Here is a 72089-nt window from a genome sequence, read left to right on the forward strand (position 1 = left end):
TATAGATAGAAACGACCAACCTCTCCGATTGTCCAACCTCAAAGACCTCAACCCATTCATCCTTACCCAAAAGAAGAGGCAAAGCCTATACCTATTGAACCTAACCCTCCTCAACCTTCAACCAAGACTAGATGAAACCATTGTATGAGAGAACACTGACAAAGATGTCATGCTAGATCTTGTGAGGTTGCTTTCCAAAACATTTCTTCTCCCAAAACACCAACAATTGACATGATTCCATTTTCTCCTAAACATGATTTTCAACCTAATTCTCCAAGACGCAAAATGCTTAAGACAAATGATGGTTCAAGTTCTATTCCTATTAGAGCTCCTATTCTTATTAATCTTGATGAAGAAATATGTGAAAATATTCTCAATGATGAAAATGTTAATCATAATATTTTTGATGACAAATCTGAATATGTTGATGTTGACAATGACTTATCTGCACAATTTTCAAAAGCATTAATTCTAGTTCCTAGTAATGAACAAAGTGACTTATCATTAGAGCATGGTCCTTGTTTGGAACTTGCAATAGCTCCATCTACCGTGCTTGATGTGGCCTGTGTTGTCCACTATCCTTAAATAATGATCAACAAGATCGGGTGGAGGACGACATGCTTGATTAGCTTCATTAGCAATGTAGACTCTCTCTCTCTCCTCTCTTGCTTGTTGGTGGCATTCTTCTATTTGTTCTCCCTATTCTTCTATTTGTTGTCCCTAGTGTTGTCTACTTGAGGACGATGCAAAACATTGAGATCTCTTTTGGTCTCTCCCATCTTGACTCAAAAGACAAATGTGTTCCCTTCTTCCATGGTGGTTTCCTCTCTTTGGGGGATGAGGATGATTCTATGCATATATTTACATGATATACATGACCTATCATAAAAAGCATATTGACTCCAAAGTTAGGTAAAACAACCTCATGCTTTGTGTTTTGTGTTCATTATCCTTTGATTTATCCTCTCTTGGGGGCTAAATTATTGTGATAACATGCTTATCTTTTTTGGGTGTATCCTACCTTAAAGCAATTGCTCCCAATAAGGCGTACGCAATCTCTTTAATGTGGGGGCATACACTCTACTCATGATTCTCTCTTTTGATACTTAAAATTACTTACCAAACTTTGTCTTTTCTTTGTAATTTTTTGTGCTTCTTTTCATGACTCATAGTAATCTATAGCCTTACTAGTTGTAGTCATGGTTCTCTCTTTCTCTCATGATCTTCCATTTTTAACTTATCATTGAATTCGTGAGATACTAAAGTCCACTAGGGGCTTGGTGAATCTTGTCTCCTTGATGTGGTGAAAGTCTTTCAATTTGAATTCCTTGTACTTAACCGACAATATTTGTGTAAGCTCATACTCCCATTAAAGTGGGGGCTAAATGTAACATCCTAAAATTGCACCCCTTGCAATTTTTGACTGCATTGGGGTCTTCGTCGTAGTGTTTGCACCCCTTGGCCTAATCAGAGACCTAAATATGCTCATACAAGTCAAAACCTGCATTTTGCTCAACCCTGCACCTCAAAGCCACCTTGATCCTGCCCTAAAATAGGGCAAAACCAGGGCATGGGATCCCCTATTTGGGACCTATTTTGAGGCCCCTCTATTTTGCCCATCCCAAATTAGAGCGTGAAAATCCCCCCTATGTTGGCCTAAATTGAAAAATCAGTCCATTAAATCCCACTGGCAAGTATATAAGAAGGATTTACCCTCCCATTTGACATCTATCAATCCTATGGAATCTAAACAAAATTCAATCAAGCATTCAAGAATTCAACAACAATTGAGCATTTTTAGTCTTTCTTCAAGCTTTGGAGCAACAATAGAGACAAGATTTCAAGCATTGAAGAGGATATCATCATTCTACTTCATGAAACCATAATTCCATGTGGAGGCAAGCAAAAATTCACAAGGAAGTATAAGCATTTCGATTTCAGTCAATTCAAAATCCCCTCAAAGAGGAGGATTTCTACTTTCAGTCATTTCATTTAAATTATTTCAACCACTTGGTTAATTCCAAAATCGGGGTTTGATTTGAAGACAAACCCCTATTCCCAACACAGTTCCCTTTCTTTCTGTGTGTAGGAAGCAGGTGTGTAGATGTACTTATGGAATTAAGCTTTAATGACAGAGATGGAAAAACCCTTTTTGGCGTGCAAAAAGTTTGGAGGATCGATAGGAGGGCACCCTTGTCCGGACACATGGTCCCTGCAACTTTTTCCAAATTTCACAGAGCAGCTTTGAATCATCTCAAACCTCTCAGGTACAAGTCCACGACTAAATCCTGAATATGTAGCTCACTATTTTCACATACTTTGTCTTCATTTTTAGCATTCACTCATAATTCAATCAATCAACTTGCAAAAGAGGGTTAATTACATTACAATATACTTAGTATTCAATACATACCTCCTTCGGGATTGAATCAAGTAGATTCATCCCCCTCTTTTGAATGTAAAGTCTTCTTAAGTAAAAATTGAACCTTGGTTAAATTCCCCTCATTTCCAAGAGGTGAATTGGCTAAAGTTCTCCAATTTTCCACTTTACAACTTCTACTATGAATGAATTTTTATGCAATAGGGTCCCAAATATTGTATCCTTTCACACCATAACTATACCTGATGAAGATACATTTCACAACCTTGTTCTCCAACTTTGTCTACTTCTCCTTTCGCACATGTGCATATGCCTCGCAACTAAAAACTCTAAGATGTCTCAATGAAGGCTTGTGACCCGACCATGCTTCCATAGCCAATTTATCAACAAGAGTTGATGTAGGAGACCTTGTTAATCAAGTAGAAAGCAGTGGAAACAACTTCAACCCAAAACTTTTGTTCTAGACCAACACCACTCAGTATAGTCCTAGCCTTCTCCATCAGTGTCCTATTCATTCTTTCTGCAACTCCATTCTACAATGGAGAATACAGAGTTGTTTTTGTCTGTTAATGCCATAGTCTTTATAGAATCTATCAAAATCACTAGAGAAAAATTCACCACCATTATCAGTCCTCAAACATTTAATTTTCTTTTCAATCTACAACTCAACAATTGCTTTATATTCTTTAAATCGACTGGAAAACTTTAGATTTACTCTTTACAAAATATACCCATGTCCTTCTACTAAAATCATCAATTAATGAAACATAGAATGTGGATTTCCTAATCGAAAGAACATCTACAGGACCAAACAAATCAAAATGTATAAGATCCCAAAACCACAAGTTTTATGAGAACTCGAGTAAAACTGAATGCAGTTTTCTTTTCCATAAATGCAATACTCACAAAAATCAAAGTCAAGATTACAATAATTCAAACCTTCAACAAGGTTTTAATTTTTCAAGGTCCTTAGACCCTTTTCTCCAATGTGGCCAAGCCTCTGGTGCCATAACATATTCTTCTTTGCAGGTAACTTTGCTTCAGAAGAAAGAGCACCCTTACTTACCCAAAAGCCATTTCCATCTACTGAAGGTGGAACCCTCAAATCTTCTGATGAAGTATCACAAATTTACTTTTTACAGAAGTGCTATTACACTCAACAATGTATGTGTCTAGCTTATACAAAGTGTCAAACCTGACACCTCTATCAATTACCATATCACCCTTAATCATCTTACATCCTACTTCTGAAAAGACTACCTACGCAACTGCATCTATCAGTTTTCTCATAGATAACCGATTTTGTTTTAATCTAGGGATATGCAACACACCATTAATCCTTTTTATTCTACCATTAGAAAACCTAATTCTAACTTTACCTCGACCAACAATGTCCAAATGTGAATCATCACCCAAGTACACCTTACCTCCATTAAATTTTTAATATTTAGAAAACCAATCTCTAGTGGAAGTCATATGAAAGGACGCACCTGAGTCAATTAACTAGGCATCATTACCTACATGAGTTGCCAAAGATGCAATGAATGCATCACTATCTTCCTTCTCGGACTCAAAATTAGAATCAAACTTTTTCTTTTTATTCTTCTTTTCTTTATTGCAGTCCTTACGGATGTGACCCAGTTTACCGCATTTCCAGCAAATGACTTTGGACTTTCTAGGAGATTTCGACCTCCCTCTAGATTTGTACTTGTCGCGCTTCTCATTCTTCTTGCCTTTCTCCTTAGGTCTTTCACGAATAGTTAGGGATTCCTTTGAACTAATAGATACCTTCCTCTACATCTCTTCACTAAGTAGAGAACCCACCACATCTTCAGATTTCAAAACAACGGAAGTACTACCGATAGCCATAACAAGAGAATCCCACGAATCAGGCAAAGAACAAAGCAAGGTCTGACATTTCTCCTCTTAGTCCATCTTAACACCAACAGATACCAATTGAGCCACCAACATATTGAATATTTTTCAGGTGGTCTGCAATTTGTCCACCCTCTTCCATCTTCAAGGAATGCAATTTAATCCTTAAGAAAATTTGATTTAATAAATATTATGCCTAATACATTTCACCAAGCTTAGTCCATAGCTTCTTTGGAGAGTTCTCTTCGTGGACATTGATAAAAAATGAGTATGCCAAACACAGTCTAATTAGACCCTTGGCTTTTTGGTCCATAACATCATACTGAACCGCCACAGTAGGATCTAAGGGTCTTTGGACATTCGAATCAACAACATCCCATAGATCTCTATCTATTAGTAGATCTTCCATCTTCACCTTCCACATCTCAAAATTTGTTCCATTAAATTTCTCCACCTCTATTCTCCCTAACAAACTTGCCATTTGAAAATTCCTACTACAAGATCAAAAAGTGTCTTCTCAACAAGCTCCCACTCAAATCTAGATTAGTTCAAAAAACCCAACAACCCACAACTAAAACCAAAGGTAATCAGGCTCTGATACCACTTGTAAGGAAGTTAAGTGAACAACTTCCTACACTAACCTTGAGAGGAGGGTAAAGAAAAAAGTTTTACAGATTGTCACAACAGTTATCGCAAATAGAAATTGACATAATAACATTCAAACCATAACACAATGATTTACATGGGGAAAATACTTTCGGGAGAAAAACCTCACACTCCAAAATCCACCCAATATATTATTCAGCAATAAAAAACAAATTACAATATACTTGCAGAGAAATATCTTCGCAGGAGTACCACTAATCAGAGATTCAAAGGTAACTGAATACCCATAAGACTCTTACACACAACCTCTATCTCACACACCTCATATATAGGAGAAACAAAACAAAAAACGGTCAAACGATATTGCAAAACCATGGGCTAAAACCACCCAACAAGGTGTAGCCAACCTTATCTCCCTTATAGATGCCACATGATGTGTTAAAACACACATCAACATGTGTCCCTCCCTTTAATAGCTCATTTATGTGTCCGATGTATTTTATATTTCCTATTTAAGGAGTACAAACTTCTGGAGGCCATAACTTGAGAACCGTGTGTCCTATTGATGAATCATTTGAAGCGCCAAAAAGTTCGCAAAGTGCGTTATTGCCTCCTAAGTGGCTATGCTTCTTATGCCCACTTTTCAAGGCATTTTGGGGCCTCTAAAAGCCTCAAAATTAAATTTAAACCCTTCATTGCACCCCTCCAAAACAAAAAAAATTAATTTCTTCAAAACTAGGTATGATCTTGCAACGTAACTTGACCAAAATCCTTATCTACCCAACCAAAAGCTTCAGGGAGAATTTCACACCATTTCGTGCTCAAATGGAAACTTACTATAAATAGTAACCTCATGAAAATGCAAGGTTGAGACACCATTTTTCCTAACAAAATGCACATGTTAGAACTTATTTTCAAAATTCATGAAGAACTATTGGTTTCATGGTGAAGAAAAAATGTGGATGAGATTCCTTGTTAGGTTGTTGGATAGAAATACAAAGAACTGGTATGGAATATGCTTTGCACTTGGACCATACCACTTTTGTTGAAGAATTGAAAAACATCAAATGTCAAGAAGTTTGGAGTCCAATATGGATTTCAATCATAGTTTTGTTATTGATCTTTTTATGATCCCAAATGATTGTGGACCTAACATACTTACCTATATTGACTTATTGCTTGGATCAAATGACGTTTCCTTAGGTTTTGGTTCAATATGGGAAATTTTCATTTAGAAAATATGTAGCAAGAATAAAGATTCCTTGATTTTATAAATAGTCTAAGATGAGATGTGCTTGCAAAATAATTATCCTCAAGAATAGAGGTTGTTGGTGGTGTGCTTGTTGTTGAAGAAAATGATTGTTTGGAGATGACATCAAATAGAAGTACAATATTAAGTGATTTTTTTGTTTGTAGGTAGGTATATGAAGGTGTTGGTGCATTGTATAATAACAATTTATACATGAAGATGATAGTGTGTTTACTAACCTTCAATTAGTTATTTTTGGGAGATTATATGAAGATATCAATGATATCATTCCATCTATGAATCAGAGGTGTAACCCTTCTATTTGTTGTAATAGTTTAGATAACAAAGAATATGTACATGTAAGAGATTTATTGGTTGAATCAACTCAAGTAGGAAAAATTACACAAAGTGTATACATATTGGTGAGGCAAGCAATTGACAAGAAGTTATCTTCTTATTTGATCTTTTAACTTCCTTATTTCCCTTTTTTAGTTTTGAAGTTGTTATTGATTGTTTGCATGAGTAATTTATTGGCACACTTGTACATGAAGATCTACATATATAGAGGCGAGCATTAATGATATTGGTTTTGATGAGTTTTCACTTGAAGATTGTGATGTTGGTGGTCATGTGGATGCATGATATTAGAACCTTATTCTTTGGTGTGCAACATGCTATCTCTCTCATGCATGATGTACTTTATAAGTTGTAGTGTTGTAGATTGTACACCTTTAGTAGTGTGTCCAATTTCACACTCTCCTAGCACCTATTATAGTATCTCCCATTCCTCTATCCATTATGGGACCTTTATTGATCTAAATTAATATCATGGGTCTTGTTCCACTTTATTACATCATCACACTATTATTTGGGCCCTTTATTTCTTCAATATCTTGATTTATCATTCATCCTACCCATTTTCAACTTCGAAAGCATATTTTGTATATCTATACATTATGGTTTGACCCACTGAACTGGAATCAACATTAAAACCCCATTATCCTACATTCCTAGAAAGTTGAAAAAATGTTGTTGGGACTAGGTCGTCCTACCCTCCTGGTCCCACACTTTTTCTCCCAGATTTTAATTATGAAATACCTATATAATGCATCCCTCTTAATTCATTTTAACATTTAGGATCATCTTATCTTGTGCTAACATTATTGTCTAATTCAAGAGCAATTCTTCTTCCTCAAGAGCATATCTGATTCAAGAAGAAATAACCTGCATCAAGACATATTTCATTTATGCTTTATGTATGACTTTATGATGGATTTTGTATGATTTATCATGTTATTGCATCAACACATGGAGGACTTATCCTAAGATCATTGCATTGCCAATTGAAGGTATAAACATGTATATTCAACCATTTCAATTTCATATCTAGCCTTGCCCTCAAAAGGCAAGCTTTCTAATTTGATTCAAGTTCAATTTCAATTCAATTATAGGGTTAATTCAAATCCAGGGGTTTGACATAAGGAAAACCCCTGTCCACAACCCCATTTCTTTCCTCTTGTGTGCAACTACAGGTACCCGAGAGAGCCAAGAGACCTAGAACAACATCAAGAGCCCGATACATACTTGTTCCCATAATCTAAACTTGGTTTTTAGGGACCAAGGTAATGGGATGCTCCTATCCCAGGACCAAGATGTTGTGGCACCTTGGTCTTCAAAATTTTGCATCAAATTTCACAAGTGGCTTCTAGACTACTCTAGGTTGCAAATTTTTCAATAGCAGCTCAACCTCATAAGACCAAGGTCTTTTAGCACCCTAATCTTGCCAGATCAACATTAGATTTAAATCAAAGGTGCATAGTCAGATTCCCTATCCAATTTTGTACCTGTTGTGAAGTTTTCATTAGTATAGTTAGTATAAGTTGCTAATTCATACATTCACTTCCTAGCCTAGTTCTTTGCACTTAATTTGCATCCTTTCAATTGATCATCTTTGACTTAGACTAAAGGGAATCAGACTCCAATTAGCATTCAACCCACTTCGTAATATAATTAAGGTTGGATCTATTGAGGTCATCCTCCTTTTAATGTGATGTGTGTGAAATAGGTCATTTTCCTTATTGACAAAGCTAGATATATGAAACCTTTTTTCCATCCCTTATGGAAGGATCATAGGATATTATTGTAATGATTACTAGATATGCCCATAGTGGACATGGGATCGAGGCATTCGAATTGTTTTGTCAAATGATATATAATGTTGTGAAGCATGACTAGGCTACATGAGCGAGTGTGGTGCTAACCTATGCAATTTTATTTTATTTGATACATACTATTTGGATCCATGATCATATTATTGAGGAGTGGGTTTGAATCAAATATTTATATGGATAATTCCCTCATAGATATGTATTGTAAATGTGAAAGTATGAAAATGACATGTAATTTGCTTTGTGCATATCATGGAATGTAGACTCACATGGGCATTTATAAGGAAGATCTTTTTGAATTTATAAAATCAAAAAAAATTTGCTATTGTAGAGTAACTATAGTACATATTGAGGAATGTCTTCCTAAAATTTTATCATTTATGATGTTGAGATACTTCTATTGGTGGAGGAAATTGTGTGCTTGGATAAGTACATTCTTGAGCACAAAATATCACCATACAAAGTAAATATGAAAATATAATGTATGATGATTTTGTTGATGACTACTATTCATAATTCTAAATAACTAATATAAACAAAAATGAATGTGACATCACATATATGTATATACATTGAAGATGAAAACTATGAAGTAGGAGGTTCATGTTTAGCTTTTTGGGTTAGGAGAAAATGGTGTAGGGCATACTTTGTGGGATACAAGGTAGAACAACATGGATATTTAGCTGACCCACAACTAAGTTGTTACTTTTATGTTTTAAGGTGGAATTTTTTTTTTAAGATTTTTTGGCTAATTGTTTCTATTATAAACCATCATTATGTTTACAAATAATCAATATCATAACATCAATTAAAATTATTTTTTACACACACACATACACATACATAATTACACATGTATACATACATATATACATGTACATGCATATACATACACATACATGCATATACATATATAAAATGCTACCAAAAGCTCATTAATATTTAACCTTAAAAAGAACAAATTTGATAACACAATATTTATTTCAAAATATATTCTATCAATGTTTTAAGACAAAATAGGTTTTATGATATAATACATTTTAAAACCGACTTTTTAAAATGCAATTTAAAATTTAATTTTTTCTCTCCCTTCTAAAGGTAGTAGTTATTATAGTCATTTCAACTAATGAATCACCTCTCCTCTTTCATCCTTCATTCCCATCTTTAATTGACAAAAAAATTAATATATTTCCTTGTAGTATTATCCTGGAAAATTTCTTAAAACTTTTAAATATTGCTCATCATACTAGGAACAACAATGGTCCATTATAACAAGATTCATTTTCAGATTCATAGGAAGGTAAAAGACAAGAATATTTAAAAAATGAGATACTTATATTAAAATCGAGATTTGTCAAGGTTAGTGTTGTTCTGGTTATTGTAGTTTGATGAGTTTGTTCCTTGTAAAATTTGAGTGTTCCCTTTTTGACACACGCTTCCTCTACTTGAATGCCATTTTCAATCAATTTAGCGAAAGATGGTATGCATTGAAGTTTTAGTCTGTAACTCATTTCACTATTCAAGTTATCGATGAAGATTTCCATTTTCTCCTTTTCGAGAATATCTCGAGGATATCTGGAGACCATACGTCGCCAGCATTGAAGGAATACCATGAATGTTTCATTGTTCTTTTGTTTGGTGTTGCAAACATCTAGCATGGTTATGGCATGTTGGATGTTATAGGAATATTGGGTTATGAATTTGTTAACCAATTCATCAAATGATCTGACAGGTGGCGTAATTTTGGATAACCATTCCATGGTTTGCCCTCCCAAGCTTCTTGGGAATAACCTCATCAAATAGGTGTCATCATGAGCAAATTCAAGGCTCATTGTGCAAAATTCTTGAACATGATCTCGGGGATCACTTTTACCATCATATTTATCGAATTTGGGAACGTCTGAGTTTGGAGGAAAAGGCACCATGTTTAATCTTCTGTCAAATGGATAAGGACAGATTTCATTTAAAGAGTACCGCACTGTTGTCCCTTGTTGTATATCCTGTATTTGCCTTTGCAACATTTGCATTTGTTGAGTAAGGGCAGCCAAAGGTATATTGTCTTGATGAGGGAAAAGTTCTTCCCTTGTATTTGTTCTCAGCTGAAAAGGTGTGGTAAATGGTATATTTTGCTCTGGTGTTTCTAGTTCGGGTATACGCATTTCTGGTATGTGTTGTTCGGGAATGTGTTGCTCAAGTATGTGTTGTTCAAAGTTACGAGTTTCTTCTTCTCTTTGTTGTTCTTGATATGCATATTGTCGAGATCCAGTTTTAAAGATGTTTGAGTCTAAATCTTCAGGAAGTTTAACGCCTTTACTTGTAAGCATGAGCAGATATTTTTCTTTGTCATTTTCCATGAGCCTTTCTACAAGCTTTTGGAATGAAGGGTTTTCCTAACATTCCTAAAGAAGTGCTTCAGTAATTTTAGGTTCTTCTAAGGGTGGAACTTCAAAAGGATTTGACAATCTTCGATTCATACTGGACTCAGTGTGTGTCTCGCTTTGTTTGTTTCTTTGAGAGTGAGTAACAGGCATTTTAGTAGAAACTCTCAGTGATGAAAGGGACAAAAGCCTCGTTGATATGTTGTTCAGGGGTGAGTGGTTCTGGTTGAGATGTGTTATAAGTGATACAGTCATCGGGCAAGAATGCTGGATTGATTTTTCCACTACGGTTTATGGTTTGATTAAAAGCAGACTTTTGACAGTAGGGTCCTGTTTTCAAGGGTTCCTTGTCAAATTCATTGGATTTGTTAACGTTTGACGTGATGTAGGAATACCCGATGAGATTTGAATAGTTGACGATTGATGTATAAGAACTTGTTTCTCTTGATGAATTTGGAAAAACTAGGTTGTTGTTTCTTCAACGTGATGTTACGATAAAGGTTCTTTCTTCTCAGAATATGAGGATTAGTCATGCATGAGTAATCAATGGTTTCCTTTGATTTGTTTGGATTTGGTCGATCTTGTTTGAAAATTTTCAAATTTTACTTTATCAAAGTGAAGGTTTAGATGCCCCTTCACGACAAAGTGTGTCAAATGATATAGATAAAAGCCTCCCAATATGGAGACTGGATTTGACAACTTGAAAATTTTAAACAAGTGTTTTTGTGAGATTAAATTCATAAGATGGTAAAGGATTCTGTTGATACAATTGATGAGGTTTCTAGATTATGATAAGATAGACATGTTTTATCATGCGATTCGTTTAGGATTTTACAACGTTTGTTTTGACACAAATTTAGCTCAAGAAATAGTCTTAACGGTTTGTTTTTGCTATTCTTGTTTGATGAAAATGATGCTTGATGGAGAAGGTTTTGGAAAATGTTTTTTGAAAATTTTAAAATTCCTCACTGTTTTGCCCTCTGTATTGTGTTTTGGACCATGCGCTAAAGCAGAGACTATATGCGCTACAAAATTTACCCCACACGCTAAAATAATGACCACACGCGCTAGACTGCCCCCAAACACGCGCTAAAGTTTTGAATGTGCAAATTTGTTTTCTATTTGTTTTGAAAAATATATGCGCTACCCTAGGTCTGCCACGCGCTAACCTGTGAACCTAATGCGCTAATGTTTAGCCTCCACGCGCTAAGCTGATGCTTCCACGCGCTAGACTGTTTCTTTGATGCGCTAAATATTTTCACACTGTTTTGCCTTGAGATGAAACACTACTGTTTGGAATCGACGCGCTAATTTGATGTTTGGATGTGCTAACAGAGTGTCCACACGCGCTAAGAAGTTGCTCTTATGCACTGAACTGCCCTGATTTTTCCTTTAGTTGATTTTTTTCAAATTTTGAACTTTTGTTGTGAGATTTTCAAGTTTGATGGATGATTTTCTGAAGTAGTAAACGCAAGCACGACACAAAAAGTACAACCATTTTGCCTATTCTAACAAAAAGTGTATGTTCTACGAGGATGTGTTCAAATCCCTAATGTTTTAACAGGTTTTGATACGAGTAATACACTTCAAAAAGACTCTTTAGTCAAGGGTCATAAATAACATCATAGCCCACTAGTCTCGATACTCCATCAGCTTAAACAGCCGTGTCACCCCTAGAGGGCGCCCATTTTTTTGCCTTTTGCCAGAAATTAACCCAAAGTGAATCGCTTCACAGTTGAGTAGTTATCTTGGGAGATATATGGTGAGTAATCTTGGGGGCGGATTCTTCCCCACCCTTGCACTATGATGTTATAAATGTCTGGTTACTGACTCGGTTCAAAGCTTCTATTTCTAGGGTTCGTAATCAGGCTTTTCGTTTGGCCGTTAGTGATAAACTCCCTCAGGAGGCTTCCCAACCTTTAGAACAAAGGCTTTACGTATCTCAAGGATACTGGGGGAAGGCTAATCGCTGCACGTAACTGTTGAAAAGGACTTTCGTCACTTTCCACGTTTGATTATAGTGGGTTGGAATTCTTGGCGTCAAAGTCGTTCCCCACTTAGGTCGTTCCCTTCACACCGGCCATAAATGGCTTTAAGAGTTGATTTCAACTCCTCGGGAAGATAGGCCTGCTAAAGGTTTTATTGCTTGAAGTAAAGAAAGCTTTTAAGAGTGGTCTGGATTTTTTATCACCCAGTTAAGGGGAGAGCATATTCCTTCCACTTTCGAGACAAGGCAATCAAGTTGTTCGTTTTAGCCTTTAAGACAATGATTTGTTAAAATCTATATGGAGATGTTGCTCCATGAAAACATGGCATTTATTTTATTCTTTTAAGGAAATGATTTTCTGATCTATGAAAAAGAATTGGTCAACAAAGCAAAATCTTCGATCTTGGTGGTCAACAAAAGAAATCGATAAAAGAAAATTGCCCGCTCCACCTGCAAGAAATTGTCAGAGTCCTGCAAAATTTCAATCAAATAGTTAGAAAATCTGGATTTTGGTGGACTTCTACAAGTCTAAATTTTATTTCGGTTACAATTTTAATTTTTTGTTCTCTGTCTGCGATACACTACAGAAAGGACTGTAGGCGCTACAATATAACCTAGATGCGCTAAAATTATGTCTAAATGCGCTACACTATTTTTTGGATGCGCTACTCTGTGCATTGGAAGTGCTGTTCTGTTTTTCTCCCGCGTTGAGACCTGCAGGAAAAGTACTGATTTGATGCGCTAAAAGATGGACTTCACGCACTGAATTGTGAACAGCATGCGCTATCTGACAGACCCGACGCGCCAAACTACTTTTCAAATGCGCTACTTTGTTTTTTTTCCACGCTGAGACCTACAAGAAAAGATTAGTGGAAGTCATGTGCTAAAGAATGGACTTTATGCGCTATGGTATAGACCACACGTGCTAAACAGTAAGCGGGATGCGCTAGGGAATGTTTCCCACGCGCTGATTCCTGTTTCCCGCGGACCTGCAAAAGTGGTTAATTTCAAAAACTGATTTGATATATGGGGTTGAGCCCCACGGTGGGCGCCATAAATGTATGCGGGAAAAGCGGGTCGATAGAACTTAATATGTGAAAAATGTTCCAAAAGACTTATCCACACATACACACAGGACTTCTTGGTGCAAGCTATGGAGTCATGAAGTATAACTCAGCTTCCCAAGGTGGGTCCCATGGTTCTTTATCTTACAATGTCCCTCAAACCAATGTTTTTGCTCTCAGATCACTGAGCAAAATGGTTTAGGGATGGCAAATGCAAGAACGAGGGATGCTTTTGATAGATTTTAGAATGAAATGCACCCTAAGCTATGCATGATCTTAGAAATGCAATAAACTAGATGATAAGATGACAAGGTTAGTATGAGTACTATCCTAACATGATATATTTAGTCTATGATTGAGCTAAATGATAAAGAAAATATTCTAAACATGCATATTTAGACTAATTCCTGATTTAGAAGAGGCTAAAATGATGAGCATAAAAATGATATATGAAAGCTTGAATGTATTTGAGCATAAGTATGATACTACAAATTTGGAGGATGATTGAAATGGAGGAATGAGAGCTCTATTTATAGCAAAAACAGGGCAATGGATGGTCAGGATTGAAAGAGTTGATCAAGGGTTGAGTTTGAAAGTTGGAGATCCATGTTTGCAATTTGCACCAATGAAATGGTGACAAGTGTCAACATAGGGTTGGGTTGAGAGAAGGGGTAGGAGACATTAAAGGCCTAAGAAGGCCTTATGGTTATCTAGAGATAAGGGTTAAGCTTAAGTTAGGCTTACCCATTGGATTAAGAGTTAATCCAAGGATAAACTCTTGTGCAAATGATTAAGAGATAATCATGGTCAAAGCATTAAAGGCTTGATGAGACCCTTGGGTTGGATGAAGGTTGAGTTAAAAGAAATTCTTTAACCATGTAAGAGGGTTTGAGTTAACCATTAATGGTTATGAAGACTTTGGGGAATTAAGTGGTTGAAGGCTTGAAGCCTTTAATGGTTATCAAAGACTTTAAGGGTTTGAGAAGTGACTTCCCTTTGCTTAGGGATGTGACAAAGTTTAGAAGATGGGTTAGGCTAATTTAGAAGTGATTAGAAGGGTCTAGAAGGAATTTAGGAATAGGTTTTAGAATGCAAGTGGGAGATGTAGGAGAATGCAAGTGGATGGAGGGATAATAGGATTTAATTGAAATAAAGTCAATTTAATTCAATTTGGTTGCAACTTGAGGAAATTAAATAAATTAGATTTATTCAATTTAGGATAACTATTTAATTAAATTTGAATTTAATTAAAAGTGGATAGGGGGGGTTTAATTGAATAAAATGATTTATTCATTAAATGGGTATAGTGAATTTAATTTAAATAAATTGAGTAATTTATTTAATTAAATAGAGGAATGTGGATAATTTAATTAGATTGGATTCAATTAAATAGAGAAATGAACATAAAATATTCATTTAAGAATATGGTCATTTTTATACGTCTACAGATATAATACATTTTAAAAACCAACTTTTTAAAATGCAATTTAAAATTTAATTTTTTCTCTCCCTTCTAAAGGTAGTAGTTATCATAGTCATTTCAACTAATGAATCACCTCTCCTCTTTCATCCTTCATTCCCATCTTTATTTGACAACACAATTAATATATTCCTGTGTAGTATTATCCTGGAAAATTTCTTAAAACTTTTAAATATTGCTCATCATACTAGGAACAACAATGGTCCATTATAACAAGATTCATTTTCAGATTCATAGGAAGGTAAAAGACAAGAATATTTAAAAAATGAGATACTTATATTATAAAAATATATCCTCTAAAGAATTTGGTCAAATATATTTTCTTTCACATGCCTCCTTGAGTAAGCACAATAATAGCAGTCTAAAATAAACAAGTTTATTATTAAATATAAAGACTTCTAAACAATTGTTAAAACAAGAATAAGTGTGATGTATTAAATAAAACTTTGTAGATCATCACAAGTTGAATTAGAAGTTAGGAGTTATTCACCATACAACTCTTATATTATTAGATGAGTCCAAATCAATTGAATTGATGTATAGATATTCTTCAAGTTTTGTTAATATAAAAAAAACTCAATCCTCTTACAACTACTTTAATATAAATAACAGTTAAAAGAATTTCTACCATAAAAAAATAACATTTATTTTTTTACATATTTATACCACTAACATGAAGAATATAACATAAAGATTTTTCATTTAAGAAAAAATTATTTACAAATATTACACAATAAAATTTATAATATTTACAATCTAATTTTCCAATCATCTATCTTTATATTATTAGATGAGTCCAAATCAATTGAATTAATGTATAGATATTCTTCAAGTTTTATTAATATAAAAGAAACTCAATCCTCTTACAACTAGTTTAATATAAATAACAGTTAAAAGAACTTCTACCATAAAAATATAAAATTTATTTTTTGACATATTTATACCACTAACATGAAAAATATAACATAAAGATTTTTCATTTAAAAAAAATTATTTACAAATATTACACAATAAAATTTATAATATTTACAATCTAATTTTCCAATCATCTATCTTTACATTATAATTATAAGATGATTTAGAAAAAATTGCTTACCACTTTTAAGAAATGCAATTCTCATATTATTAGATGAGTTCAAATTAATAGGATACTATACAAGAATTGTTAATAAAGAACTCAATCCTCTTGTAAATATTATAATATAAATAACCATACTATTATTAAAAAATTATTACTTTAAAAATATTTACATCTATATTGACACATATTTATGTCACTAACATTAAATATGTAACATAAATATTCTTCAATTAAAAACAATTTAATTACAAATATTACACAATAAAATTTATAATATTTACAACCTAATTTTCCATCATCTATCCTTAAATTATAATTATTCAGATTTACAAATTCATCGAGGCTCACAAATATCTTGTGCTTTTCCCAAATCTTGTACTAATTGATAAAAAGCATCCACAACTTCACTTTCCTCGCCCATCACTAATATTCCCATCTCTACCAATTCTTCTTCCGCATGGCCCTTTTTCCAACCTAGTGAGAAAGAGACTTCGCTTCCCACGAGTGAAGATGCAGTGAAGATGCCTATGCATACCCTTTTTCCACGCCATAAATACGTTTCACAATGGTTTGGTCCTGGCCAAAAACCTTCACTATAATAATTGAGATCTATAACACTAGTCAACTTAAGAAAGTTGACATTTTTGGAATCTATAACAAGGCATATCATCGCTGCCGCGTTGGCAGGACGCTCTGTCAAAAAGACATACCGCCAATAATTATCGTCGAGCGACCAAGAATATCTCCTCTTCCGCCGGTGGAACGAGTCAACCAAAGTGAGAGCAGGAGATGAAATAGACTTCACAATCGCCTCCACGCCAGCCACACTCTTTACACAAATCGTTAATCTGGATGGCCATTTCTGCCATAAATTATACACTATAATCAACCACTAAACACTTATACTACATAAATAATAACAAGTTCAATTATCTAAAAACTATTATACCTCTCTATTTATTGTTTGAAGGCAAGCTCCACATGCTGATAGCCGGTGACATTCTAGCATGATGTTTACCCACCTCAAACTCTCCATATCCATCATATTTATATTGTCGATCACCGGCACTTTGCTGAAGGTCATCCACAGATTTGTGAGATTGCTGAACTTGCTAGGCAACGCTTTTAGCTTATGACAATCACTTAACACTAACTCCTTCAGTGATTGGAGGCAGGCAAAATCTTCTGGTAAACCTTCGATCCCACGGCATCTTTTCAAAATTAGATGCTGCAGATTTGTCAGATCACCGAACTTGCTAGGCAATGATTTTAGCTCATCACATCCAACTAACTCCAGGCGCTCCAGCGATTGGAGACAGCAAAACTCATCTGGTAAACCTTCAATAGGAGCTCCTTGGCCATAAAAATATATCTTTTTTAAATGCTTTAGAAATCCTATTGACCTTGGAAATCTCAGGAAACTTCCGGCATGAATGATTCTCAGCACTTCCAACTGCACAGGAGGCTGCAGCCACGTTCCTCTTTAATCAGGCAAGACCGTTCAACAACTATAAGAGATTTTAAGGTATGTTTACATAAATAACAGTAAAGAGAAGGAAGCTATTACTTACGTTGGCACTCTCCCTCCACGGTTCTTCTAAATTAGAAGCCTCGCAAAGCTCTAAAACTCTCAACTTCTTCAACGAAATCCATGGCGGAATAGCTGTATGCGGAAACTTGGCCCATCGCAGCGATACAAGGCCTTCTGATACTGGTGCTAATTCTTCTGTAAGATAATTGTTTTCAACATCCACGATTTTTAAACCCCGTTTTCGCTTCAACCTTCTACCTGATCCTTGAACAAGCTCCACAAAGTCTTCATGAACCTCTTCCGTTCGAATTTTAATTCCCCGAATCTGCACGCTTCCCTAAATGGAAAAATTAAAAATTAAAAAATAAGCGAGTTTATAAAACAATTAATTTACGAACATTCAGTTAATGTAATATTGTAATGTTGCATACAATAAAAAAAAAAAAAAACTCACCTTCCCCTTTTCCTCAATATGGGTAATTTGCTCCGATGACCAAACGCGGTACGGTGACTTTGTCTTTGAGATGTCCCTTCCCAAATCTCTCAGCAGATCATGCATTCTCAAGCAGTTATACTCATCTATCTCAACCAAAGACTTATCCACGAGTATTTGCAAACTACACTCCCCACTCCATTCGGACGCATCCCACACTGCGATGGCTGAATCCTTTTCTGTTCCTATGAAGAAAATAGAGATATCTAAAAATATCTCCTTCTCTTCTTCCTCATCTAGTGCATCAAAGCTCACTTTTAGCAAGCTTCTAATGCCTTTGGGCAATGATTTCGAGACCTTATCCAATTGCGAAGCCCAAAAACCCTTCGACCTTCCATGCACAAGTCCTCCTAATACCTTGAGGGCTAATGGCAATCCATGGCAGAATTTTAAAAAACCACTAACAAGACATTCAAATCCATCTTTTGGAGAGGGTTTTCCGAAAGAATGCCAGCAAAATAGTTCCATAGAATGTCCAGAATTAAACTCCTCCATCTTGAAAATAGAATCAGAAGGAATTCCCCATAATGTAAAAATGTGCGAATTTTGACTTATAACCACAACCACACTGCCATGCCCAAGATCATCTTTTATTGGTAAGAGAGATTCTAATTGATCTATATGATCTACATTATCCAAGATAATAAATACCTGAACAAAACTCAAATGCTCTGTTAAAATTGCTTTTCCTTCTTCTATACTATCAAATGATACATCTTCTGAACCACCAAGATCTCGAAACATTTTTTTTTGCATTTCATACAAATGTTTAGTTGAAACATCAAAAAGAAAACTACATCTGTAGGAGGACTGTATCATCTTGTTGTAGTATTGTTTTGCCAATGTGGTTTTTCCACACCCTCCCATACCTGTAATCCCCACAATTTTTACATTTTTAGAAGATTGCAATACACTTCTTTCAAAGTCTTGTAAGATTTTATCAAGACCCACAAGATGTTTGGGCATCACAAATGGAGTCTTTCTGGACATCTTCAGAACATAATTTTTAATAATCTTCAACACTTCTTCATCACTGTACAAAGATGCATTTCTGGAAAAAAGAAACACAATTAATTTTCTCTAAAAATGAATTTTAAATTAATGTAACTAATTTTACATACTTTTAATTGATAGAAAAATATCATTTGTTCAAGTAATGTTTACGTCCTTTTAGAAAAATAAAAATAAGGTGAAAAAATGTGAAAAAAATGAAAATATAAAAATAAGGTGAAAAAATGTGGTTAAAAATAAAAACAATGATATGTTTTAAATATAAGTAATGTTTACATCTTTTTAAAATAAAATTGAAAAAATTAAGGTAAAGAAATAAAAACTTTCATATTTATGAAAAGGAGAGGCACAAAACCAGAATAGTTGTAAAAAAATCTTCTAAATTTTGATTGTAAGGATAAAATTATCTCACAAGTTATAGAAGAAAATAATGATTTAAACAGGCACACTCTTTTGTTAACTTTGCCCATGTTCTTATACATGTTTACCACTACATGGTCCTATAGCACCCCTATGTGCACTCGCTCTGCAATATTCATCCACTCATATTCTATGTATATCTATTTGTCCTCATAGATCAGGTTTGTTGTTCATGAGATTGATCTCAGCTAATCATAAGCTGCATGAATCTAACTCTTTACCTTCAAATTCAAATTCCTAATTTCTCTCCTGATTCCACTAATTATTTTAAGCTAACTAAGCACACATTTGAGTGACACATTCTTAGCCATGGTTTTTAAAGACACTCATTGCACATTTAATTTCATGACAAAGGAGACAAAATCAAAATCAATAGAGAAGAATTTGATTTAGAATATTAAAAATAAAGCTCAATTTGCATCACCATCTTAAGCCATCTACATATTTTCATTTGATGCCCTTGATTTTGCTCAGTACCATTGGAGAAGCCTACCAAGGGGTTTAACCTCAAAGAACTCTATCCATGTAAGCCAAAAAAATCTCCAAAGATGTTTCTAAAAGAATCATCTTAACTATTCAAGATCATTGAAGATTGAGTTGCATCTAGTTTTTATGAGTCATTATTCTATCAATACAATCTCACATAGTAGAGATCATATGTATCCACATGTCAAAGCCATTTTAAAGTAGAATAATCATGTTCCCTACAAGATCAACCCATTATCTTTTTCTATCATAGATTAGATTTTGAAGATAATTATCATACCAATGACAATAAATTTCAAAAGGTGTTGACATGACGTCAACATCATCATTTCAATATTCATTCTAGAGTTAAGCCATGCTATCTTCTTACTTATATTTTATATTTATTTCAATATCATTGTGAGTCTCAACTCTTTGATCTAGATTAATTTATTATCCATATTTATTAATTAATCTAGAGAAAATATTTGATAAGATTTATTTTACATGCTCATTCTCAAGGTTCCTTTTTACCTTCCCCTTAGAGGTTTCGTTTACCTTATTTAATCTTATAGATCTTACTAGTTTCAACTGCATATCTTTCAACTTAGATTTGATTAAAGTTTAAATTCACCCTTGTGTATTATTATTTTATTTATCTCCTAGGGTTCAGATATTATTCCTTCATAGCCACCTTTCCAATTCTATGGTTTTGATATTTAAGGTTTAGCATAAATTTTGCAATATGATAATTTCCAATGCTGCTGATATTATTAATTATGTATGAAATTTGAAACATAAAATGGACCTACTTATTCATTATAGTGATGGCTAGCTTGCTTCTTCTCATGATGATGTCCTAGCACATAATTATATCTCTATGCTATTTCCTAGTATGAAATCTTACCTAGAAATCTTTGTTGGGAGTATAATGAGTATAATGATTATATTTCCTTTATGTTTTAAAGATCTAGTTTAGATATTTACTATGATTTTTAAACATGTATGCAATCCCATTAATATTTTTCATTTACATGGTTATGGTGTGACATGTGTTGAATCTTAGGCTTCTTTATGCCATGACACATGATTCAATTATATGTTATATATATTAAATTAATTTGATAATCTTTAGAATAGTGATGACGCAGTTGAGCCTTTTAACAAGTTATTTATCCTTCATGTCATTATGATTCTACTACATGCATGGCTTATATATCTACATGTTCTATTTATTAATCCATCTTACCATGACCCTAATTTTTTACTTTTGCTACTACAATTTTTTCTTCATAAGGAAATTTTACATACGCAAACTAATCATACTACACTTGACATCACATTTGGATCTCATGAGATACCTCCACTATAAACTATTTAAGAAAGTAGTTCTTCATACATTGTACTTATATATTAAAAAGTTTAGAACCAAAGAAATTAAGTTGATATAGGATCAAAGAATGAGTTAGTCTCACTATGTATACATGATGAAGTGAATCACAGATTGAACAACACTTTTAGAGAAGTAGGTGTACGGAAGGAATTGGAGGATTTTTTTATGTTTGAGTTAAACCATTGGTTGAACAAAGGGTGACTAATCCTCGGGAAGACTAAATGTAACTATTTTGTATCGACAAATGTTTAATGCTAAATAAAGGATTCCTCTATAAATACAAAAGAAAATATTCTTCAACATTTTAAATTATATATGTTGACTTCATATCATATAATCATATTTTATTCCATTTTAAAGAAACATATGCATATCAAAGTAAAAACTTAAGGAAGTGTTTCGTTACTATTTTGGATAATCTTTTAGTCATAGATGTGAAGAATAGTGAATAACATAGGTTATCGTCATTGGAATAGGTGCACTACACCTTACAACTCTAATAAATTGTTTATTTTTATTATTATGAACACACATTTTTTGTTTTTCCCACTTGAAGTGGCACTATGTGGCACCTCTAGTTTGTAAATAGGCAATTTGGATTGGCATAATATGCCATGGAAGTTGCTAAATGCAACTATGAAAGAAAAAGATGAGGAACTATCTTCACAACTCATGAATAGTTGGAACGATGGGAGGGTTCAAGTGGGCAATATTAAGATTGAGGTTTCAAAGGAGGTCATTGCTCAAGTAACTAGTTTAAGTCATGAAGGAGAGAGGGTCTCTTGTCTCAACTAAATTCATGTGAATGAGGATTACATCAAAATGTTCTTGGAGGGAGAAAAGATTGAGTGGTACTAGAAGGGGTTTAGTAGAGATGAGCGCCCTCCTCCTTGGGGGGTTGTGAGCAATCATCTAATAAAATATTGATAAGAATTGCATGCAAAAAATATCAATTATATGCAGATAAATATTTAGACACGGGAATGAAAAAAATAGAAATAACAACAAAGAGGAGACAATATTTAACGTGGTTCACCCAAACTCGAATAGAGAGTCCAATATTGTTATCCAGTAAATTAAACCGATTATGACCAACAATCTACTTGCAACTCAATATCGTTGCAGAATGCTACAAAATTCTCTATCTAAAACCCCTAACCCTTAGCCTTTTTTATCAAGACTTATGTCGGTTACAAAATTAGGGTTACAACATGTCAGCCAATAGAAAAATAACACCCAACGCCTTTATAAAATAATGAGTCTTTTTGGCCCCACGGGGCGCTATCCATCAACCCCGCCCTTTATCGCGATAGGGAGCACGCAAGGGGCACTACCCCTTGACCCGACCTTGGGGGCGCTGCCCCTAAACTCTCGTCGAAAAATATGGGGGGACACCGCCCCGATAGTAGGGAAAATTTAACCTCTGAGTCTGATTAGGCTCCTTATAACAACAAATATTTCACCCTCAAAGAAAGATTCGCCACTATCCATAGATATCACTTCCCCCTTCTCAATTATCTCAAGCACAATAGGCTAGAAATTTTTCCTTTTCCCTTCATACCAAAATGTACCACCAAAGAAGCTCACCCCCTTTTACATCACGAGTTAATTTATACATTTTATAATTTATATTTGAAAACTAACCCTCCTTTGAATCCTACCACTACCTAGATTGAGTTTCCCATGAGACAAAAATAAAAATTGCCTTTGTTGAGGAATCACCCTCTACTTCAAAACCCACTCCATGGAATGAGGCTATACTATGTTCCTTGAATAAGGACAAACTATGTCGGGAAAGTGGAACCCCTCCTTTGATTGTTGAATTAGGCTCTGAAAAACACCCGATCGGACCCTAGAAGTAGAAGCAAGAAAACTTCAAACTCCCCCAAGAAGTACCCAAAATGCTAGTGTGGATAAGGGGAAAGCGGTCAAAATCCCTCGAGAAAGTTGCCCCGCTATCTCTCACCCACACCCACTGCCACCCCCACCCTTCTCTAGCTATTGATATTTCGGATGGAGGTGGTGTGACGGAGGATATTACAACTTCCACTGGTGAAAGGAGATCAGTTAGACTGGATAAGTTGTCGGTGGCGGCGAGGATTGCTACACACTTGGGAGAAACTTGCCCAAAGATGAGGACATACAATCAGAGGAAGAAGCGTATTCTGAGGATTCCACTTCCATTGAGGATATTAGTGAAGGCAATGAGGAGGCTGTTAAGGAATAAATTAATCTAGTTCCTGAAAACTCTCTCTCCCGCTCCCGTTCCTATTAAACTCACTCTGCAAATTCCCTTGAGGGGCTTATTATTTTGAAAAACTATGGTGCCGAGGAAGAAGAGGAAAAATATGACAAAGGGACCATAAGTGGAGATCAGAATTGGCATATTCTGGCTGCCAAACTGGAAGACGTTACCACCAAGGTTCAAAATCTAGAGAACCCTCAAGAATTCACAGGATGTGAAAGATAGATAAAGAATTAATAGACTAGACAAGAACATGACACATCTGGTAAGAATTAATAGCTCGCTTATGAGGAAAATTGTGATTGGGGTAGTTACTGTAAGTAGAAAAGTTGAAAATAAGACAAGGAAGAATGAGTAGGAAAACAGGGCCAAGGGAAAGAAGAAAGGAAAGAAGTTCAGAGAGTCCACTGAGTGAGAGGATGTGCTAGAATAGATGGCCAGGGATTGGGATTTCATTTTATAGTATCTTTCATATTCTTTCGTGATATCTGCATCTCCAATCCTGTGATATTTTTATGGTGGCTGCTTGGGATAAGGTTGAGCATTATAAGATAGCTTGTAATTTTGGTCAGGTTGCTAGTTATAGATGGAAGCTCAACATGATTAAAAAAAAAAACATTAAAAAAACTAATTTTGAATTATAGTAAGTTAAAATGGAGGACTTTATTATAGATCAATATATGTGGGTTGCAATATGTGGAGAGAATCTTGAAGCTTGATAAGATTATTTGGAACATTCAATGCTCCTAATATTTAGATAAAATCCATCATATAAGCTTTTTAGAAAAAGGTGGGAAATATCTGACAAGGCAAATGTTTGGTTGATAAGGTTTTTCTATAGAAGAAACTCTATTATTTGAAGATGGCTTGTGGTGGTACTATTTTACCTTTCTTGTAGAGTTGAGATCCACTAATGTTACTATGGAAGATTAGATAATCTAGTTATGACCATTGATAGCACTACCACTAAACTAAGGTGTAAAGATAAGAGATGGTGATTTCTCTTCTTTCTAAGGAGATAAAACAACAAAATTTTGAAGTTATCAAAGATAAATTTATTTTCCATGGAAGGTCAAAATAAATTAAAATGGGCATGAATGGGAACTAGAAATCTAAATCTAATGGTAGATCTTGTTCATTGTGAAGTCAAAAGTGAATGTTTGAATGGTAACAAAATCAACCACATAAAAAATACTACAATGAGAAAAAGAGAAGGATAAGGGAGAATTAAATGATGATTAAATTCCAAGACTTCTCTTGAGGTGATGTCAATGATGCATTTATTGCAACTTTGGCTATGCATCCATGTCAACATGCATGCATGATCAATTGTAGAGCTTCTTTCTACATGTCTCCCCATAAAGAATGGTTTTATAACTATGAGAGATATGATAGTAGAAAAGTTTACCTCAACAAAAAATCTTTCCTCGTAATTGTTGGTTGTGTGAAAAATCAAAATCAAATTCTTTGATGCAAGAATCAGAGGTATCTTGAGATTTGTAGACACCTTGGGTTTGGTACACAACCTATTATCTATCAATAAATTGAATCCTACAAGAACATATGTAGTCTTCAACAAGAATGGGTGCAAGATGGTTTCAAGTGTTATGATGCTTGCAAAAAAGTTCATATTTCTTGATGCTAGCACATACATTCAATATAATAGTAAATGGTGCTTGTAACATTTATTCTTATAACAAAAATTCATCTACCATCTAAAATGTACAATTTGGGTTCCTAAGCATACTCTCACATTAAAGAGAAAGCTAATTACGAAGAAGACAATGATTGTTCAAACCATATAATAATTATTAGATATATAATATTATTTTAATTTTGTAGGATATCAATTAGAATTCTTTAAAGTTGTTGTATTTTTTAAAGTGAATTTATTTTTCTTTTACGATTATTTTTAGTTTTTAGCATGCATTTTCTAACCTATAAAATGTGAGAATAAGAAAGACGAGCAATATAGTTATTTAACAATAACATTTAAAATTATTAATAGCATCATAATGTTAAAAAACATATGCCATGCCCTTCTCCCTTATGCTTAGATAGTCAACTTTTGTTAGAATGTTCTTAAGCTATGACAAGTTCACAACTAGCATTTTCTTAGGTGAATATGGTCAATGATATTATCATCTCCAAGTTTCATACGCATATAGATTATCTTTAGAGATTTGGTCATGATTCCCATAATTATCATTTACTACCCCAAGTCAAATCCACGAGTGCAAAAGGGATCCAAATCATCTCTAGAGGTGTGGACTTGACCCAACACATTTTAAAATTTAAAACAAGCCCAAATATATTTATTCTACTAATCAGAGTGTTTGCCTAGCATAATTTTATGCAAATATATGCATGTGCCATGTTGTATTTACAAACTCTCACTCATTCATTTTAAAATCACCTAAAAACGAGAAACATTTGTATAGATCATCAATAGAGCACCAATGTTAATATATTAGTACACTTTCGAAGCATTACATCGACATATGTTATTCTAAGCTGATTACATGATTGTATGTTGTCTTTGACCCTTGATTAATACTATTAAATGAATCTATATATAGGTTTGACTAAGGAGAACATAACCATTACAAATCAATAGATTCTCATTAATGTTTATAAAATTGTCGATTCTTTACACATATTGAAAGACAGAAAATCTAGGTGAACAACTTTTAGAATTTCACATAGCCCCAAAACAAATATGCAAGCATAAAAAGTAGATTCATGTGATCGAATGATTCCTGAATCATGAAAACTAGTTCCAGAGTAAAGCCCTAACCCAATTAATAAGACATTTAATTTTTTGAGTTCCATCTAATTAATACATTAAGCTCTATTAAGTCCTAAAAGTTTCATCAATAAATTTCATACATTTATGACATCATTTCTATATAACTGATTATCAAACTAATTATTCCATTCAATTAATTTAATCCCACCTTTAATTTTACTTATTTTAATCATGAACCTTATTTTTTTTTTAAAAGAATAAATCTTTCCAATCTACATTTACTTATTTTAATCATGAACCTTTTCAGATTTTGATGATAATAAATATTTCCAATCCATGTTAAAAAACAGAAGAGATTCCATCGTACTAACTACTATACTGTATTCTGAGATATGCCATAACATTTGTTAAAGGAAAACAGTATTCAGGACTTACTTCTTACTGTTGACAATGTAGCCCTTAAGATATGAAACCTTTTCCAGCGTCGACTTCCAATCCTCAATCTTTTCTGGACTATATCTCTCCTTGGCTTCAAGCTTGGAAATTGCTTCAGCATAGGGTCCATCTCCTTTACGAATCCAACGGATATGATTGATATCAACATTGTAGAACAGGGGAATGATAGTCTGGCCAGTTTTCAGCATAAGGGACAACTCTTCCAGACACCAAGTGGATTCTGCATATGTGGGTGAAAGGATAGCAATATGAAGAAAAGAAGTAGCGATGGCATGTTGTATCTCTGAGGGTATGGAATCACCAAGATCGAGCTCTGGTTCATCCAAGAAAACGCCGAAGTCCCATGAGTTTGAGGTCACGGTAGATTGAGGCGGCTAGGGTTTGCTTGGTGTCAGGGCCGCGATGGTTTATGAATACATCGTACCGCACCTTCTTCGTTGGATTTGAAGACGATGCAGAGGGCGCCATAATTTCAGTAAAGGCGGAATTGGTAATCTCATTTCCCCTTGCCATGGAAGTGAATCAAACGCAGGGCCAGAAACGATGGATGACAGGGGGCGAAGAGATAAAGTAGTAGAAACAATGTATGGTAGGTCATAAGACCTAACCACACCAATTTATCTATACGGTTTTAGAAAAGGGTGGAAGACTAGACGCGTAAAGATTAAAGTAGGGGAAAGGACCTAGTAGTCGTGCACCCTAACTTCGCACTTCTCAAAATCCTACTTGGAAATTTCAAATCACTCCGATTTTTTTATAGCAGCTTACTTGGCAAGTCCCCTGCTAATAACTAAGGTTTCAGGGCCACGTCATCAAATATGATGCCACATCAGCATGCTTTTTGCCAAGGTGTCCAAAACAGCCCCCCAAAAAAGTGAGACCAATAGGCGTGCAAAAGAGACCCCAATAATTGTGCAGCTGACATGGCATCACCTGATTGGTTACTTTTTACAATATTAGTACATTTTTTAACAACTATTGGTACATTTCCTAACAACTATTGGTACATTTCCTAACAAAAATTGATATTTTTTGTTTCAAACAATAGGTTTTATTTGTTCAATTTTTGGAACAAAAGGTATCAACAACCCTCACAACAATTGGTACATGTTCAACTACTAGGTCCTTTCCCCTATGTGGAAATATCTAGAAAGCATGGAAGACAGGTGGTCACAGATTTAACCACACAAATTTCTCTACGCGGTTTCCTCTGATTGATGGGAGTGGGGAGCGGTCCCCACGAATCTGGAAAGATTGATTTAAAGCTGAAAACATCCCATCATTACGACAAAATATTCCAACGCACCTTGGAAAAGCACAGACTGTCATACACAGAAAGAGCAGAATAGAGGTACAGAATTTGGCAGCATTCGAGAGGAAATTGCTGAGATGTTTCGGGGAAGAAGAATATGGAGCAACACAGAAAATAAGTGCGGATTTTGATCGTATTAAAAAGGTACAGACTTTGGCAGCATTCGAGACGAAATTGCTGAGATATTTTGGGGAAGAAAACTATGGAGCAGCACAGAAAATATGTGCGGATTTTTGACAGCTCTAAAAATATTTGAGGGGAAATTGCTGAGACATTTCGAGGAAGAAGAATATAGAGCAACACCAAAAATATGTGCAGACTTTGACAGCATTAGAAGGATTTGAAAGGAAATTGCTGACACATTTTGAAGGGAAGAAGAGTATACAGGATATTTGTATTACTAGCAATTGCATCTTGGTGTGTAATGGGTACGTGGAATATAATAGTGGACATAATGAGATAGAAGAATAGTTGAAAAATCAATTTCATAAATTGACATACTATAGTTCATTTCTTTTTAAGAAGTTAAAATTGAAATCTTAGAAATTGTACTATATAAGCATGGAAATATAATCAATGACTAACAGTGTTTTCAAAAGAAAGTGTAGAGAATGCACAATATAATTGTAAACATCATGGAATTGAACATAAGGTTTACATTTGAAATTTGTTTGGAATGTCTCGAGCAAATTCATAATTAACATATAAAGAGTAGGTCCTAAAAATATTTTCTTATCTTCCACATCTTCCTCATTTATACCATTCTTTTGAACACCTCACACAGTGTTACAAACACCACAAATTTGTCAAATAGAATAATGTAAAACGTTTTATAGATAATTACAAACACTATGGAATTCAAAATATGTTCTATATTAATTGTGATTGAAATATAAGGATTTGTTTTATCAATTATGTAAGATTTTTAAATTTCATAAAAGCTTTACATATGTTATATATAGAAGCATGAGAACATGATAAAATTGCTAATGTTTTAATGGTAAGTGTTTGGAAAGGGAAGCATCTATTCTGGCTCCAAAACGACAGTACGGATTGACTAACATGTGTGTTAGTCGCGTGTTTTACACCATCGATTTTGCAATAAACGGCTGCGGTTGACTAACACGTCACTATCACACTGTACAAAAGGTCTATTTTGGAGCCAGAATAGCTGCGGCCTTTGGAAAGGGTCCATGTTTGGTATGAAATGTTTTGTAGAAGAAGATTCCAATGGGTCATCAGAGCTACTTGATGGAAGGTAGAATAGCCCTACAATAAAATGAGATATATAATTTAGTAAGGAGGTGTATATGTGTACAAACAAGAGTGAAAAAACAATATTGGAAAAATATGGGCATACGTGAATTTGTCGAAAATCTTGCAAGAATAAATTCTCTTTAAAAGTAAAATATTACTATGTCTCCTTTTAAGTATATTGCATATGTTTATGTATTTCTTTTGTTTAAGAAAAAAAATTAATAGCTTCTATTTTTTGTAGATGTAAGCATAAAACAACATTTAATGTAAACTTTAAATACAAGTTGAACTTGGGATTGTCTATAACTGTAAATACACCTATATGAATCATACATGAAACAGAGTTTGTAAAACTGTCAATTATAAAGTACATAGTTTGCAATATTTTAGAGTGGTTGAGAAACACTTTCTAAAATGAACCAATATGAATTGGTAGAAGGAAACAAACTTACAATAATAAACATTTATAAATTATCTAATTTGTAAAATTTAAGAGTGGTTGAAGCTCAAAGAATCACATTAAAAATATATGTCTAAGGAAGTAATAATCTAGGAAATTAGAATACATAATAACGTAATGAAAGGAAGAATGTTGAACATGGACTACTTTTATATGCATGACAAATCATTGAATGTAAGAAGAAATCCATTAAATTAACATCTATTCTAAAAAAAGAGTCATTATTTATTGTGTTGAAAATTTACATTGATAGATATAGGTAGGTTCCATGGTAGCAAAATAGAAGTTTGTCTATAAGTGTAGGTTGTTTACATTGTAAGTAGTTACAAGACAAGCTTAGGCTTTTTACATTGTAAATAGTTGAAATAACTAATCACGTATTCTTCAGGTACATCTCATAAGAATGGATGATTTTGGAAGCACCCTTAATTGAGTAAATTAAATGATAGCAAATTTTAAAAAAAAATTAAATGTAAAGAAAAATAAATAAAATTATTACATATAATAAATATTATTATAATTCAAAAAATAAATTTATCAGAAATACTTTAGGAAGTTTTTTATAATTTTAAAGTCCTACAAAGGTGAAAAAAAAGCAATTAAAATATAATAAATTTAGATGGAGAAAAACAAGAAAAAACTCACAAAAATTTAGAAAAAACTTTAAACGTGGCAACTTCTTTAGAATTTATCAAACACTGGCATGGAATCCACGTTTGGAGGAGCATGCTAGCCAAGTTTCTTAAGACCATAAAATACTACAGATAAAAGTTTGCAGTGTTGTCACGGTTGCTTTGGTTGGAGATGTCTCATTACAATTTATATTATAAGCACTTTTACGCATTTTTACTTTGGATTTGCAGCTTCTAAAGATAGGGTTTGAACACTAAATGAATACATAGTGTAGGCTATGTAGCATACAAGATATACCTAAGATTTCAGTAAATGGAATGGTTATTTTTTAAGTGATTTTTGGTTCATTTTTTTGGTGCATGTTATGGTCCTCTTTTATGCAAATCTTTCTAAATTAATCTAAATGCATAGGCTTCTTTAGTGTACAAGTGAGAACCCTAATTGACTTTCATTCCATTTAATTGCTAAGGTAATTTTGAAATGTTTACCAGCTGCTCTAATTTGAGATTTTGGTGATCATCTCCTTAAAATTGTGATGTTTGTAGGATATTTGTTTAAATTTCTTTTCGTGGCAGCTATGGAGAAACCAACATAATCATTAAGGATGTGGAGGTTGGGAATTCACAATCTTGTACTAGCAGTGGAGACTTAAAATGAGCACAACCGGAAAAAAAAAATGGATGGCATAAAATAAGAATGGGCCCACTGTTGTGGAATTTATTTTTTCAAGTTGTTGTGTATAGCAAACAATTATGTTTTTGTTGTTTTCTATCATTTTCTATCTAATTCATTTTCAAGATTGTAGGCATTGGAAGTTCACATTATACTCATATAAGGCTTTAGGTTATTTCAACCAAAGCCAAGCTAAGTTGTAGTTGTCTGGTAATTGACTATGCTAGGGTCTATTCAATTTATTTCTACATTTTTTAACTTCAAAAATAAATACTGGAGCAATACAGTAAGCAATAAAGTAAATATGAAGGAAATTTGATAATATTTTGTCATAAACAAGCATAGAGCCTATTAGTTAATAGTCATAAAAAATACCTGTGTGATGACAAAGTGAAACAACGGCAGTAACTTGGAAGCAAGAATGCAAAGCTAGAATGCAAAGTTGGAAACAATATGCATAGCAATTACATTAGAAATGAACAAAATAGTTTATAGGAAGATGAACTAAGCATGACAGTGTTATGGGCATGAAACATACCTGTTTGATGGCACTTTGAAAATGCACAGGATTTTCAAGTGAAATTAGTAAGCATAACAGTAAGGAAAACAAGATATTTCTAGCTCCCATGTCGGCCAGGCATATACCTTGAATGCAAATTAAAGCACCCATCTTTGTAAGTCACATCTCTTTAAATGAACAATCCATTGTGTTTTTTTCGAGAAAAACAACTACGCAACATATCTGTCTTGTCGTTGAATACAACTGCCATATTTACCATGATAGATTTGTGCCATAATGATGGTGATTCATTTTACACTTCATTGTGTGGATTCATTTCGTAGAGTGCAATACAGGTATATCACAATGTACATGTACATTGGTTGACAGAATTTGAATGGGCCATTTCTTTTTAAACATCTTAAAGATTTATTTTGTTGCCCTGTCACACTTTTCAATGGACAAAAGATCAACGATGCAAACACTTTCAAGATTGTCTTGCAGGGGCTTTTGTGAAATAGTAGCCATTGATTTTGAAAAATAGCTTTGTCCATTTCTAATAAGAGACGCCTTCGGCGTAATTATAAAATATTTAAACGAGATATTATTTTAATAATATAAATATTAATAGTTATTTAAAAATATTTTGAAATTTTGACTATATTGTTGTTTTTTATTGGTAAAGTTAAATTACTTTAATATATTACTTGCTTTCTAGGACATTGGACCAATGAAGAAATGACCATTCCTAAATGATTCCTCTCTAATTCATAGGAATTTTAGAAATTAAATTATCAAGATCAAAAGATAATGTCACCTAATCTAAGGGGTTGTTTGAAGTTCAATCTCAAGGAATCTTTTTGTGGAAATCTAGCAAGATTCAAATTAGGCTGCCTAATCACAAACCATATTAGAGATATCATTATGGTAACCTCACACAAACTAATGAAGGTCGTGAATGATAAGTATAAATTCTTTGCTACAATTCACACTACCAAAATATAATTTCTTAAAGGCACAAATAAAATCATTATAGAAAGAGATTCACTCATAATTATTAATGCATCAAAATAGAAAAAGGTACTATGATTAGAATATTGGAAAAATATTACTTCAATTTTGACTAAACATGAATCAGTTTGATGACGTAATCATTCAACATCTTTTCAAAGAGATTACAACATTACCAATTTCTTTTATATAATGATTACAACATTACCAATCACCTTGGTAATGTTGTAATCAATGATATAGAAAAACAAAAGAATCAAAGGAATTAAATTAATTATACAACAAATTAAATCTTGGGAACAAGTACAAAAACCAAGATTCTCAATATTGGGAGAAAATGTGTACAACATGATCAATAGACAAGATGGACCACTCATGCTACTCTCATGGATCAATCTCTAAAACACAATTGTCTTGAATTTATTAAACCAATTTTGTAGATTAGATCAAATAATGACAGAAAAGAGATATTACATGCTCATGGAAATCATATAAGAGGAAATATCCTCAATTCAACATAATAATCGCTAATTACTTCTCACTTACAAGGGATCCAAAAAAAAAATTCATTCCCAAGTAAAGAGATGGCCTTCCATGGGTTGATTCATGGTAGTAGACTTGACATTTATTTCAACATAGATGTCTCACAAGTGATGAACACAATTAGGGAAATAATTACAACAAATTATATGGATCTTTACATACAAAGTTGAGTTAAATTGAAGGTAGTTTCATACATGTTATCAAATGTCCTTAGGCTCACCTACTCCATAAAGGAATTGGTGAGAATTTGAGAAATATTTTTTACATGATCAATATAGACTAGGGTTAGGTGATATGGTATCCATATACTAGCAATTTGAATAAAATATTTTGTTGGTGGTTGGAACAAAATTTAAAGGTGTGGTGTTTATGGAATCTATTGTAGAGTTGGGAAAAACATTAATGAGAAGCATATAATCTACATGTTGTTTTGGGATATAAGAGTAGAGATCTAGTGATAGTGATTGAGAGAGGTGATGACTTTCTTGAAGAGCATATCACTCCTATTCTCTAACATAATACTTTCAATGATCAACCCTAACTTAGCATGAGAAATGTTATCTAGAGCATTTAGCTTCATGTAATTGAATATTATATAGATTTTATGAGTACTATTATCATGGTTTTATATAGAACCTTGGATGTAGAAACAATATTATCAATATACTTAGAAACAGATCTTTAGATGCTGGCTATAGAGGACCACCTTCTAAGAACTTTGAAAATTTTGTAAAAAGAATTCAATTTACTAAAATAAGTTTAGGGACCTCTCTCTTCTTACCAAACAAAAAAAATTACTAAATTAAATCGAAAAACAATACTACAATAAAATGTAGACCATCCAAGGTTTATATTAAGTATGTCAAAGAAGTTAACCTCGTGGTAGTGCAATAAGAAGAAACTAGAAATAGTGCAGCAAATTATCTATGCATAAAATGAGGATTTAGATAATTATATGCATTCATAAACATAATATCATAGGTATACTCAAATATTTTTTACATAATATAGATTCTTCACCATAAGCATAGATATATGCATCACATATGCTTAGGTGGCTTCTCTCTCTCCTCTCTACTCTATTCATATATGCTATATCTCTTCTATCATTGTGTGGCTCATTTATATATAACATCATGTGGTAGCTTCTACAACAGAAGCAAGGACTATCTTAAGGAAGTGGGACACATCTATCTCTATGCATCCATGCACATATACACATGCATAGGGAGATATCACATGATGTTATTTTCTACCGTGCACTTACTTCCAATGTATCATGTTTGTGGTTCCTAGCCTACCAATAAATGCTATAAATTGCAATCATAGACTATAGAAACACATTGTTTCTTATACATGTATTAAACCAACAATTTCACCTTGGTGTGCAATGGGTATGCCGAACGGGTTTGGAAGGTTAATTAGGGAAAAAAAATAAAATTTTTGTATACATTTATGTAACACTTAAGGTCACTTTCTAGGCCATTATCAAATAATGTTGTAAGTACAACAAAGGTCTCAATGGAGAAGTGTTAGCTTTGATAGCTTCAAAACAATTATACATACACTAACAGGAATCCAGGAATGAATGAAACAAAACCTATGATCTATAGGGAGAGAGAGAGAGAGAGAGAGAGAGAGAGAGAGAGAGAGAGAGAGAGAGAGAGAGAGAGAGAGAGAGAGAGAGAGAGAGAGAGAGAGAGAGAGAGAGAGAGAGATGGATGGATGGATAGCGAGAGGGATACATGCATAGAGATAGAGGAGTGAGGAAGATAAAGGTAGAGATCATGAAGATTGAGCAAGAGAGAAAGTCATAGACAAAAGATAGAGAGATAGAGAGGGGTAGAGAGAGATAAAAATAGGGAGATAGAGAGAGAGATAAACATTAATGCTAGGTTTTGTTACTACCAATAGAGTGTTGCTTATGTCAAATAATATTTTCTTCATGTGCATTACCACTTGTTCCATTCATTTCATCAATATATGAGTTTACAATTATAATGTTGGTGATGGTTGTTCACAGTATTTTCTAACCCTAAAATTATTAATTATAATTGCCTAACCTAAATGGAAAATTATTTAATTGAAATATTTGAAATAACTATAATTTAAAATAATTTTAATTAGGATTACAATCATAGTAGATTTGATTAAAATATTAAATTGTTTTAAATTTAGAAATCGCAATTGATAACTTAGAAAAATATTTAATATTTATTGAAACCCTAAAATTAAATAATTATATAATAAAAATCATCTATATAATATTATTTCTAATTCTAATTCTAATTAATTAATTTATTCTTATATTTATAAGCTAACAATTTTATATTTATTATAAAACGTAAAATTATATGTATAGGTTTCATATCATTTATTTTGTAGATATTGATGTGATCCAATGGAAACATAAATATCAAGTTTCGTTATTGCTTTTGTCAAACATAAATTTGACTATAAGTATAATTTTCTTCATGTGCATCATCACTTGTTGTATTCATTTTGTCAATACGTGAGTTTACAATTAGAGATGTTGGTGATGATTATTCACATTTTTATAAGGTTAAAATTATTAATTATAATTGCCTAAGCTTAATGTAAAATTATTTAATTAAAATATTTGAAATAATTATATTATTTAAAATAATTATTAATTAGGATCACATTAATATTATAATTGATTGAAATATTTATAGATATTTTATAATTATTTTAAATTTATAAATAATAATTGATCTTACAAAAAATATTTTATATATATTGAAAACTTAAAATTAAATAGTTATATTTAATATACATAATTTATATAATATCACTTCTAATTCTAATTCTAACTTAATTTTAACTCAAAATTATAAAATTAAATCTTTCTTAAAGTAATTAAACATAATCTAATTAACTATAATTATAATTATAAACTAACTGAAAATGTATATAATTATAACTTAACATATATAATTTTTTTTTTTATTGATAAAAGGCCGAAGCCAGAGAGTTTTTATTAATAAAAAGATAATTTCAACTCCATTCAGTGTGGGCACCGGTAGGAAAGAATGGAGGGAAGAAAACCTATGGTCTGGCCCAGATCCATTAATGGATCAAAAATTAATGCTAGAGATAGCTACAAATAAGGAACATGATACATGAATCCCTGGATAATGCATATCCAAGTGAATCTACTTAAAAGAATATTTTAAGGAACATCCACATTTTTCCTTAGTGTTGTGTTTCGCCCCTGCCCTGAAAATGATAATCTTGATCGTTATTGTCAGCACAAATCTTTACCTGAATTCTCATTTACCCAATATGGATCTGGCCATTCCCCTGTTCTGCATAAGAACCTCATTACATCTTTCATCCCAGCTCAATGTTAGAATGATTACAATAATTACAAACTCAAAAAAGAGATAATAGCTTGAAACATAACTTTCTAACAAAATTTCTCAGCAGGTATCGTAACCATAGTCTGTCAAGAAAATACCTGCCAGAACTCTTAATCCTGCCATACAGCATAATACTGCAGAAATAGTTAGCCGAAACAAAATATCCCTATCCATAATGCCCAGCCTATACCAAATCATCCGCTGAAAAGCTTAAGAAATGAGAGCACAATCTTCACCTCCAATATTGAAGGATGTACAAACAGAGACAAACTATTGAGAAGACTAGTCAGGTGTTTATTTCCAAACAACCCTCTCCATATAAAACACTAAAAGGGATTTGAATAGAGAAACCTGCCAGACATCATAGCAGTCATCCATCTTAAATTGAAAAACCTTTCTATCATAAGTCCCGCAGCTACTTTTACATGAAAATGACCATATATATATATATATATATATATATATATATATATATATATATATATATATATATATATATCTTATATTGAAAAACCTTTCTATCATAAGTCCCGCAGCTACTTTTTACATGAAAATGACCATATATATATATATATATATATATATAGATATCTTAAATTGAAAAACCTTTCTATCATAAGTCCCGCAGCTAGTTTTTACATGAAAATGACCATATATATATATATATACATATGTATATATATATATATATATATATACATATGTATATATATATATATATATACATATGTATATATATATATATATATATACATATGTATATATATATATGTATGTATATATATGTATGTGTATATATATATACATATATATATATATATATACATATGTATGTATATATGTATGTGTATACATACATACATATATATATATACATATGTATGTATATATGTATGTATATATATACATACATATATATACATACATATGTATACATATATATATATATATACATACATATATATATACATATATATATATACATATATATATATATATATATACATACATATATATATATATATATGCATATATATGTATATATACATATATATATATATATACATATATATGTATATATACATATATATATATATATATATATATATATATATATATATATATATATATATATATACATATGTATGTATACATATGTATCTATATATACATATATATGTGTGTGTGTGTGTGAATCTCTTCATAAATGTATGCAATTATGAGAATATATATCTATATATGCATATATCTGTATGTGAATATATATATATATATATATATATATATATATATATATATATATATATATATATATATATATATATATATATATATATATATATATATATATATATATATATATATATATAGCCAAGAGGTAAAAGAGTGTCATGATGAAAACTCTTTCGTTAGAATGCTTTAGGAATTTGAAAATCTTCCCATTAGAAGGAATACCATCTATGCTAAAGGGTAGTATTCTGCAAATAGAAGTACAAATATAGGAAGATAACTCTCTCTCTCTCTCTCTCTCTCTCTCTCTATATATATATATATATATATAAACATATGTATCTATATATATGTATATTTATATATATCTTGCTGGAGCCAATTTGACCATAAATTAAGAGAGTGGAAAAGAAGCTCAAATGACCAGTAAAACCAGCTAAACCCATAAGCAAAAATCAATGAACTAAATAGAGAAAAAACATAACTAAGGATAGATAATATATAGATTAAGCATCCATGAGTCTTTTAAAATATAAGTATGAGACATACGAAAGCAAAACTTTTGAGATTTTAAAGGTGACGAAAGGAAGAACCCGAGACAAAACCCCTTATTAACGGTCCAATAATTTCATGCTCGTGGCCCTGATAGCCAGAAAGGAGCCAAAAAACAACAGAAAGCTCCCCCTTCGGAAGGAGCCTCATCCTCTCCTTCCCTGCTTATGAGGGCCCCTGGTTCCCGAGCATTCTGGATTTGTTGAAGAGGGATCGGCAAGAGAGGGAGGGATTGGCATATCGTTTGGGATAACTGTGATGTTCTCAGCTTCAAGGTAATTGATCAACCATTTGTCCCGCGAAGGCTTTTTAACCTGCAGGAGCCAAGAGAGGAAGAAAAAATTCCTGCTTCTGATAGGGCTGTAAGCTTCAAAGGCTAGAAGATCCTCTATAACTAGGATAGGGAACCGAGGCACCGGTTTATTCATCCTAATAAGGACATCGTAGCCCTAGGGCTTTGGAGCAGTAAGCTCTTCATCAATGTTGACCACCACCCTCTCTAGTTCGCCCAAAATTTCCTTTTTGAAGACATTTTTGCACAGCTTCACCACTACATTTCTGTCTTTCTCAAGATGCATAGCTATTTCTAAGAATATCGATGCGATGTCAGGATTAGCTCTAGTCTGGTCCTCGTTTAAGATATAATCCTTCCCTAGGGTTTTCATAACAACACCAGTAACCAGGGGATTCTGGTGGACTAGAATGCCCCTCATTCTTTCCTCTTTGATTTCCCTACAAAGGCCATCTGTCGTTTCAGCCCAAGAAGTCTTAGTGGAGTATCCATCTGAGCTAAGTGGAAGATAAATTGGGACATCAACCAAACAGTCTAAATATAGCTGGAGTATTAATGCTTTGTGAAAAACAACTCATCTAGTCGTAGCAGAATGCAGATAAATGATCAAAATCAGAGGGTCAGGATGCAAGTGGAGCGATCTTCAAGGATCTAAGAAATAATTACTGCCACCTTAAAGCCTACAAGCGAAGGGTACTTATGCTTTCAAATCGCAGAGGGAGTGTCACCTCATCATTACTAGAGTACCGTCACCTTGATACTGATCGAGGAGGAAATGTTGACGAAGGACATCCGAAAAAGAGAGGCAAATCTCTCTAAACAGCCAAAGCTTAAGCTAAAAAGGCTATACTAAGCCTAGAAGGCTTAGAGAGGAAGATATGGCGAGCTCTAAAGGGATAAATAATATTTTATTCCTATTAGTATACAATGTATATATGAGTATTAATACCTATATATCCATGTATACATATTTCAATTGTAATGATATATGAATGCATGTCTATATACATATGCATATTCCTATATACTATTGCATCCTACTAGTCCTAAAATCTTATATATCCTGTGATACTATATATCAAAAATAGGTATATCCGTTTGACTATTATATATATACATATATATATACATATACATATATAAATATATATATATATGTATATATATATACATATATATATGTATATATATATATATGTGTATGTATATGTATATATATATATGTGTATGTATATGTATATATATATATATGTATATATGTATACATATATATATGTATATATGTATACATATATATATATATATACATATACAGATATATATATATATATACATATATACATATATGTACATATATACATATATACATATATGTATATGTATATATGTATATATATGTATATGTATACATATGTATGTATATATATGTATATACATATGTATATACATATGTATATATGTATGTATGTATATATGTACATATGTATGTATGTATATATGTATATACATATGTATATATGTATGTATATATATGTATATACATATATATATATATATATATATATATATGTACATACATACATATATATATATATATGTACATACATACATACATATATATATGTGTGTGTGTGTGTGTGTGTGGATTATATACTCTTATATGTGTATATAAATGCCTATGCCTGTATATGTTTGTGGGTATGACTGAATATAAATATGCCACCTATGATTATCAACATATATATGCATATATATGTAATTGGATGAATACCTATGTGTGACATTATGAACGTATATGAGAGACACTATATATATATATAAGAACATATATAGATTTATATATATAATATATATATACATGTATATAAATAAGGATATATATAGATATATATTTATATATATGTATGACAGTGAGTATATATATGAATATATATGACGGCATTGCCAAGGAATATGACCTCCTCGCTAGCTGCTCCTAGGTAAGCATGCTCGATTGTTCTCCTATTACCTTGTTTACCTGTTATGTTGTCAGACATTTGAGAGAGAACTTAAGATATAGACTCAGGGGAGGTGAATGCCATCCGTTCCCAAGTTAGCTAACTCATCCGCTCTTTTGTTGCCTTCCCTATAGATGTGATTGATCATAAATATCTCAAACCCTCTACATAACTCAATGGCCCGTGTCAGTAGGGAGTTGAGTCTCCAATTGGGCATACTACCTTTTCTTAGAGCGTTGATAATAATTGTTGAGTCCCCTTCAATATCCAAATTCTTCACTCCCATCTTTTTGCAAAGATCCAGGCCTACCAGCAGGGCCACCAATTCTACCCAATTATTAGTTTTGTTACCTATAGGGTATGCTCTGAGGGCAATTTCCTTGCCTTCCCAGTTATGGATAGAGCATCATATCCCTACCACCCCTGGATTGCCACGAGAAGCCCCATCAAAGTTTAACCTCAGCCAACCCTCACCTAGAGGTTGCCATATACGTTCAACTCTTTTCCTTAGATTTCCTTCAGGGCCATCCCCAACAAAGGGATAGATAGATAGTCCCTCCCATAATCCCTTCATCTTCTCATCCCAATAAGATACTGTGGCATTCTTCTTCAGACCAAAGTTGACCTGACTGTTGATGAGTTCAATAATAGCAGCCTCAATTTTATTGATTACCTGATTCACCTCTAATTTTTCATTTTTGAAGAGACGTCTATTTCTCTCCTTCCACAATTCCCAAATTATGGAAGATGGAAGAGAAACCCAAAGGCCTTAAAATAGATATCCTCATCTTAGGATAGGCCAAGCTTTGAGCATCCCTAAAATAGTTTGGGGAAAGGTAGAGGACTAGCCTAGTTTCTTGGTAAACCAAACCCATCATTGGTTTGCATAGGTGCAATTGAGGAGGAGATGGTTTGTGTCTTCTTCATTCTTTTCACAGAGAGGGCATCTACTAGGTCCCTCATACCCCATCCTCCTGAATTTATCTGCGGTCAAGAGCTTATTTTGGAGAGCAAGCCATGTGAAGACTCTAGCCTTGGGTAGGCAATATCTGTACCATTAGAGTTTCAGAGGCAACTCTGTCTTGGGCCTAAGGTGGGCTTTAGTGATGTGAGAATACCCATCCTTAGAGTTATATTCCCCATTAATGGAGCCATCCCACACAAGCCTATCCTTGTTAAGACTAAAGGAGATGTTTCTTTCTCTTAGAATTGCCATTAGTTTGACTTTATCCCTTACAGGATATCCTATTTTCTCTGTCAATCCATTGCCACCCCGCCCCCTCCTTTGAGGGGGAGATGTAGTTCCCTAACAATTTCCCTCTATTTGATTCTAGGAGTGGTCTTGTAAGCCCAAAGTCATAGATTTTCCCCAGAGCCTAGGTTCCAAGTGAGTTTATCTGAGATAATATTTCTACACCCCAGCATAAAGTTCCATATGCGAGAGCCTCTAGGTGGGTTGTTTTCTCTAAATATTTGGATAGGGTTATCTTCATTAAGATATTTATGGTACAATATTCTTGCCCATTTTAAATGGGGATGTCTTAACATTCTCCATACTAACTTTGCCCCAAGGGCCCTGCTTTGGTCATGAAAATTTTTAATGTCGGCACCTCCTTCTTGTTTTGGTCTGCAAATCTTATCCCAAGATAGGAGTGATAATTTCTTATTTTCACTGGCACCTTTCCAAAAGAACGTCCTAAGGTGTTTATTTAGCTCATCCCTTTTTTTTGATGATAAATTGTGACAAGAAAGTTGGAAAATGGGCATTGCTGCCAAAACTGATTTGACCAAGGTTGCCCTGCCTGTGGAAGACAACCATCTCCCTTTCCAAGTGTTAATCTTCATCTTGATTTTATCCACCATGTGGTCCCAAGACTTTGATGTCCTACTTCCTTTATCCAGAGGGATGCTTAAATATTTGCAAGGGAGGAGACCAGGATTGATCTCCAAGACCCTGCATATCTCTTCCTCGGATGCGGAATCTATGTTGAACATAAACATAGCCGACTTCTCCAAATTGATCTCTTGACCCGATGCTTCCATGTAGGATTTGAGGATACCTTTGAAGGCCCTTGCTTCCCTAATGTCGCCTCACCCCAAAAGCATTGTATCATCTACAAATTGCTAGTGGGTGATGGGGGTTAGACCATTGGTGATGGGTATACCTATGATCCCACCCTCCTCTCTAGCCTTTGAGATATACCTCCCTAGAGCCTCTGCCATAATGATGAAGAGGCAAGGAGACATAGGGTCTCCCTGCCTTAGACCCCTAGAGCTGCTAAAAAAACCTTCAAGTGTGCCATTGACCATGATAGAGAATTTGGGGGTGGATACACATTCAAAAATAAGGTTGATCCAAGATTTGGTAAAGCCAAATGCTTCCAAACATTTGCACAAAAATCTCCAGTCAACTTTGTCATAAGCTTTGTTGATATCTAATTTGACCAGCATGCTTGGTGCTCCATTAAACTGGACCGAATGAATAGCTTCCTGAGCTATTATTACCCCATCATAGATTGATCTATCAGGCACAAAGCCTATTTGTTCTTCGCTAATGATGATAGGGAGAAGTTTTTGAAGTCTAGATGCTAAAGTTTTGGTTAGTAGTTTATAAAGGGTGTTACATAGGGCTATGGGCCTGTAATAATTAAAGCTATTTGATTTCTCTTTTTTTGGAATCAACACTAAGAAAGTATCGTTGATCTCCTTTAGTATCTTACCTGAGTTTCTAACACCCTCTAAGGCCTCTGTTATCTCCAGACCCATAAATCCCTAGCATTTTTGGAAGAAGCTAGTAGGGAAGCCATCTGGGCCCGGAGCCTTATCTGGATTCATTTTCATGAAGGTAGATTTGACCTCCTCCTTTGAAAATTTCTCAAGCAGACATCTGTTGTGTTCTACATTAATGAGTTTTGGAATATTTCTAATTATATTATGTTGGCCCCTAAGGTTGGAGCCAGCAATGTTGTTTAGGATGCCTTCAAAGAACCTAACAGCTTACGTTGCCACCTCTAACGGGTCTACCAGATTAACTCCTTGGCAGTTCTTAATGTTAGAGATTCAGTTTACCCATCTTTTCTGCTTGGTACTGTTATGAAAAAACTTTGTGTTGCGATATCCATCTTTCAGCCAAGTTTCCCTGGATTTTTGTCTCCAGAAGATTTCTTCTTTAGCTAGAATCTTTTCATACTCTGATAGTAATATTTTTTCTTTAAGGAAGAGAGGTTCGTCCATCCCCCGATCCAAAACCTCCTTATTAACATCCTTGAGGTCCATTTCTACTAAAATTTTCTTGTCAAAGATGTTACCGAAGTGCTCCCTATTCCACTCCAAGAGCCTCCTTTTGATTAACTTCAATTTGTTTGTAACAATATACATGTTTGAGCCGGAGAATACTGATTCACTCCACCATTGTTCAATCAGGTTGATGATGTTATCATCCTTAAACCACATGCTTTTGAATTTGAACGGGTAATTTCTAGGTCCTTGTTCTGTCAAATGTTAAGTTGGAGTGGGTAATGGTCAGAGCCGGATAAAGGAAGGATCTTCGCTTCCATTGTGTAATTGAACTCCTTAAGCCCCCCATGGATGAAAAATCTATCAAGCTTTTCTACAATATTTCTAAAGCCTTTCCTTCTATTGTTCCAAGCAAAGGTGTTCCCTGCTATCTAAGTTTCCAACAGGGAATTCCTATTGATCCAATCATTGAAGTCCAAAGCCGCGTTAGGTAGCTTGTTACTACCTCCTCTTTTGTCTGATGCCTTAATGATGGTGTTGAAATCTCCTCCAATAATACATATCTCATTTAGATTGCTTCTCAAGAAAGTCTCAAGTTCCATCCAGACTTGAGCTTTATCCCTATTCTGAATAGGACCATAGACATTGATCAGGTTAAAACTTAACTTATTATTATAGCAGGTTACCTTTCCACCTATCCAATTTTGTTTTATCTCTGATGGTGAAAACAAGGAAAATCTTAGATCCCAGATGATTGCCAAGCCTCTTGAAGCCCTAAGGGCTGGGGAATGCTTCAGTTTTCTAAAACCTAATTTCTTCTCAAAGAGGTCTATCTCGGATGAGGTCTATCAATGACAAATCGGGGTGCCCACCAAGAATGTTGTACACACACACACACACACACAGATATATATATATATATATTCTTCAAGTTTCAAAATGTCAGCATACATAGTCTTCAAAAATGAGAAGTATGTGTCTCAATCCTGCTTAAGAGAATCAAGAATGGAGGTGAATCCATTCAAGAGACTGGCATAGTATTCAATAGCCTCAGATTCTGTGGGATTGTCCTTTTGCATTTTGTATATACACACAATCTTATGAAAAAACAAATTATCAGGTTGGAGACCTATGAAATTCCAGCGCTCAGTTGCTCGCTTTATTATGTTGTCCCTTTCCTTCTCTAACCTCAAAATTTGATCCAAGACCACCAAAATTGGACCATCTAAAGAACTTGTTAGGTTCACTATCGGGTTGTGAGAAATTTGAATCAAATTATCTTTACAGTCTGAAATTTGTTTGTCTAAGTAAGCAGTAAGATTGGAAAAATCTGGACAAGACTTATAAACCCTTCCTCCTTTAGTCAATGTTGCATCAATGGACTATAGGCATGTTTGAAGTTTACCGTTCTCCGATGCAATCATTTGCAAGAATGTTTTCTTTCGGGCTTCTAAAAATTTGTTCTTAGCCTCAATTGTTGAAATCTTAACCAAAGAATCATATTGTTTAGGAATAAAATCAGTAATCTCCTTCAATTTACCGGATGAGCTTTTTCTCTCCTATGCCTGGAAATTAGGTACTAACCAGTTCAAAACTTCAAAATATTATGAATTAATTCCTTATCCTTTGATTCCTCCTGGGCCAATTCCTAAGTGGCTTGAGCTTGGAGTGTTGTAGTAGCCAAAATTTTATCTGTCGGAGACATCATGTGATATGGCTTGTCAAAACTGATGGAAAATTGTGGCATATTTCCTTTTGCGATGGATGATGTGTCAATTGCCAAGTTGGAGGGGAAATCTGACACAGTTTCCTTGCCTTTGTCTGTCAGAGATTTATCCTCTATAACCTTCATTTCTTGTGTACCAGTGGCTTCGCCACTTGGTACCTTATTCTGTTCTGGTGCATCCTTAGAAACTTTATTACCTGCATTTTTTATCCTTTACAATATTAGCCTTTGTAGTAACTGGTGGAGTGCTAATCAATGGATCTATATTTACATTTTGTTCATCTATTTTCACTGGTTCCCTGTCCCCTGGTAATTGAATATCTTGAGATTGTACAAAACTAGGGCTCAACTCATATCCTAGACTTAAAAGAATTCTGACCCAAATATCAATTATTTCTTTCCAGATCTCCTCAAATTTTTCTAACATCAAGTTATTTATCCGGTGTTTGGGATTGAATTCTGTAGAACCTGTTTTATTGATTAAATTTGTTATCTTTGGTGGGGTTATTGATGGATAGAGATTAACTAATTCTGTCTCTTTTATTTGTCGGTCCAGAGTTTGAGCATGTAATTTTCTGACCTCTAATCTATCATACAATTCCTTAGGCAAAATTTTCTCTAACTCAATCAATGTCCTACTGAAAGAATCAAGATATAAAACAATAGCTTCCTCTAACTGCCTCTTATCTATATCATCATAATCATCAAAGAATGTAGAAATTTTATCTAAATTGCCTTCATTAATAATCTGATCAATAATATCTTGCGCATCTAATTTCTTCTTATCGGTACTCCTCTTTGCTTCTAGTTTAGATTGCTCATCAGACTTTGGCTTCTGTTTATGTACAATGGTGATTTTGGGTATTTTCTGGGGAGGCTCCTTAGCTGATTCTTTCTTTTTCTCTTCCTTCTTCTCCCTCACAACCCTTACAAAAACACCTTTCTTCTTTGGCGCTTGCTTGATTTTCTCATTTCATTTGGTCTCCTAGGAAGAAACAGTCATATACTGCCTAGCCGCTTTTTGTTTTCTTTTCACTGATTCTTTTGGCTTAGGATTGGCAGGCTCACCAGATGGTGCTTCCAGTTGTTTGGATGATTCTGTAGAAACCAGGACCACATTGGGAGTGGCCTGAGTTTCCTTCCTTGCTTCCCTTTCTTCCTTTCTCTTCTATTTCACCTCTTCCTTTCTTTGGGATTCAAGGATTTTAACCTTTTTCTCAATTTCTACCCTTTCACGACCTTCACTTATTAAAGTTGTAGCTGCAACCTTGGTCATTTTTCTTCTTATTGTTGGTGCAACTTGTTCTTGGTGAACTTTTAATCCCTTTTTCTAGGTTGTGCCGAATTTTTCTTCCTTTTCATCAACTCGAGCTTGTAGTAAGTGTTGTGCATAAACATCAAATGTGGCCTTGTCCACTTCATAGCCCATAGGAATGATCTAGACTATTCTAGGTTGGATTGCCTCCATCATGCACACATCTTTATTTACCATAGAACAAATAGTGTCTTTATATTTTTCTACAATTGATTTAGGAATCCTAGTCCTATTTTTCATTTCTTCCTGGAGAGTTTTGAAAAATGCCCATAAATTAGCCTTTTGTTTCTTATCACCTTGGCTATCCAAAAATTTTGCTATCTAGGTGGCTACCAGTCTATCAAAATCCCACTGTGTTTTACCATAACCGGGAACTATATTCAAAAAGTAAAAATGCCAAATATATAACAAAAGACCCATATTGGAAAGTGTTTTTCTTGTCTTGTTTTATTTTCTGAAGGTTTATCATTAACTCCTTCAGCATCACACTACACAGGTCATAGTATGCATCCTCCTTCACCATTTCATGAGCAATAAGAATGTTATTACTAGAGACAGAGTTCAGTCGGTTTGACTGATAGACTTTGTATTTGATTACCATTACAACAAATCTCACATTAATATCTATGATATCATCAGCTCTCATTGATCGACCATTGAAAGTGGTGCTAGTGAGTTTGCAGAGTTCGGTGTTGGAGAGTTTTGACCTAGGGTCGGGCAGACCTTCGACCTTATGCAGGCAGGTGATGTTCTTTATAACTTCCACGATGATCTTGTAAGGCCGGTCCAACCAAATGAATTCTCTATGAATGCGGCTAAGTATATATCAGACCCATTCAACTTCATCAAATGTCAGAAAGTCCATGAATTGGGTAAAACCCTTCCTTTGTAAATGGGCGAATTTGGGCTTCAACGGATTGTCGATAATCAGATTCTCAGTGAAAACGTAGGACATTTCGTAACCTCCAAGCTCCGTGATGTCACAATGGATGTATGCCCTAATGTATTCGATATGAAGAACACCATGGTAGACACTCAAAAATGCTCCCAACAGATCATCCAAAAGAGACTTGAAAGGAAGCTTCTTAAATTCAGGATGGGGGCAGTTCTTGATTTCCACCACCAAAGGAGCATCCACATTCGATGCAGAAGCCATGATAGATAACTAGGGTTTTTGTAAACGGTAAATACTTCAAGATTCTGTCAGATGATGAAGTCACCTTTGAGTGTAGATGCTTGCACAAATTGCCTTTGGACTCTTGAAATGCTCCGAAAATCGCTCTTTAGAATGCTCGATCGTTGTGTGAGGAAATAACTTAACTTTTTCCCTTTTATCGCCATCAACCCTAATTTCCCACTGTCATAAATGCTACTGGCACTAGTACATTCGAGGCTAATTTTCGACGACCGATCATCAGAATTGCGACTACTTTTCGTCGAACTACCGACAAATGAAGTTGTCAAAAATTCGTCGTCAGACTTTCCGACGATGCCATTGAACGTCAGAATTACGATGACACCATGAACTCTGCTGATGACAACCATGATCGCTCTTTTGGTAAAAAATGTCATCGGACATACAACATCCTCATTGGATGTTTGTTTAGTTGGTGTTGGAATTTCGACGACACCCAAAAACTTTGCACTGATGAGAATGTTGTTGGTCTGACGCTTTGGTTGTTGGTCTAGTAATATGCATCGATGCCCATCTGACAAGGAAGTGCCATCAGACATACAACATCCTTGTCGGATGTTTGTTTAGTTGGCATCGAAATTGCGACGGCAACCAGAAACTTTGTACCGATGAGAATGTTGTTGGTCCAATGATTTCATCATCGGTGCAAAGTTTAGTTGTCGTCGTAATTCCGATGGCTATTTATTTAAAAAAAATAAAATTGATTATTATCTAGATGTAAAGCACACCTCATTTATATGTACAACAAATGGTATTCTATCCCCATCAGCTACCGATAGGGGGCAAAGGTTTCAAACTAATATGAGGTGCATTGGTTTCAATTTAATATGAGGTGCACCATGGTTGAGATGGTCCAACTCCTAAGAGGACGGTATGAACCACTGAGTATTGGTAAACCTATTAAAAATGGCGCTGATAGGGAATTAGCTAACCCAAATACAAGAGCCTTTAAAGCCAATTTTCTGGAAAAGGAAGGGACAACGCCAATGGAAGAAGAGCAACCCAATCAGGGAGATGAAATAACTTTATCTACTTTATCTAAGCTAGTTGTTCTTGTTCTTCTTTGTTCTTTTCATAAGTTAGTTGTATGAGTCACATTTGGTTTGCAATGACTTTATCTACTTGAAACCTACTTTGGATGTTTTTCTTAAGCTTGTAGCCTTTGACTCCCTTGCGTGTTTTCAACATTGCCCCCCATTAGGTTTCCATTTTAGGTTATCAACCTAATGGGAATGGTACAACTCTATCTTAGTAGAAAAACCTATTTGCCTTCAACATATTCTCCCCAAGTTTGGTATCTAGCTTGAATGACCATTTATCATATTCTATAAAAACTCTAGTACCATAAAAATTTCATGGCACCAGTCAGAAGAGGTTCACATTCACTAGAATCAGGAGCTTATTCACAGACCAATTGTTCATATCCAACACCTCCTAAATTCCAAATAGATGTCAACACCTTCACAAAACACTTTACAATAAGTTTAAGGTATACTTAGCCCTTCATTTCTCTCTACTTGGGTGGTTTTTTTCCATTATTTATGGGTTGGGTTTTATCTCTTTTTGAAGGGGTTTCTTCTCTTGAAGTATTTCTATGCTAAGCTCACTCTCTCTTTCTCACATTGTATTTGTGGTGAAGGATTGAGGGTCTGATATCTCCATGTATCAGACATTTAAGGACAACAAGATTGAATATACACCATGTTCAATGAATAGAGATTAATTTACCTTTTGTTTGGTGATAGAGATATGTGTGGGGGCCCTGTGCATCTAATCAACAAGGTTGGAGATCATGTTGTAAAGGAATAACACAAGCACTATTGATTGTCCTAGAAGGATAGACTGTGACAAATCGAAATTACTAGTGTCATTGCTACAAAATAGAGTCTTGTTGGAGGGTTTGGGAGGTTGGAAGTCCAAGAGACTGGTCCTAGTTCTTGTGTAGGTTCTGCAAGTCAGTTTCAAGGGGTTTTTTTTAAAGGCATTGATGTGTTGATTTGGCCTTTGGCCATCAACATTGACAGTCCTAATTGCAAAGGACTAGTAACCATCAATGATAGTATGTGTGGCATTGTTGCAATCCACTAATTTTCAATTGTTATGATGTCACAAGCCCAAGACTAGTTTACGATGATGTTTATATTGCCTTGTAATGTTGGATCAAGCCTTGAAAGGGTGATCAAAGTCTAGTGGCCAATAGGTGTGTCAAAGGGTACCCATAAAGGATGTGATATGAAACCATTGTCATTGTGAATTGAAACACTTGTGAATTTTTAATTTATGAATTCTTATGTTATGGATTTATTGATTATTGCTACACAAAGTAGTTTACACAATTCAGGAAGGATATGCAGCAACTCCTTTAATGAAAGCATCCATTAAAACTCATAGCTTTTGTCACCTCATGAAATGTTACAATTACAAGATAAGCATAGAATGGGGTTGTTAAAATGTCTTTAGAATCTTTCAAGAAAATGTGATTGGCATGGTGAAACCCTTGTGAGAAAAAAACCACACCAAAGAGAACAATGCTTGTGTTATTCCTTCAAATGGGTTACAATAATACTTCTCTCTAAATTCCTCTAGCACTTTATTACTGCTACAACCTACAAAACAACTTGTCTAACCTCCTAGACCAAGCTCCAATTCACAAAATAAATAAAGGTGGAAACATGGGATGGTTTTGCAAAACATTTTACAAGCCCAATTTCACATCTCACCAATGCAAAAGGTATGCATTTTGATTTCACAGTATAGAATGGTTTCTCAACTTGTCTATTATGTTTGTCACTTGAGGATAGACCAATGGGGAGATTGTTAAATTTATTTGTTGAAGGGTTTGGGGGAGCTCTATGAATCATTGAACACTTTCTTATCAATAATGAGATTTGTGGTATTTTTTTCTTTATTGAGAGGTAGAAATATTTATATCTTCTCTCATTAAAACTTCCAAAACACATTTGCTTTTGCTAATTCACATGGTTTGATGGTGCAGGAGCACCCTAGGGACCTAGGTTTCGCCAAAACGGTCAAAATTTGAGATTTTAGTTTTTTTTTGTGTTATTTCATGTAAATAAGGCCATTTGAAGCCATTATGATGTATTTGGACCTAATTGGGAAAGTTTGAGGTCCATTGGGCAAAAATTGTAAAAATTGTAAAAAGTTGTCATTATTGTCATGACAACTTTTTAAAATTTGGTTGGGAGGTTGGTTTCTGGCGGTTTGAGATTGTAACCCACTTGGATGTGCATAAAAAGGAATTTTTCACACCACCCAAGTTTGTCTTTTTGAATTTTTAAAGTTTTACTAAATGAAGCTGGAGATTTTTGTTCATACAAAAACGTTTCAGTCTGATTCTCATTATTTTTAATTGTGAAATTCATCATATTTTCATTAGAAGTTGATTGGATATGGTAGATAAGTTAATTACCTTCATTTCATCTTTTGTAGCATTGAGATCCATTAAAATTTGAAGAAGATATCACTATTTTTCCAAAAACTATCAAAACACTCACTAGGGTTTCCAATGAGTGGGAAAAAAATGTATTTTTCGCCTTTTCACCATTAAAAACTCACACCACTGGTTGTAAAGGCTCTTGTAAATATTTATTTTCATTTCTTTTTCTTTTAGGTCTCCAAAACCTCTCAGACACACGCTAGATTTGATTGATTGGTTTGATATTCTTCATGTATCAGACCTCTAGGATATTAGCATAGAGAAAGTGGAATATAGGTCAAAGTTTTTGAGTTCGGTTATGAATAAGGTCTTAGAAGACCATATTTCATGTAATAAATGTCATTAAGACCATTATATGATGTATTGAGTCCTACTGGGGGTCATGATGATCAATATTGTCAAAATTGTCACTATGTTGCAAATATGTCTCAATGGGTCAAATGTGATGTTTAATGATATTTAAATGTCTCATAGACCTATTTGAACCAATTTCTATCATTGTTGATTCATAGTGGTCTTGGTTTGAGTCTAGGAACAATTTTTGACAAAGTTGCAAATATTTTCAACATTGTTAAAGCAACGTTTTGTGCATTTTATGAGCAATTAGGTGTTAGTTTGTTGAGACAAGTTTAAAAGGTGGTTATAAAAATTGAGAGAGGATTTGGAGTTTTTTAATAAGGAAATATCCACAACCAAGGGTCGGTTGAGCATTGTAACTAAGCACAAGTAATGAATATCTCAGTTTTACCCTGCAATTTCTGAGTTCTTTAATGTTGCAAACTGCTATATTGGATTTTTGAAGTCCTTATCATGTTATTTTTATTTAAAAATCTCTTTAATGTGTTATAGGGTTCAATCCTCTTCAATCTCCCTTTGGTTTCATCTTGATTCGTTCTATATTGCAAAAGTTATAGCCAAATTGGTGAAAATTGTCAAAAACCTAGTCTAGGGTAACCCGAGGCAAACAAAAATGCACAAGGGGTCATTTCCATGTTGATAAATCAATTTCAAGGCATGGGATGACCCATAAAATCATTTATTTTGTTTTCTTATTCATTGGAGGGTCTCATGAGCATTTTGGCATGTGCAAATATGTGGAAGGTGTTGATTTTTGTGTCTTTATCTGAGAACATAGTGTATGCATGGAGTTTGGATGGTGTAATTGATTCAAGGGTCCTTGAATGGTCTTTTTAAGGGATTGGGGAATTTTTGAGGGAGTTATAAACATAATCCAAGTTTTTTGTGACCAAAAAAGCCCATCAATCCGTGAGGGTGTATGACTATCCTAAACCTTGCATTGACTGTCACAATTTGACAGTGAGTTGAGTTAGTCCATTAGCGATATTGGGAAGGAGTTTGGTATTGAGTTTTGTGTTGGTGGAAGGTTTAAGGAGGCACACTATCATCATAATTAATGTTAGAGAGTGTTGTGAAGAATAATGGTCATGAAAGGAGTGACTATCCTAAGTGCTTGAGACTGTCACAAAAAGTGAGTTTTGTAGTAGTGAATCTTCCTTTGACCTTTGGGTGGTTGGGAGGGTAAAGACCCATAGTGGTATATGCTGAGTGGTACTTGTAAGAGTGTCTGAAAGTACATTGGTTTTTGGATATCTACTACATTTTGTGAGTTGAGTACCAAGGGGGATTATAAGACCCAGTTGAAGGAGGATTTGTGTGAATAAGGGTTGAGGGTGTTGGTGGTGATTGAATGTTGGAGAGTTGGATTGTCACTTAGATATGTTTATTTGTCCTATTTGAGTGTGATTCAATGGTTGGGTGAGGGTTAGTGAGTATGGGTGTGTTTTGGGGTATTGAATCCTTTTGAGTAACTTGTGGCCTTGTGAGGGGTCTTGTGAGTAAGTGAAGGGTTGACACCTAATTGAATAGGTGAGTTGGGAGAAATATCTCCCTAGTTGGTTGAGTTTATTGGATTCTCTGCATCACCATGCCGTTTCTCTATCAATCCATTCAGACTTCCACCCAAAGATTTAATCTTGTCAAAGTTCAAAATAAATTTCCTTGTTGTCCTTACTATTTTGCATCAACTTTCATATCACTAGATAGTCTTTTGCTTAGAACTATCATCTTTCATGGTAGGATACCATCTCAGTCCCTTGAGTTAAGTTAGCTTACCTTTAGAATTTATCATTTCCTAATCAAGTTGTTCAAGGGGAAAATGTCACTAATCAAGTTGACATGTCGAATTCTTAATTTTCCTAAGCTAAAAGGTTAAAATAAATTGCAAAAGATAGAACAAGGCTATGAGAAAATGAATCATTAGTATTACCTAAACCCACATTATCAACAAAATCTAGAAATAACCTTGTATGTAAATAATTTATCATGCCAAAATATCCAATTCTAACATGAAAATGAGACCAAGGAAATCTCTAGAACTACTACTATTCATTCACATGTTCCTTATTAACCTCAATCACCACGAAAGATGCACACATTGATTATAACAAAGAAGATGTTTCATAAATGTAAATATTAATTCAGGACTAAGGAAAATGAAAGAAATAAAAGAATACCAAGCAATCGAAAAAGACTACCAATACCATTGCAAACTATGAACTTCATTTCCATTAATTCTTCAAAATATACCAACAAAGCACAAGTATTCAATCTACAACCTATTGCTAAATGTCCTTTGAAAGAAAACAAACTAAGTAGTGTTACTAAACTTGGACCTTTAATAATCAATTCTTAGACCCTCAAAATGAATTTTGAAATTATATTTATAGGGAAACTTCATTTACATTTAGAACTTCATTTCCACTAATTCTTCAAAATATACCAGCAAAGCACAAGTATTCAATCTACAACCTATTGCTGAATGTCTTTTGAAAGAAAAAAAACTAAGTAGTGTTACTAAACTTGGACCTTAAATAATCAATTCTTAGACCCTCAAAATGAATTTTGAAATTACATTTATAGGGAAAAATTTTCCTCAAAATTAGAGATTAAAATCCACCCAAAACCTTATCAAACTAAGAGATACAATCAACACACAAGATACTAGCCTATAACTGAATTAAGAACTATAAGTTGACTCATGAAAATGAAATATAAGTTAGAAGGAACTTAGAATATGGAGTCAAAGAAGCATGAAGAACAAGAAAAAGAGGATCTATCTAGGCCCCCACCCCCAAGATGACTCCTCCAAAATTTTAAACTTAGGTGCACAAGCAACAAGATGAAGAACAAAGGCCAAAGTAGGTTGTAACTACCATGAACCCATCCATCTAAAGTGATGAGAATCTAGATGTTCCTAAGTGGCTACAATTCAACTTTGAAAGGATAAAGAAGAGAGTATTGAAGAAATTAAGTTTGCAAAAGATGATCATTGAGGTTGAGGCCGCAAGGAAGCCAAAGAAGGCAATGAATTTGTATGCCACCTAAAACTATGAAAAAGGAGACATAGTTGCCAATACTCTAAACTAGATAAGATTTAGTAAAAAATGCCAATACCCTAAACTAGGGTAACCTGAGATAGTAAGAAAATGGTTTGGGGGTCATATAGACTAGCTTTATGTTGTATGTTAATTACAAATTGATAAGTTGTGTGGTTGGAGCTTTCCAGTCCACCCCTTCTAGGTTGGGATTGTGCTGAACCGAACACAATTGTATCTCCCTAGGGCTTCTGGGTTAGTTGTGTTAGGTTGGCTGGCAAGAGAAAGAAAGGCTTGCCCGAACAACACTAAATGAAGGTTGCAATTGAATAATATTCATTCCCATTGTTTTCTTGCGAATTGGTTTGATCTCCATCGATTTAGCAGCCAAAGGCAGACACCGCCCTATAGATTAGCTCGTACAATAATGATCAATCAACTTGTATATGGGAGGAAGGGATTGCTCTGACAAACTTGAACGCTCACTCCTCAATCATAGTTCTATGGTTTTATGAGGAGTGGATTCCTATAGGGATTATGCATTTAGGGAACCACACATTTGACTAGGAGCTATCCGACCTGAGATTGGATAATCAATACGAATATATACGAGATTGACCAATTTGCATCTAAAACTTGGGCAATTAACCACCACATGTCTCATTTCCTAAAATATTTTTCATAAAAAAGGAATCTCTCATATTCCAAGAGTTCCTTCCACAATCGGTCAATATCCCATAAGAATGCAGGCATAGCTAGCATGTATAAAAGCAAAAGTTGTAGAATCTCTTGAAAGGAATCTCTTGAATGGTGTAATTTTTTGTAACATGAAATTAAGGTGAAGAATCTACCTCCTGCATAGGATTTCAATGCACAAATGCCTTTGACGCGGGTTTGATCTTGTTGGGGGTTGAAGTCGACACAGACGCTTGCGTGGGATTGCAATGCACAAATGACTTTCCCTCTTCTTCTTTTTTTTAAAAAAGTAATGTCTGTTGTCATCAGAATTACGACGAAGGTGAGCACTTTTTTGAAAAAAAATAAAAATTCATTGCTAATGCCTTCTTCGTCAAAACCAAATGTCAAATTACCATCAGAATTTCGATGAATTCGGGGATTTTTTCAAAAAAAAATTAAATTTTGTCACAATATACCTTCTCCATTGAAAACCTTCATGAGAAATCTAGACCAAATGTATTAGTGTGGGAAAATTGACTAGATCACATAATCTGCAAGTAGGTTCCGGTAAACACTTGAAATCACCTGAGTATCCATCCACAATCAGAATTCTCTGACTATAGATCTAATCCGAGGTGTTTGCATGATCTTCAATGATTTGCCTACCCCAAAGGGAAAATGCCTTAGTTACTAGTTGTTCCTACTCCCGGTGTTGTTGGGATCCAAGAACATTGAGAGGGGGGGGGGTGAATAAGTGTTCTACTAGAATGGAGAATTTTAACCTTATTTATATAACAACTCAACAATTGGTAAGCATAAAAGCATATAACAATAAGCAACAATGCAACCACAAAGATGAACGCCATAACACCATAGATTTATACGTGGAAAACCTCAAAGAGGAAAAACCACGGTGCGATTGGAGACCCACAATATCTATCCACTGATCATATGAATAAATATTATAATAAGGACCCTGCACATGTAGGAAGGACAATAACCTAGAGTACCTTGCTCATCACAAAAGGAGTCTCACTGACTACTGAAAACATCAGACAATAATCCAGAATGAAGATTCAACTGCAAGTATAACATCTCCCATGCCTGAGTATAGTTTTGGTTAAGCTCAATACCAAAGGCCTTAAACCTCTTCAACAAACCTAATTCAATCACCTATGATTGACCAAATCCTCTACATGAATGATTACAACATTGTTCGCATAGAGATAATCCCATAACCCATACCATACATGATCTCCTTGATCTACAAAGAGATCTTACATCATATTTGTACCGACCCGGGACCTAAACAATTAGGTTGGCCACCTAAAAGATAATAAAATAAATTCATAACTTAAACCCACAATCTAATGATCAACCAAGTCGGCCTAAGACCAAAACAACATAATGCAATCAATGAATCCAACGAGTAACGCATCAAAAGCATCAACCCACACGTTACATAAACCGGTCCATAACCTAGATAGCACTAGACCCAATTTAGGTCCACACATGCTAAAGCAATGATCCCAATCAGTCAAGGCTCAAACACGATCACCATCATCATCCCGATTCCCTCCTAGAAGCTGCACCAACACCACTTATGCATAATATCAAAAGATCTTCAACGAAGCTCTGTCGGTGAAACCCTCACCGTATCAATAAACCAATCTTACCAGCATATACGATAGCATCCGATCACCAAATCAATACAACTGACTGAACATATATCTGAGTAGCATGAGTAGCAAATCTAAGCCAATTCCATAAGCCAAAGAATACTCAAACCAATCATCCTACTAAGACCAATCGAATACTGGTAAACAACCAAAGCAGCTAGTGTTGACATCAATGACAAAACATCAATGCAACACATAATCAATTCCTACAAATTGCCAATGATCTCCCCCTTTGGCATTGATGGCAACACTAGATGTGAAAAACATCCAAGTGCCAATAAATGCAAAAAAAATTTCCCGAATGGAAGACAACCAACAATCTTCCCAAGATGATATGGCAATGAGATCCTGAACCAAATATCTCAATACCAATTAACCATCCATAGACCTAAACCAAACTCCGCCAATGGGATACAAACAATTTGAAATTTTGTTCCTCCTCCTTGTGCCAATAATCTCCCCCTTAGACTAATATATGTGTTAAGCTCTGTTTTACACATAAATATATCTCCCTCTAATGTATATAACTCCTTAAGTTTTTCACATGAATATCTCTCCCCCCTTTAACATCAATGCCAAAAATCTAACATAAATATCAAAGAAAAATCATAAACCACGAAATCACAAGATTAACTACTCCCCCTGAGTGGTAGCATCATCACATCAATCCAAAATAAATATTAGCTCTGATAATGCATACCAGACTGATGCTAATCAACATCACTTAGGTCTCTACCGAAGGACAAAAAACCTCAACTTGTCTCTCAAATGCTCAAATGATTTCGCAAACCAATCTAACTTAATTTGCTTCCACCTACTCTTTCAGAAAAATTTACTTGATAGAAATACTAGATTCTTTGATATGTCTATAGCAGCAGATTTATCATAGTGAATAACTACTAGAACATTATAATCCAACTTTATATCCTTCAACATATGCTTCATCCATAGAACCTATGTACAGTTAGTAGCAACAACAACATACTTAGTTTCAACAGTAGATAAAGAAGTACATGAATTCTTCTTACTGATCCATGAAATAAGTTTCTTTCCGAGAAAGAAATATTCACCGGATGAACCTATTTGGTTACCTATATCTCTAGCCCAATCCGCATTTGAACATGCTCAAAGTGTAAAGTCGTCAAAAAACCATACCAAAAAATCCTTGAAAATATCGGAAAAATCCTAGCTACTAGAGCAAGGATTCAACATAATCAATTCCTTCCTTCTAAGAATATCCATTGTAAACCAATCAAGCATAGTTCCAATAACATCCAAGTCCATGCCTTGTCCTTTCCTAATTGATCCAATTCCTCTTCCATAGGTTTCATCCAACATTCATCCTTACAAGCTCCAATAACTGATGTCGATACAATTAAAGAAATTAAGCATACCTCATCAGCTACCAACTTTCTTCTTGTCCAATTATCTGATCTTCTGAATGATTCAACCTTACATACCTAGGACTCTTCTGACTTTATGTTCCTCTTCCCTGATCTTCAGACACTGTTGAATTTTTTGATACTGTTGAAGCTACTAGTTCAACATTTTGTACTGGTATAGGTGTTAATTTAGTTAAGACCATTTCCACTGTCGGTTCTTGCTCATAAATTCTGACTTGTCTTCTATTTAGCTCATCCACCTTGACATTAGTGCTCTCCACAATCCTCTGCAATCTTTTGCTATAACATCTATATGCTTTGTTTTCATTAGAATAACCAAGAACTATCCCTTCATTACATCTAGGATCAAACTTGCCAATGAAATTGTCTCTCTTGATATAACATTTACTACGAAAGATTCTGAAGTACATAACTGTAGATGTATGACCAAACCCTAACTCATAAAGTGACTTACAGGTAAATCAAACTAGATCCAAGATCCAACAAATCTTTGTCGGCTAAACTTAAAACTGACTTCCAAAGATTTGAAATAGGCTTTCAAACCACTACCAGGGGTAATGCCAGATCTGTCGTCAATTTGCCTCCCCCTTAGGCAAATACCTTAGTTACCAAATGAGCTTCCTGCTAGTGCAGGAACATTCTGCTTTGTTAGTTGAGTAACCAGGGTATATCCTTCAGCGAAATGAACATCTGGGGCAATTGATTGTTCCAGTTGAGCCTTAGACTTCATAACCCACTTTTTCTCATGCTCCTTCCGAGTGTCATCAAGCTTTTTCTTTCCCTTCTCATTAGATTCATCACTTCATGTTGGTACGTTCTTGTTTCTGCAAAATTTAGCAATATGTCCTACTTTGTTGCATGCATATTAAGTGACATTGTTATTTTGAATTTATTTACTGTAATCTTGACCATTCCTTGACCTGCATTGATTAGCCATATGTCCAAACTTTCTACATGCATGACGTTTCACATTCATTCTACAATCTTTTGTCTTATGACCATACTTACAATTTGAACACTGACCAAGAACTACATTATTATTCTGATTTTCTCTATTTCTATATTAATGTCTTGCCATATGAGCAAATGTATTACAAACAAAGCATCTACCATTAAATTTATGTGCATTGGGTTGCCTTACCGGTGACCTTCTGACCGGATGTGTTAACCTGATTTGCAGTACCAGAGGTTTCTCCATGCTCAAATCCAAGACCTCTAGTGTCTCCAGTGTCCCTTTGATCCTTCAATAACTCATCAAGCTTAGCAGGACTAACCTTGAACTTATGTTTATATTCATTGCAATAGTTAGATCATCTCTTAGGATTGTTACCATTCTTTCCAATTCTTGCTCATTGTTCTGTGATTGCACCAATTCAGTTCTCAACACATCATTCTCATGAACCAACCGTATGCATTCCTCAGATCTGTCTTTCAGAGATATAGCAAGATTTTCTTCATTCTTCTTCTAGTCTTCAATCTCCTTGGACATCCTCATAGTTAGGGCTTGCATTTCATTCTTCATGACAATATTCTCCTGACTCAGCTTCTGACATTGTTCCTTAAGGGCATCCTTCTCTTCATCATCCTAATTTTGTAAAAGTTCCTTCCTTTTAGCTTAGGCAAATGACAACCTATCTTGCAGGGTAAAAATGAATTCCTTCGTAGATCTCAACTCATCTTGCATCTTCATGTTCCTCAATCTTTTAGGATCACAGTCTTCAAGTGCTACTTGAAGTTCCTCCGTTAAACTTATCTCCATAGATTCTAGATATAAGATCTTCATCAAGCTGTTAGACTTACTCTGAGGCACCAAGCTCTGATACCAATCATCGGTATCCAAAAACACTGAGAGGGGGGTAGGGTGAATCAGTGTTCTACCAGAATGGATAATTTTAACCTTATTAATACAACAACTCAACAACTGGTAAGCATAAAAGCATATAATAATAAGAAACAATGCAACCACAAAGATGAACACCATAACACCACAAATTTATACATGGAAAACCTCAAAGAGGAAAAACCACAGTGAGATTGGAGACCCACAATATCTATCCACTAATCAGATGAATAAATATTATAATAAGGGGGTTACACATGCAGGAAGGCCAACATCCTAGAGCACACTACTCATCACAAAAGGAGTCTCAATGACTACAAAAAACATTAGACAACACTCCAGAATGAAGATTCAACTGCAAGTATAGCATCTCCCATGCCTGAGTATAGTTTCAGTTAAGCTCAATACCAGAGGCCTTAAACTTCTTCCACAAACCCAATTCGATCACCTGTGATCGACCAAATCCTCTGTATGAATGATTACAACATTTTTCACATAGACATAATCCCATAACTCATACCATACATGATCTCCTCGATCTACAAAGAGATGTTACATCATATTTATACCAACCCAGGAACTAAACAATTAGGTCCGCCACCTAAAAGACAATACACTAAATTCATAACTTAAACCCGCAATCTAATGATCAACCAAGTTGGCCTAAGATTGTAACAACATAATCCAATCAATGAATCCAACTGGTAACGCATTGAAAGCATCAACCCACACGTTACATAAAACGGTCCATGCCTAGATAGCACCGAACCCAATTTAGGTCCACACACGCTAAAGCAATGATCCCAATCAATCAAGGCTCGAACACGATCACCATCAACATCCTGAATCCCTACTAGAAGCCGCACCAACACCACTTATACATAATATCAAAAGATCTTCAACAAAGCTCTACTAGTGAAACCCTCACCGTATCAATAATCCAAGCTTACCAGCATATCAGATAGCATCCGATCACCAAATCAATACCAACGGACTGAACATATATCTTAGTAGCATGAGTAGTAGATCTAAGCCAAAGCATACCAGAGTACTGAATCAACATGATCTTACCAACCAGAAACCAATCATCCTACCGGGACCAATCAGATACCGGTAAATAGCCAAAGCAGCTAGTGTTGACATCAATGACAAAACATCAATGCAACACATAATCAATTCCTCCAAATTTCCAATAGGTGTAGGACTTGATGGCTCTACCGATTGTTCTATTGGTTGTGTATTTGATCTCCTAACCCATCTTTTCTCATGCTATTTTCTGATATCTTCAACCTTTTCCTTTCCCTACACATTTGTATTTCCATTAACTATCGGTGGGTTCTGACTCCTACAATATTTAGCAATATGTCCAATCTTGTTGCATGCTTAACAAACAATATTGTTCTTCTGAATTGCTTTGTTATACCCTTGATTTCCTTGATTTTCCCTTTGATATGCATTGGTTAGCCATATGTCCAAATCTACTAAACATGCATGACACCTGACATTTCCAAGACCAATGAATGATGCATTGTTTTGATTATTCCTATTTCTGCATTGACTTTCTATATGACCATATTTATTGCAAACAAAGCATGTGCCATTGAATTTGTGAGCATTAGGTTGTCTTACTGGTGGTTTATGGTTCTAGTTGTTGGCATGCTTCTTCTTCTGACTGGATGATTGATCTTGTTGTGTAGTATTGTAGCTTTCTCCTTCTTCATAACCAAGACCTTTCTTGTCATTTGCATCTCTCTGACTCTTCAGTAGTTCATCAAGTTTTGTAGAGTTGGGTTTTAACTTGTCCTTGTAGTCATTTCTAGTGACTAAATCATCTCTCATGATTATGATCTATCTCTCAAGTTCCTATTCATTATTCTGGGACTGGATCAACTCAAGTTTTAGCATGTTATTCTCATGTGTCAGTCTGTTGCATTAATCATATCTATCCTTCAATGCTTGAGCTAGGTTTTCTTCATTCTTATTTCTATCCTCAATATCCTTGCACATTCTCATGGTTAAGGCTTGCATCTCATTCTTCAAGATAGTGTTCTCCTAAGTTAGTTTCTAGCATTGATATTTCAAGGCATCTTCTTCATCACTACTCTGATTTTCCAGTTGATCACAAAGTTCCTTCCTCTTGGATGGAATAGTTGAAAGCTTTCCTTGCAATGAAATAATGTGTTATGTGGCTTGCATTAGTTCATTCTTCAGTTTATTGTTTTCCATCTATGCATTATCAAGATCCTCAAGAGCAAGTTGAAGTTGTTGCTGCAAACTGATATCCATATATTCCAAGTTCCAGATCTTCCTCAAGTGGTTAAAATTCTTCTGAGGAACCAAGGTCTGATACCAATTGTTGGAATCCAAGAACACTGAGAGGAGGGGGTGAATCAGTGTTCTACTAGTAAATTAATTTCTTAACTTAAAGCTAATGAACTAGTTAACAATAAATAAAATTAAAGTGCATAATCCAAATAACACATAAAGAAGCCACACCATAACACCAATATTTATATGTGGAAAATCCCACAAAGGGAAAAACCATGGTGGGCTCGATACCCACAATATCTATATACTTGATCAAGTAATACAAATATTACATAGAGGGGATTGCATATGCAATCAAGCCAACCACCCAAAGCTCACTGCTCAAACAGAAGTCTCACTGACTTACACAACATTATAAAATGATTACAAACAAAAATGAACTTATTGATTTCATCTAACCATGCTGGATAAGTTCCGGTTAATGCTCTATTGACTGTCTCTATGAATTTGTTTACTGATACTCTATTCTGCCCTGTTCTGCTACCGGTTGGAACTGTGCACGTGAAACAATGCACAAAATCTTTCACTCGTTGGTCAAATCTCATACCATCAATCTCTAACTGATTCACAACCAAAATTGCATTCACATTCACATCCAATCCATCGCTAAGAGATCTCCCTTAAATACCCTTTAACTTTTCACCATGTTGGCCTCAATGAAGAAAATAAACCTGTTAGCTGCCAAATCACAAGGTATATCATGCATAATCCCGATGACCATGTTGGCCTAGACATGCTACCAGAAACTCCTTTAAATTTTTTTATCAGAGTCACAAGATATCTTAGTCGGGTCCTATACTTAACCGAGTTCTAAATACACATTACCGTTACCAAGACTAACTGGTTATTAAGGATAAAACAAAGTGTATATATCGGTTGTGTATAGTGTTGGCAATTAGCACTCATTCGGCAAGGGTTTATGGCATTATGAGTTGTCATTGCTAACAACTCATCATCTCAGGGAAAATGGTTTCATTGTTTGGTTAACCAACATGCATTACTCTAACTGGTATTGGTATTCACATTGCTTTACATCGACATCTGTTGGTATTTTGGTATGGTTTTGTCATTGATGTCAACACCTACTGAAACTATGGCACTTTGAAGATCCAACAAACATTCACCGACAAGCAAGTGACTATTGCACAGTCACTAGTATATGGTACATCGACAGGATATAATGATCACCGACACTTGGAATGGCATGGAAAACACTTGGTAATGTCGAAGACATTGTTTGGACATCTTATCTTGAAGAGTTGTTTATTAACATATTCATATTTGCGTATTTATTGTTACCGACAAATAGGTCCAAGGTTACACTAACAGGTTTATCTTTTCCAGATCAGCATGGCACGCTATGAAGATGATTAATTAATGTTGTAAATGCATTAAGCCGACATGTTCAATCGGTTATTGCATCGGATATTATATTGTTTGTAAAATGTTTTTGTTGTAATATCTTGTAGAGCCGACCTACTAAAATTGGTCTTAGGTTATGGTATAAATATAAGGTCTTAATTGTAAGATCGAATGTGGAATACAAAGAAGGTTTTGTGTGAAGGTATATGTGACATTAAGCAGAGGTATACACGCAGACATCATTTGAAGGTGAAGCTAGGTTTTTGTGAAAGCATATGAGAACTACACCGGTACTGAATCCAGCATATGAAGATGCTATTTTGAGCAGTACATTCTTATTGGATTTAACCATCCAATTGTAGTCAATGTGACTCCCATTTGTGTTTGAGCAGTGAGCTCTAGGTGCTTGGCCTTTCTGCATGTGCAGACCCCATTTTTGTACACTTACTATTTGCAGTAGTATCATCTGATTGTGGGTAAGGTTTCCCACCGTGGTTTTTCCCCTTACAGGGTTTCCACGTACAAATATTGGTGTTATGTGTTGTGGATGACTTTGTCTTTTAGTTTCATGCATTAATCTTTACGGGTATTGCATTTATCTGTTAAATCTATCCACCGATATAACAGACCGTCTCACCGGTATTAAGCAGTAATTTGATTAAGTTGTTTTTGGTTTAATATTATTAGACGACTGATTTACCCCCCCTCTCAGTTGTCCCCGGGACCTAACAATTGATATCAAAGCTAAGTCCTCTTTTGCAGAAGTTTAACAACTTGAGGAGATCCAATGTCTACTAACTATTTCAAGAAGGATAGTCCTAAAATTGATGGAACCAACTGTGGGATATGGAAGATCAGGATGGAGACACATCTGAACTGCATTGGAAAGGACATCTGGGATGTTACAAAGAATGGTTATACTATTGCTACTCCAGGTCAGCCTACTCCAGCTAACTTAACTAAAGATGAAGAAAATGATTGCAAAGCAAGAGAAGCACTTTTGAGTGCATTATCAGATCAGCAAATCATGGGATTATCAGACAGATCAATTGCTAAAGCTATTTGAGATCATTTGCAAACAATGAATGAAGTAGTTTCCACAGTCAAAATTGCAAAACTTGAAAGCTTTCAGGTCAGGTATGAAAGTTTGAAAATGAAAGAAGATGAAAGGATTTCTGCTTTTATGGAAAGAGTAAATGAAATTGTTTTGGGTATAAAATGTTGTGGAGGAACCTTAAGTGAAGATGAAAATATTTCAAAAGTTTTAAGAGGATTGCCACCGACATATAAAATGAAGGATACTGCTATAAATGAATTAAGAACAATGCCTAATACATCAGTAACTAGGGATACATTGATTGGAAAACTTTTAGCCTTTCAAATTGAGGAATTTGGTCCCGTTGCTACTATAAAGATAGATTTAGCTTTCAAAGCATCAACATCATCTGCATCATCTTTTGACAAATCTGATTGGAAAGCCTTTTATGCAAGAGAACTTGAAGAAAGCAAGAAAGAAAATGAAGAACTTGAAGCACTATTTGCAAGGAAAATGCCTAAAGGTCCTATTGGAAGTAAGTATGAAGGTAAAGCACCCTTTAAATGTTTTAACTGCAGTAAGATTGGTCATATGGCTTCAAGATGCCCTGATAGACATGCTAGACTAAGAGAAGAAGCTAGAAGGACATACAAACCTAATCCTGAATATCAGAGATACAAATTTAAGAAGAATAAGGACAAATCTTGTTATGTTGCTGATGAAGGAGTGACTGATGATTCTGATGAAGATCCGATAGACAATGGATGGGTTTTTGTTGCTATAACAAAAGATCAACCAGCACCTGCAGTGCAACTGGTAGAACAGGCCTTGATAGCTAAAATTGAGGTAAAGGATGAATCGATAATTGATTCTGGATGCTCACATCACATGGCAAGAGACAAAGGAAAATTCTTGAACTTTCAAGAATATAATGGCAGCTTAGTAAGATTTGGAGATGACAAAGCTTGTCAGATCAAAGGTAAGGGTTCAATATCTCTTGATGGTAAACATAACACTAATAATGTTTACTATGTTGAAGGTTTAAAGCATAATCTCTTGAGTGTTGGTCAATTAGTTGAGAAAGGATTTCAGTTACAATTTAAGAATGGAAAATGCAAAATCATGAACAGAACTGGTTTAGAAATTGCAACCGGTAATCAGACTAGAGGTAATATCTTTCATTTGAATAACAGTGAAAAGACATGTTTGATTGCACATATAGATGAGAGTTGGCTATGGCATACGAGACTCTGTCATGTAAACTTTGATTGCATGGTAAAAATCATTATTACTAAAGCAGTTAGAGATTTACCTAAGATTGCCAAACCTCACAATATAGTATGTAAGGAATGTCAATTTGGAAAACACGTTAGAGCTAGTTTCAAAAGTATTCCAGAGAAATCTAATAATGCTCTTGATTTAATTCACACTAATTTATGTGGTCCAGCTAGAACTAAAATCTTACAAGGTGATAGATATTCATGCTAATAATTGATGACTATTCTAGAATGTGTTGGGTTACTTTTCTCAGAGAAAAATCAGAAGCACTTGGAAAGTTTAAAATGTTCAAAGCAATGGTTGAAAATGAAACCGGTAAGAAAATCAAATGCTTAAGATCAGATCAAGGAGGAGAATTTACATCTAAGGAATTTAATACATTCTGTGAAGTGAATGGAATCAGAAGACAACTATCAGCACCTCAGACACCTCAGCAGAATGGAGTTGTTGAAAGGAAAAACAAAACTATCTTGGATGCAGCTAGAAGTATGTTATAAGAAGCAAATCTACCACATGTATATTGGAGAGAAGCAATAAGCACAACGATCTATACATTCAACAAATTTCACATCAAAGGTGAAACCGGTAAGACCCCTCATGAACGATGGTTTGGTATTACTCCTACTCTTAAATATTTCATAATATTTGGAAGCAAATGATACATTAGAAGAGATAAGTCTATTGGAAATTTTGATCCTAGAAGTGATGAAGGAATATTTCTTGTTTATTCATCTAAGAGTAAAGCATATAGATGTTTTAACAAGAGATTGCAGAAAATTGTTGAAAGTACAAATGTAAAGATTGATGAACAATTCAAAGGAACTTCAAGGTATATAGATTCTGAACCGGCAACAGAGATTCTAACAAATGAACCTACAATGAATCCACTGGTACAGAGTGAAGACCGATTTACACCGGTATCATTTGAAATTCCACTGTGACCAAGGAACAACAACAAACAAAGACACCCCGGTATGTAAGATTGAATCATTCTGAAGATCAAATAATTGGAAACAAGTACAAAGGAGTTATGACAAGAGGAAGATTGGCAAATGAAGAGGTATGCCTTATTTCTCAAATTAAACCATCATCAATTAATGAGGCATGTGAAGACAAATATTGGACTAAAGCTATGGAAGAAGAATTAGAGAAAATTGAGAAAAATTACACTTGGACATTAGTTCCCCGGCCTAAAGACAAAAATGTAATTGGAACAAAATGGGTATTCAGAAATAAACTTAATGAAGATGGTAGGGTTATCAGAAATAAAGCAAGACTAGTGTGTAAGGGATATTCTCAAAAGGAAGGAGTTGACTATAATGAAAATTTTGCACTGGTAGCTAGAGTTGAGGCAGTTAGATTGTTTTTGGCTTTTTCAGCACACAAGAACTACAAAGTATATCAAATGGATATTAAATGTGCATTTTTGAATGGAGATCTTGAGGAGGAAGTTTACATTGAACAACCTGATGGATTTTCTTTGACAGATGACAAAGATATGGTTTGTAGGTTAAAGAAAGCTTTGTATGGATTGAAGCAAGCTCCAAGAGCTTGGTATGCAAGATTGGATAAGTATCTTTTGAAAATTGTTTTTTCTAAAGGTAATGCTGACAGTAACTTATACTATAAAGTGATTGATGATGACATCTTGGCTATAGAAGTTTTTGTTGATGATATAGTATTTGGAGGAGAAGATGGATTGTGTAAAGAATTTTCTATTAAAATGCAACAAGAATTTGAAATGTCTATGATTGGTGAAATAAGATTCTTTTTAGGATTGCAGATTTCATAGACTGACAAAGGTATATTCTTGAGTCAATCAAAATACTTAAAAGAGTTACTTAAGAAATTTGGGATGTAGAACTCTAAACCGGTAAGCACACCTATGACTACAAATGACAAACTATCTTTAAGAGATCAATCTACGCCTGTTAATCCAACAAGGTACAAATCTATGATAGGAGGTTTACTGTATTCAACACAAACAAGACCTGATATTATGAATGCAGTATGTATTGTTTCAAGATTTCAGAGTAATCCTAGAGAAAATCATGAATCAGTAGTAAAAAGGATTTTTTGGTACTTACAAGGCACTACAAATCTTGGATTATGGTATCCTAGAGATGAAAACTTTGACCTATGTGCATACATAGATGCAAATTGGGCAGGAGATTTGGATGACAGAAAAAGCACCACCGGAGGAGCATTTTTTCTTGGAAACAGATTAGTTTCTTGGATGAGTAAGAAACAAAGTTGTACATCTTTATCAACAACAGAATCAGAATATGTTGCAGCAACAACAAACTGTACATAGGTACTTTGGCTTAAACAAATGTTGAAAGATTTAAAGGTAAAATGCAAGGAGCCTATAACTATCTATTGTGATAACACAACAACAATTGATATATCTAAGAATCCGGTATTACATTCTAAAACAAAACATGTTTCTATCAAACTGAATTTTCTAAGGGAAAAAGTTGAAGCAAAAGAAATAAAATTTGTTTATGTGAATACTAAAGAACAACTTGCAAATATTTTTACTAAACCTTTGCCTAAGGAGACTTTTGAATATCTTAGAGAACATCTTGGGGTCATACCCCCACCTGTCGATACTTAGAGAGTTGATGTCTGTCATCAATCGACAGAATTAACAGAGATATATTCTTACTCCTGCTTTGATGAGGAAGCTACTTCTCAGGGGGAGTAGTTGGTATATTGTAATTGGTTGGTATTTTGTATATGAACTTAACAATTGGTATTTTGTTGTAACTTTGGCATTTGATGTCAAGGAGAGATATCTATGGAAAAACACATTATCTTTTGGGAAGAGATTGATAGATAAGGAAACTCATGTTACTCTTAGGGGGAGAGATTATTACTTTAGGGAGATTGTTGGTTTTTATACTTGGCATTTCTGTTTTGGCACTTTGATGGTTTTTCCATCTTGTGTTGCCATCAATGCCAAAGGGGGAGATTATTGGTATTTTGGTATGGTTTTGTCATTGATGTCAACACCTATTGAAACTATGGCACTTTGGAGATCCATCAAACATTCACCGGCAAGCAAGTGACTATTGCACAGTCACTGGGATATGGTACACCGATAGGATATAATGATCATCGACACTTGGAATGGCATGGAAAACACTTGGTAATGTTGAAGACATTGTTTGGACATCTTATCTTGAAGAGTTTTTTATTAACATATTCATATTTGCATATTTGCTGTTACCGACAAATAGGTCCAGGGTTACACCGGCAGGTTTATCTTTTCCAGATCAGCATGGCACGCTATGAAGATGATTAATTAATGTTGTAAATGCATTAAGCCGACATGTTCAATTGATTATTGCATCGGATATTATATTGTTTGTAAAATGTTTTTATTGTAATATCTTGTAGAGCCGACCTACTAAAATTGGTCTTAGGTTATGGTATAAATGTAAGGTCTTAATTGTAAGATCGAATATGGAATACAAAGAAGGTTTTGTGTGAAGGTATATGCGAGATTAAGCAGAGGTATACACGCAAACATCATTTGAAGGTGAAGCTAGGTTTTTGTGAAAGCATATGAGAACTACACCGGTACTGAATCCAGCATATGAAGATGCTATTTTGAGCAGTACATTATTATTGGATTTAACCATCCAATTGTAGTCAGTGTGACTCCCATTTGTGTTTGAGCAGTGAGCTCTAGGCACTTGGCCTTTCTGCATGTGCAGACCCCATTTTTGTACACTTACTATTTGCAGTAGTATCATCTGATTGTGGGTAAGGTTTCCCATCGTGGTTTTTCCCCTTACAAGGTTTCCATGTACAAATATTGGTGTTATGTGTTGTGGATGACTTTGTCTTTTAGTTTCATGCATTAATCTTTACCAGTATTGCATTTATCTATTAAATCTGTCCATCGGTATAACAGACTGTCTAACCAGTATTAAGCAGTAATTTGATTAAGTTGCTTTTGGTTTAATATTATTAGACAACTGATTCACCCCCCCCTCTCAGTTGTCCCTGGGACCTAACAACATTGACATTGACATTCACTTCATCCCGGTAACTTGTCTTGATCTCGGTAACGTGTATATAGAACCCGGTAATGGATAGGACCCCGCTAAGGAAATATTTTGGTCCCGATTATGTCTTCATGGATTTTGGTGGTAATGTGTATGGCCGACATGGTCATTGGATTTATGTTTGATTTTCATTATGTTCCAGAAACCGATTTGTTTATATTTCTTGTTGAAGCCGACATGGTTAAGTTAGAAGGATATTTAAGAAGACCACCTTAGCTACAAATCAGATGATGATGTGCATGATGATTCGGAATGCGAACTTCTAATTGCGAATATTTCAGTGAGTTTTGGTATGCATTTTGGTATACGATTGAAAGCGACTATGTGCAGTTTCATGTGCATAGCATAACCAATAGCCGAACAGAATATCAGAAAACTAGAATACAAAGGAGGATATCAGAGCATTCACCGAAACTTATCTATCATGGTCAGATGTTGTTTATAAGTTTATTTTCAATTGTAAACACTTGTAAATGTTCTGTAAGTCAGTGAGACTTCCTATATTTTGTGTTTGAGCAGTGAGCTCTAGGTCGTTGGCCTTTCTGCATGTGCATACCCTCATATGTAATATTTGTATACCTTGATCAAGCATATAGATGTTGTGGGTATCAACCCCACTGTGGTTTTTTCCTTTGTAGGGTTTCCACGTATAAATCTTGGTGTTATGGTGTTGCCTTTCTTTATGTTATTTGGTGTATGCATTCTAATTTTATTTACTATTAACTGGTTAACAAGGAATAAGTTCAAAACTAACTTTACCAGTAGAACACTGATTCACCCCCCCTCTCAATGTTCTTGGATTCCAACATACAGTGTATACCAGTTGACCTAATCAAAGAAAAATGATAAGACAATGAATTCCGATAAGAATTATCAACACCTAGAGATGAGTTGCCATCAATGACAACCCTAAATGCAATTCACCTTACCGGATGAGTGTCAATTGCCAACAAAGCCTTATACTCACTTCAAAATAGGTGTAGAAGAGCTTAGTTATGGGATTGGAAAACTAAGAAAAACTTTTTTGGGCTTCTTGTGGTTCCGATGGTACTATATGAATGTGAAGTATGGGGCAGCAACACTTCAACAAGGAAATGGAAAAAAATAGATAGACTACAAAAGAATTTAATTATGGCTAGCCTCGGGACTAAGTCATCTATCCCATATGAGATTGTCCTAGCGGAGGTCAGGGCCTTCCCTATTGAAGCATCA

General features: G+C 34.5%; 1 protein-coding gene across 2 annotated transcripts; it reads right to left on the minus strand.

The window, feature by feature from the left end:
- Positions 1-16479: 16479 nt before the first annotated feature.
- On the minus strand, positions 16480-27670 carry LOC131033759 (disease resistance protein RUN1). Of its 2 annotated transcripts, none has more exons than XM_059218508.1 (5): positions 27011-27670; positions 18254-19325; positions 17840-18136; positions 17218-17733; positions 16480-17130 (listed from the first exon to the last, which is right to left on the minus strand). In XM_059218508.1, exons 1-5 carry the CDS (start codon positions 27217-27219, stop codon positions 16603-16605), a joined length of 2622 nt encoding a protein of 873 aa, XP_059074491.1. In that variant the 5' UTR covers positions 27220-27670; the 3' UTR covers positions 16480-16602. The 2 variants fall into 2 exon arrangements, with proteins under 2 accessions (XP_059074491.1, XP_059074490.1); XM_059218507.1 differs by having other exon boundaries at positions 18254-19343; positions 27011-27669.
- Between the last annotated feature and the right edge of the window lie 44419 nt (positions 27671-72089).

The sequence above is a fragment of the Cryptomeria japonica genome, chromosome 3, assembly GCF_030272615.1.
Source record: "Cryptomeria japonica chromosome 3, Sugi_1.0, whole genome shotgun sequence".
NCBI classification, from domain to species: domain Eukaryota; kingdom Viridiplantae; phylum Streptophyta; class Pinopsida; order Cupressales; family Cupressaceae; genus Cryptomeria; species Cryptomeria japonica.

Excerpts from the sequence above, each read along its gene's own strand:
- LOC131033759 (XM_059218507.1), bottom strand. The coding sequence starts at position 27,219 with ATGCTGAAAACTGGCCAGACTATCATTCCCCTGTTCTACAATGTTGAT. Across the intron at positions 18,137-18,253 it reads ATATTGAGGAAAAGGGGAAG|GGAAGCGTGCAGATTCGGGG; the intron begins GTGAGTTTTTTT and ends TTTTCCATTTAG. Across the intron at positions 17,131-17,217 it reads TTCAAACAATAAATAGAGAG|AAATGGCCATCCAGATTAAC; the intron begins GTATAATAGTTT and ends AATTTATGGCAG.